The 72,089-nt window shown below is 36.2% G+C and overlaps 1 protein-coding gene, 1 long non-coding RNA gene and 1 pseudogene across 2 annotated transcripts; 1 reads left to right on the top strand and 2 right to left on the bottom strand.

Annotated features, from left to right (window-relative positions):
- Positions 1 to 8,032: 8,032 nt before the first annotated feature.
- LOC105646566 (protein NRT1/ PTR FAMILY 3.1) lies at positions 8,033 to 10,519 on the bottom strand (the record flags this gene model as incomplete). The annotated part of the gene is made up of 4 exons (XM_020684306.3): positions 8,033 to 8,994; positions 9,157 to 9,716; positions 9,805 to 10,022; positions 10,423 to 10,519. Coding segments are annotated over 4 exons (1,791 nt in total), but the record flags the coding sequence as incomplete, so codon positions are not given.
- Positions 10,520 to 29,231: 18,712 nt separating this feature from the next.
- Positions 29,232 to 34,657, bottom strand: LOC149498274 (uncharacterized; annotated as a pseudogene).
- Positions 34,658 to 57,408: 22,751 nt separating this feature from the next.
- Positions 57,409 to 59,889, top strand: LOC149498273 (uncharacterized). Its single transcript, XR_016319701.1, has 3 exons — positions 57,409 to 57,982; positions 58,113 to 58,182; positions 59,691 to 59,889. It is a non-coding gene; the product is annotated as an uncharacterized LOC149498273 (long non-coding RNA).
- Positions 59,890 to 72,089: the final 12,200 nt, after the last annotated feature.

Here is a 72,089-nt window from a genome sequence, read left to right as displayed (position 1 = left end):
AAATTAGATCACTTATTAGATTTGAGAAATTTTGATGGATAAAATGAGTTTATTTTTTTATACATTCAACAATTTTTTTAGTAAATAAATGTTGAAATAAGAAAAACTACTAAATGTTAATTTCACATTTTTCATTAAAAGTCCTAACAAAAAATATATATAATAAATCAACCACAATATATTTAGAACCTTTAAAATATTGTTTTTCTCTCCTAATAACAACTGTAAAAATCATTCTACTATATATTTACAATAGTTTTATATGTATTGATTACTAGATTTTATATTAATAAAATAGAACTTTAAAGCAAAAAGAAAATGCAATTTTTAATGAATAAAATGTTTTTTTAGAAAAGATAAATAAAAATAGAGATTGAATAAGGAAAAAAATTTGGCGTTCTCACTAATCACATTCAATTTTGTTGCTAAATTTCATTATCACCCATCGGTAAAATTGCAGAAATTAATGTAATTTGAAAATTAAAATTTTTATCGCTCGATATCACTCGAATGTATCTCCAAATGTCGTTCTTCCTAAATATTAATGGCGCGTTCTATTTTATTCAATTCAATTTAGTCAAATTTTGTATGATAAAATGATATTTATCTATTTGCTTGGATATTAAGGGTTATTAATTTTATATATAGCAACAATTTTTAAATTTTTTTTCGTTTTTTAAATAAAATATGTAACAATATATAATTACGGCTTTTTGTTGACTGAAACTCTCAATTTTTAATTTATTTAAGTTGCATATATATATGTTAAATTAAAATAAAAAAATAACAACAACAACATTAACAATAATACTAATAATAATAATAACAAGTACATTCACAATAATAATAATAATAACAACAACAACAGTAACAATAATACCAATAATAATAATAACAACAACAATAACAATAACAATAATACTAATAATAATAATAATAATAACAATCACAATAATAATAATAATAACATTAAGAATAATAATATTAATAACAACAACAATAATACTAATAATAATAATACTAATCATAATAATAACAACAACAATAACAATAACAATAATACTACTAATAATAATAATAATAACAATCACAATAATAATAATAATAACATTAATAATAATATTAATAACAACAACAACAATAATAATAATAATAATAATACTAATAATAATAATAATAAGAACAGTAGTAATAATAATAATAATAACAATAATAATAATAATAATAACAATCACAATAATAATAATAATATTAATAATATTAGTAATAATAACAACAACAATAATACAAATAATTATAATAATAATAAGAACAGTAGTAATAATAATAATAATAATAATAATAATAATAATAATACCATAAAAAAATTCTAATCGCAACTCTATATACAAAATCAACCATAAATAAATACAATAAAAACAAATAAAATCAAAAAAAAAAAATTGGAAAAATTAATCGCAAAATAAAACTAACCTCAGATTTTCGCAACAGGCTGACTGGAGTGCAAAGCGAGCGGGGCTGCCGGCGTCAGGCGGGCTGGAACGGTGTCAGGAGGGGCCGGAGTGGCGCTGCGAACGGAGGAGAGGAGAGGAGAAAGGAGAAGAGAGAAAGAAGAAGAAAGAAAAAAGAGAGGGCCCGACGCTTAAAGCCCTAAATTTTGCGACCGACATATCGGTCGCAAATGTTATAACTATCGGTCGCAATTTTTAATGAGCCGACGTCGTTTGACTAGGCTCAAAATTTGCGACCGATTTGCGACTAACTATATCGGTCGCAAAAAATCGGTCGCAATGTAGTCTCCAATCGGTCTCAGAACTTTGGCCCATTTTTTACGCGCGAAGTTTTGCGACAGAAGAACATTTAGTTGCAAATCGGTCGCAAAATCGGTCGCAAATCCGTAGTACAGAGGTCGCAAATCATTAACCATTCTCGCGGGAACTTTCAGCGCCAAATTTTGCGACCGGTGGCTTATAAGTCGCAAATCGGTCTCAAAATTGCGACCGAATTAAGTCGGTTGCAAAAATCGGTCGCAATTTTGCGTTTTTTTTGTAGTGTGATACTGCAGTTGATACAAAACTGGACTCTGAATTTGCAGAATGGTTCAAATATTATATAAGTTACTTTCAATGTACACAACATGGAATGTACATTTATTAAATCTCACTCCTGTCATTACTATTTCCCATAGGCTCGAAGCTCGGGAATCGATATTGGTAACAGATTCATTACGGATCTAGCAAAGGGACCTCTACCGGTTGCTAATGCCTACTCTGGCTACTTTGTAAATGGTTACAAGTTTCACATTGAGGATTATGGGAGAAGCAGAAAGACAATGAACAGCGGTGTTTGCATAAAGGGATCAAACTACAGTAACGTGTCAAACGATTTCCATGGGAAATTGGTTGAGGTTTTGGAGTTAGAATATCCAGGCCTACCAATGAAGTGCACAATCTTATTCAAATGTGAATGGTTTGATCCTACGCCAAACGTTGGCATGAAGGTTCATCCTAAGTATAATCTGGTAGATATTAATCAAAGAAGAAGATATACAAAGAATGAACCTTTTGTGTTGGCAATGCAAGCTGCACAGGTGTTCTATGTCCCATATCCATCGTTTAAACGAGATCGTTGGGATTGGATGGCAGTGTGTAAAATCAAGGCTAGATCAGTTGTTCATGCTCTTGAAACCAAACAATCTGCTTCACTCGCAGTATCAGAGCCATTTCAAGAAGTTAGGGTTGATACGCAACCGATGCAAGTTGTTGAAGATTTAACGGATAGATTGGATGATGAAAGCCGATCTTATGTTGAAATCGGAGCATCGGATGATGAAGAGGAAGAAGATCAAATCATCATGGGTACCTCAGAAGACGAATATGAAGAAGAGGAAGACGATGAAGAGGAGGAGGAAGCAGATGATATTGAAGACACTTAATACTTAAAGCAGTTTTACTGTTACAAATTGATAAATGTATATCTAATATTATTAATGAAGAATTTCAATGTTATTAACTTTCTTGACTCATATTTACAACATGTTCTACAATTCATATAATTGTATAAATTCATTTATCTATGTTCTGATATCTGCAGTATAGATGGCTAGAGGCAGAGCGTTTGATTCAGACGCGTCCGACAGTGGTTCGCGTGGAGGTCGTGGCCCAGGACGCAGTGCCCGTGGACGAGGAGGGACTATCCCTCCTTCTTCTTCAGGTACGTTTGGGGCTTCATCCTCTGCTCAGCAACCAGTACTACCGCCATCACTTCCTTCTACTCCTTCCTCTTTTACCCCTGTTTCTGGACCAGTACAGTCTCCACCAGCTGCATAGTCACCTACTGTGCAAGGTAATCATAAATGTCATTACTGTCATTTCAATTATATATTAATTATCTGCATTTATAGCATTTGTCACTTCTTTTGCAGCTTCATCAGATCCACGTATCAGCCTCAGTTTGGTAGCGGGACAGTAAGTACTTATTCACTTTTTCCAAAGGCATATTTTGTTCAGATTGTGATGCTTTCGTCTAATTATAATGTTTTTTTTCTCAGCATATATCCATCTTCTCGAGCATCGAGACAAATTATGAGGATAATCAAGCTACAACTACATAAAGAAGGATACACATGGGATGTCGTACCACAAGAGGCGAGAGACTTTTATTGGGAGGAGTTTCAGGTACGCTTTGGTTTAAGTTATATCATCATTCAATGTTTACAATTCATCAAGATACCTCCTTAGTATTGAAACGCTATTTTTCATTTTTATTGAAACGCTATTTTTCATTTTTTGCAGAAACATTTCATATGGGACGAGGCCATTACGGCTATGTTGAAAGTGGCCTGGGAGAAGTTATGCGTTGATCGATATACTGACTTCACCTATAGGATGAGAAGAAGTGGTAAGAATCAGTAGTGCGTGTCTCAGGAGATATGGGAGAGCTGGTAAAAAGCTTGGGAGGATCCTGCATTCAATAGAAAGCGGGAGATATTTGCACAAAACAGGCGCAGTGAGACTGGCGGTGATGGAGCAGGACCTTCTCGACACACAGGCGGATCAATATCTGCTATAGAGACAGCTCGATTATTAGTAAGTGAACTAGTCATAGTATATGAAACTGATGTTTAATGAAAGGACACTATATATATTAATATATCATGCATAAAAATTCATTACAGGCTAAAGAATTAGGTCGTGAGCCAACACCGATTGAGGTGTTTACATACACTCACACGAAGGACCACAATCTTAATACGTTTGTCGACAGGCCTGTAGTGAGCGTCAATGTAAGTAACAATGAATAATATTTACATTTACCCTCTACTCGTTGCGAAGATGTACAAAGTTCAATATAATAAAGCTTGCAATTGCATTGATTAATTAATTTTTTATTTTCAAGAGAACTATACTACAGCTCGGGAGCGTCTTGTTTCTTCTCAGACTGATGAATCTGAAGTTGAGTCAAGAATTGACGAGGTAGCACTTTATCTCGAGGCTGTAGGGGGCGAGAAGAAGAGGAAGGTATACGGCATCGGGGCTCAGCATCTCACGCTTCTGCACCCAACGCACGACCACAGCCCGAGCACACTGCCGAGGAGTTTACTGAATTACGGGCTCGTGTTGATGATCAGCAGAGACAAATTGTAGAACTTAAAGCGCATGTGATGCGGCTGTTCGGTGAGCCCGGTACTGGTACTTCTTCCTCTTATCCTGCGCCTGCTACAGATCGAAATGTTTCGACATCTCAGCAGCAGCCACTTCCGTCTCCTGATCCCGATGCTGCAGACGATACTTTGGTCACCCCTCCCAGCACTACAGCACATCCAGCAGGTACTCCTCCTGGCGATTCGACATCGGATCGTGCAGATGAGCAACCGCGTAGATTTGATTTTGGACCTTTTTAGTTTTTCATTTGTTTTTTGACATTTTGTTCAGTACAATAACAATAACATTTTTATATTGTTCTTGAATTGCGTTTGTGATATATATATATATATATATATATATATATATATATATATATATATATATATATATATGTGTGTGTGTCAATTTTCACAGGTGCAAAAAAATAATGGTTTTATAATAATATTTTTTTTATTTTTTCAATTTTGCGACCGATTTGCTACCAAAAATTAAAATTTTAAATTTACAGTTTGCGACCGATTTGCGACTGAATTTCATAATTACGACAGACTTTTTCTGCGACCAATTTGCGACAGCATTTCCAAATGAAAACACAACCAAAATTTGCGACCGATTTTTCAATTTTGCGAACGATTTTATCAATCGCTAATTTGCGACCGACGCAAAAATCGGTCGCAAAGGACTTTGCGACGAGCATTTTGGTGACCGATGTCTTTCGGTCGCTAATTGAATTTAGCGACCGATTTTTGGCATTTTACGACCAATTGGTCGATCGCAAAATGCCGTTTTTTTTTGTAGTGCATGCTGAACCATCCTTAGAACTTAGGCTCTAGCACGCCCAGACCGTGCAGAACATCACGCCCGTGCTACGAATTAAGTGTCGTCTTAAGTCGAGAATGCCAACCAGTCTCTATAACTTGCATGGGCCCACCTCAGATACTTTCCTGACGTACAAATCAAGATCTAATCCTATTTAGGTAGATGGAAAAGTCCTAATTGAAAAGAAATCCAAAGCCTAAACAGTTTCCTATCTCCAAAAAATTTCTTACTTAATAAGGATTCTATTTCCTAAACGAAGTCGGATTTTCTCCCAGAAAGTCTATATAAAGAGAGGAGTCATTCATTATGGAGGGGATCTCCAGTTTTGATAGTTTTTGTTCTATTGTTCTTCTCTCTTTTCAAGACTTCAAGCGTTTAAGATTTGTGCAAGGATTCAAGGAAGCCGCCCAGAATCAATCATTAACTAGTTTTTATTTCTAAACTCTTTTCTTGTTTTATTTTCAATATTCATGTTGATTATGAGAATATAGACAAGTTTAATTGAGTTTTATTAATTCCTATATTGAACTAAAACTCTCATACTAGGGATCTGATGTAGCTTAATTTTGATTCCAATTTATAATATTAGATTTCCTTTTCCTTGTTCATGATATAATTTATTATTGAACTTAATGCTTACAGGCAAAGTTACTTCCCTGGATTGATTTATTTCATTAATCTCTATCGGGAGAAGGGTTTTTGATATATGAGTAGGGTAATAAATTACACGAGAATAATAACTTGATGAGGAAGCTATATGGTTTGACTCATGGGGGGTTTTCATAAGTTAATGACTTTAGGTTATGAATTCATAAACAAACCATAAAACTTAATGATTTAATTCATGTTTGATTGCGCTATTGGAAGATAGGTAATTAGACTGAGTTAAAATAGCTAACAATACATCGGAAAAGCTTGTTAGTAATTTTTTAGAATTGTTTCCCCTACTTAAACAATTAAAATTGATTATTAAACTAATAAAATAAATTAGATAGAATTAAGTAAAATCGAAATCCCTAGTAGCTTTAAATTCTTGATTTCTTTTCGTCAAATATAGTTGCTTGATTTCTTTTTGTTCTTTTTTTTATTTGTTTAATTTAATTTCTTAAAATAATTCCCCTTATTGTCGTTTAAATAATAATAAGTTAACATAATTTTAGTACTTGGTATACAATCCATGCGGAAACGATACTCTACTCATTCTATATTACGTGTTGCAATTTTCGTACACTTGCGAAAAATCACTGTCAGCTGCGTATTTACTAGTAAAGGGGGCTCTTTCGACGTAGGAGAGCGGCTTACTGACCCTCCTCCTCTTGTTGCTCCTGTCTTGACTTCAGATTAATATATTTTTCCAACTATTCATCAAAAAAAAAAAAAAAATCCTCCAAATAAAAACTTAAGTGACAACTCCTTTTTTTTATTATTATTTTTCCATGTGCCCAGTCAAATAAGCATTTTTGATTCCTTAGCGAACCAAACCTGTGTTCTCAGAATGTGGCTTCACAAATACCCACCAAATAGCTCACCTTTTTTTTTTTTTTTTGTTACTTTCCACTATAATATCTAATAAATATAAAATTAGTAAGCTAAAAAACCTAGTTTATCCAAATTAATTTTCCTAATGCTGTGCCAAAATCAAAATCAACACTTATTTTAGAAAGGTGGGAGAATTCTTATGACACCACAAAAGTTGCTGTGGATAAAAATTTTTGTGATGTTTATTTTGACATTGATTTTAACAAGGGACACTAGTACACTGCAATTGACAATGGAGAGTTTTTCTTAGTCTTAGTTGTATAATAATCTTTTGTTAAAAGTAAAACAATGACAAGATATGGATTAACCTTTTTCATTTTTTATTGAATATAAAAATTTTACTTAACATACAATGTAGAATAATGGAGAAATACCAAAAAACAAAAAGTAGAATGAAGGAGAAAATATCTATTCTGAAAACTTTATTTAATTAATTGATCCATTTTATATTTAGAAAAACACATGTAATTTTCTTCCATATTATTATATGTTATTTTAGCAAGTGATTGATGTAATAAAAAAAATTGAAATACAAAATGAAAGTACTTTATCTATATAATTTGAGACTCATAAAATAAAAAGACATACCTAGAATTTAGGTAGAGGGATGGAACGACGATACTCATTTTTTAAATAACATGGAATAAACTTAAGTCGGTATAAATTGCTTTTATCAAAGAATTAGTGTCGTACCGAAATTATTTTTTAAATAAGATTCAGAATATATTAAGATATTTCTGAAATGTCTTTTCGGAAACAAATCAGGATTTCTATAGTCTTGTGCACATCTTCCTCTTATGATGATATTATACTTGTCTTATTATCTGAATAATTCTGAATTAGATTACCTTACTGTCAAAATTAAACCAAAAAGTATAACTTCAATAGCCCAAAAGTAATTTTGTGCGGGTATTATTAGTAAGGGTAGATAATACTTGGAAAAAAAACTAAACCCTAAAACCCTAATATATATTTAGAAAAGTTAGAGAAGTCAAAAGAAAAACAAATGCATATGTGAACTATTAATTTAATTGGTGGGATTACGAGTTGTTATTATATACATGATGTAACAGTCTAAGCAACCCTGAATATCTCATTTCTAGTGAGCTCCATCTCTTTATCCCCATTTTCATCATTCAACCTTTTCTCTTCTTCCTTGGCCTCTTCTAAGGGTTTATAAGTATACAACCAAGCACAAATTACATAATAAACAAGATTTACGACTTGGATACCTGTTACAAGCCAATAATAGTAATCTAATCTTCCCCTGTTAAGATTCCTATCCGGCAACCAATTATTTTCTTGGCCAGTGTACCTGTGAACTAATGAAACTATAAGCGTACCTATATAATTTCCCATTGCAATAGCTATCCAATAGAGAGCTGCAGCGGTGCTTCTCATGCTTTCAGGTGCTTGACCATAAAGAAACTCCAAGTGCCCAACAGACATGAAAACTTCTGCTACTCCATGAAGGCAAAATTGAGGAACTAACCAAAACACACTTATTGGAATAATGGCTTTAGCATTATCCAGTAAGTTGTGATGGGCAGCTACTGCTTTTCTTTTGCTCTCAACTAATGCTGAAACAATAGTTGCAATTATGTTAACAAAAAAGCCTATGCCCATTCTCTGTAGGCAACTGATGCCTGAGGGGTTTCCAGTAAAACGACGAGCAAAGGAGACGAAAACGCGTTCATAGAAGACGAGTCCTGTGAGCATTGTTAGAATACTAAAGATGGATAAGCTTGCTGGTGGGATTTCGAAGGAACGTGACAAATGACGATCCATAGTGCGAGCTTGTTGGATAACAAAGCTTTGCAGATGTGAAGAAGATGTTACAAGTAAGATCCCAGATGCCCAAATGGGTAGCATTCTTATGATGGATTTTAGCTCCTCAACTCTGTGGACTGTAGCTAGCCTCCAAAGATTGAGCGTCTTCGAAGCTGTTTGCTCATCATCTTTTGTCACAATTGCAGCTTTATCAAACCACCTGCAAGTACAAATTTGGTACTAAGATGAAATTAGACTGGCTCCAAATAAATAAGTTTTTTCTTGAAAGTAAACATTGGTTAGTTGAACTCTGTGCAGAAAATATGTAAGTATAACTACTTCATTAGGTTTTTAAGTTATCTTAAGAGTTAATAAAACATACTTGAACTGATTGGTGTGCAAAAGTCTTCCATCGGTAGAAATAGCAGCATCAAGCTCCCCATTCTGGTACAAGAGCCTAGGGTCATCTGGCACTGGTATTTTCCTCTTCTTCGCAGCAGCAACGATCACTTGAGCCAATCTGACCAAAGGGCTACCGCCTGGTTTTAACTTGATATAAAGCGGATAACCAACTACAAAAGCTACAATAGATAACGCCATGGCTACGGTTGGGATTCCAAGACCCCAAACCCAACCCACATTATCTTGTATATAAACTACAATCGTCAAGGCAATTAATGTTGCCATTCCCATGCTAAAATAGTACCAGTTGAAGAAGTTCCATCGGCGAGAATTAACACTTGATTTGGTCATATCGATTTGGTCCGCTGCAAACGTAACCACACAAGGCCTAATGCCACCAGTGCCAAGAGAGGTGAGTATGAGGGATGTGTAGAGGACCCATAATTGTGAACTTGGGGCTTCTTTGCAATTTTGTTGGGTTGGACATGGAGGTGGTCGGAGAGATGGCAGCGCTGCTGATATAGTAATGCTGATCATTCCCTGTGACAGGAGACATATATAGTTTTATCCAGTAAAAGATTGCTATACATACGAGTAATAAACATTAAATAGTGTTATTGAGAGAGACCAGTTCATAGATAATGGAACCGATTATGATGGTCAAAAAGCGGCCTGCAAAAGAGTCAGCAATCAAAGCACCAATAAGGGGAGTGAAGCTAGCCGTTCCACTGAAGTTTGTGAGGGTATTAGAGGCCTTAACCAGTGGCAAGTTCAGCTGCTGTGTCAAATACGTTATCATATTGGCATGAAATCCAGTGGCTGCAAATCTGTCACATATTTCATTTGCTGCGTAAAATAAAATTCACATTATTTGGTCATAAATTATAGTTACAAATGAACTTTATAGCGGATATTTGACAGCTTTTTATTAAGTAATATAAATTAAAAACAAACATTGAAATCCACTAGGTACAACCAGTTTATGTGAAAGAAGAGAGCAAATAGTTTTATATGTTAAATGTGGATGGAAAAACAGTAACTTTACAGATCTAAAGAAGTTCACTTCATGCTGATTTAGAGTTTCATTTTAATCTGTTACTTGTCTGTATGGAATTTTGGTGATCTTTTCTTTTTGTTTTATTTATTTATTTATTTATTTAAATCATCTGAAATAAAATTTGCACTAATAATGATAAAGAAAAAAAGAATCAATTGACATATTTACACTGCCCTAATAGTTACTCACCAAGGATGAATGGCAGTGTCTTGATGCCTCCAAGCTGATCATGTTTTCTACTGGCTTTCTTCTCCTCCTCTTTCCCATTGTTGACAATTCCGTTGTTTTTTTACATGCCTTCCTATTTGTTTCATGTCCTAATTCAGAGCAAGGTGTAAGTTCCAATATATATACTGACATGGGAGTTAGGACAAACACTGGTCCTACAAATGTTTACTTAATTGCAACCTGACGTAGTATCTTATGTCATATTTTATCAATCTTATCATTGTATTATTATTTTAATTAGTTCTCTTTATTGCAATAAATAGTTTGCCAAAATAATTTGTTTAATTTCCCAAATTTATTTATAATTATAATTTGATCCTTTTTATTTTATAAATACACTGATTAGTTTTTTAGGTTTAATTTCTTTGAGTTATTATTCAGTCTATCATCCTAAAGATACCCTTTTTTTTTATAAATGAGAGACTAAATAATAATTTAATAATAAATGTGTGTGGCTAAATCATTAAAAATATTCTCTTAAGAAAAAGTACTTTGTTTTCCAACTTTTAATAATTATAATTACAGTTGTATAGTAGTATTTATATTATATTAAATTTAAATGACAACACTTTTCAAAATTTCAAGAATTAATCAGTTTATTTATTAAATAAGAGAAATAAATTTATGAGGTAATATTGGTTTAAGTCTCTATTAAATCGTAAAAGATTTTAAAATTTTAGTGATATTCAATTTAGATTTTTCTGGAGTCTATTGAAATTTATGGTATTCAATTCAGAATCTTATAAAGTCTATAAAAATCTTATAGTATTTAATTTAACTTTTTAAAAGTCCATAAAAATTTGATGGTATTCAAAAAATTGCTAATTTGAAAGCATTTTATAAAATTATTGATTTAATTGGATTTTAGAGTGATGGATATAAATAAAATAGTCATTCACAAGTTCATCCTCTAACCCAAAGATTTTAAATTTTTTTAAAATTTAATAAAGTATTAATCCAATGGGATGACAATTTTACCCAATCCGATCCTATCCAATTTTAGCATTTTTGGATAGTGAATAAACAGGTTTGGGATATGTTCGGATAGTATTTTTACTACCCACAGCAAATCCGGATTGAATTCGGATTTAAAGACCCGGGTACCCACTATCCGTTACTCATTTAATATATTCAAAAAAATATTTAAAATAATTATTTTTTCAAAGAAAGTTGTTTCTTTCTTCCAATAAAATCTCTAATCTGATGTCTGATTCTTCTCCTCTAAATGTAATCTCTACATCTTTCTGAAATTATTGAATTCAATTTTCCAGATAAACTTTTAATTTTTCTTTTTCTGTTTCTTATATGCTATTAAATTTATTGGATTTTAATAATAAGCTTATTGAATTGCTTTGTATATTAATTATTTGCTTCAAGCCTTTGTAATTTTTGAATTTGGATAGTGTTTGACGAAACGAGTTGTTTATCTATTGCATTTTGAGTCCAACACACTATTGATATCAAAAGAATCGTTTCTAAATGAAATTATAAATAACTAAAATGGGTAGTGCGGTTGAACTGGTCATGTCCTCCCCTCTATCCAGCTCAAGGAATATGTAAAAATGAATTTAAATTTGAGACAAGAATGTGTTGTAGAGTAGTTGGTTAGTGTGATTAATACTATGCCATTTGAATAGGGTTCAAATTGAGACCATGCAGATTTGCTTATATTTTTTGCCATTTGCTTTTTTTTTTTTTTACCATTTTGCATGATACTCATGTGTCGACCATGCAAATCTGCTTTATTGAACGATTGACACGTTCTTAACTGAATCATAAATGCAATAAACCAGCCTCTCTATTTCTCTTTTTTTTCCGATAATCTTTATCTCCTTTCTCTTTTTTTTTCCGACCAGCAATGGCTAGATAATGGCAATGAAAAACACAATTTTTCCTTTTCATTTTTCCTCCAATTGTAATTTCCTTTATGTTATGTGGCATGGAGTCGATGAAGGGAGGAAGTGCCACTACAAAAAAAACGTATTTAAGCGATCGATATTAGCTATCGACTCTATTTGGTTGCTAAACAGTGAAGACGAATGACGATTGCAATTTATTATGAATCATTCAATACGTTAGTGACGACTTTAGTGACCCCTAGCGACCGATTGAGTGACAGAGCTATCATCCGTCGCTAAAATTGGCACCAAGAATTGGCACCATACTTTAATACCGATTAGCAACGAATTAGTGACCGACTTTGCGAATACGCTATGACCGACTCCATATCCGTTGCTAAATGTTGTTGCTAATTGTAGTGTCTAAATTTAGGCGAGAATTATTATCGACAGAAAAGTGATAGATTTACAACAGCAACAATGATAGGAATTCTAGACAGATTAGCGACCGACACATTAGTATTATGTATATTTTAATGATATTTTTTTTTTTCCTTTGAGTCCATTAGTTTGTGTGAATGACTTGAACTAGTATTATATATTGGATTTTTTTAACAGGTTAAAATTTTTTATTTTTTAAAATTTAAATTTATGTTTTTTACTAAAAAAACATTTAGCTACGATCAATAATACATTAAAAATAATTGGAGAAAGACATAGTGACCAATTTACGACTGCAATTAGCGACATATCTGCGATAACAAGTTTTAGCTACCAAATAGTGACGACAATTTCATGGCTTTTTGAAAGTGATTTAACGACTGCTTTATCAAATTCAGTGACCGATCTAGTGATCATTAATGAGTGACAGATTTCAACTTTGGTTACTAACCTCTTAGCGACAGAAAAAAAGGATTAGCTTCTGATTAATCAGTGACTAAAATGCCTTTTTTTAAGTGATATAACCCTTGAAATATTTCCCAATCTTTTAGCTAAGTATAGCTTTAAACATTGTAATTCAAAAAGTTATGGTATAGAAAGCAATCAATATATTTGAGTACATCCAAGTAAATGCATTAGGTTATTGCTTAATTAGGTATATTATATTTGCAAACTCTTGAATTTTTTCTTGGCATTGAGTCCATATAAAGGCTCTTCCTTTTATTTTCTTGCTGTAGCAGCTTAAACTCTTGGCTCAGTTTTTCTAGCTCTTCCTTCAGAGCTTGGTATTTAGCTGCAACCACACAAATTAATTAATTACACGGTATGTAAAAAGTATAATATACGTATATATTCTGAAAGAAATCATTAGTATATACTACAGTACAGTATAGTACAAATATACCTTCTTTATGAGCTCTTTCATTCTTTAAGGCCTTTACCATTAGCTTCATTTCATGGTTCTGCTTTTCCACCATGGCACATTGAAGTTCATAGTAACAGATTTGTGGACATAACAAAGATAATTTTTCCTGTCATTATTATTACTCAGAAAGAAATGTTAGAAATTATATATAAATATTATGCAATATTGATTCTGAAAAAGTACTATTACTCCTAAAATTTAAGGATTGGAGCAATTGATTTGAAATTAATGCTAGTTGTATAATTGATATATTGAGGTTAATTAATTGTTAGAGATCAATTACTAAAAAGTTCAATAGTCTATATATATATATATTATCCAAAAGTTAAAAAAACCTTTAAGCTCTATGTCCCTAAAGAGATTATACCTTCTGATTATACCAAAAAGAATTATTTTCTGCAAACTGTTTAATACTAATGTCTTAGCTATAGATTCGTACTAAAAGAATCTTTCATTCAGCTGTTATGGATAGGTAAATTGATACTACCATCTATATTGTATGGAAACCAAAACGAAAAAAACGTGGAAACACGAAAACGACACCGGGAAACAATATTTAAAATATAATTTTACACAAAAAAAACAGTATTTTATATGGAGAAACGGACATGTGGAACCATTTCTAAAACATAAAAATGCCCATAAGTTTCCGTGCATCATATACTACATTTAGGCATGGCCATCGGTTCAGTTCTAACCGGAACTGAACCGTACTGTAGACGAACCGAAATCGGCGGTTCAAAATTTTGAACCTGAACCGGCGGTTCAAGGGCCGGTTAAGGTTCATGTGAATGTTAAAAAATGAACCTGAACCGGTCCGGAACCGGTGGTTTCGATCCGGTTTGAACCGGATTCACAAACAAAATTACTTGTTGCAATAATACTTAATTTATAAAAAGTAGTGAAAAAAAGCATCATCATTTCACTTAATTGGTAGAAAAAAAAGGTTCAGTAGTGAAAAAAAGCATCATCATTTCACTTAATTAGCCGTTTGAACCTTTTTTTTTTTTACAAATACCTATTTTTTTTCTTTTTACAAATGAACTATACAATTTAAACAAGGTTCAAACAACTAGTTTGAGCCTTTGAGGTGACATTTAATTTTTTTATTTTTGGTAAATAAATTTTATTCATTTTTAATCATTTATTTATTTATTTATTATAATTTACTAAATTATCCAAAAATATAATTGTTTTTTTCTGTTATAAGGGACAATTTGGAAAACTACATAAATGAAAAATATGTATAAATATGATGAGTTGATTTTTTTTTTTTTCACAACCAATTATATTCTATCTCTCCTCTTCTTAATATTGCTTTATTTTCATACATTCAATTCTAAATTCCATTAATTTCATATTCCATTTATTCATTTTTTTCCATAATTCCATTTAAAATTATGGCACACAATTCACAAAGCTCCAAGGGAAAGCGAGTTGCTCAAAACGTGGAAGAAATTGATTCAAACGATCCATTGATTGATTTTTCACCACAAGAAGCAATATCTCCTAATATTTCAATAGGTAAACCACCAAAATCAGATATTTTCAAGAAGCACTTTGCAAAAATTGTTCAAGATAATGGAGAAATCAATGCGGTTCGATGTAATTATTGCAAAAAAGAATATGCATTCAAGCTTGGAGGAGGATATGGCACTCTCAATAGGCATTTAAAATCACATCATCCAAGTGAGGTAGGAATGGATGTAACTCAAACTCAATTATCGTCATCAAGGTATGGTGATCCTAACACTGCTCTATTTAAATATAGTGATGAAACTAATAAAATTGAAATGGCTAAAATGGTTTGTATGGAACGATTATCTTTTTCATTTGGTGAAAAAATTGGATTTAATAACTATTGTAAAAAAACATTAAATCCTTTAGCAAAAAAGATACCTAGGAATACACTTAAAAGGACTATTTTATCTATTTATTTAAAAGAAAAAGAAATTTTAAAAAATTTATTTGCAAATTTTAATGGTAAAATTGCCATTTGTTGTGATATTTGGTGTGATGCTTGGCAAACTCATTCTTATATGGGTGTTACATCCCATTGGATTGATAATGAATGGAAACTTGAAAAAAGAATTATTGCACTTAGAGTTTTTGATGACTCTCACACCGCGCATAATATTTTTACCATGTTAAATATTATTTTAGAAGAATATGGTTTGACTAAAAAAATTTTTACAATTGGTTTTGATAATGCCAGTGCAAATACGGCATCAATAAATGAATTAAAAACTCTTTGTCAACCTAAATTTGGTGGACAATTTTTTCATACTAGATGTGCATGTCATATTTTAAATTTATGTGTTCAAGATGCATTAACAACATTAAATGTATTTTTACGTCCAATAAAAAATGCTTTAAATCATTTATGGACACATGGATATGTTAGAAAAGAATTTAAAAATTTTTGTCATTCTATGGGAAAAAAATATAAAAAATTTTCAAGAGATATTCCTACAAGGTGGAATTCAACTTATAAAATGTTAAATGAGTCTTATGAATATAAAGATATTCTTTCTTCATTTATGCAATTGCATGCATCACATTTTCAACTTTATCCAATAATTGGACTATTTGTAAAAAAATATTAGATATTTTGCAAGTTTTTGAAAATTGTACGAGAATTTTTAGTGGTGTTTATTATCCTACCTCCCATTTATTTTCATTTCATTGTTTGGCAATAAGTAGTGCCATAATTGAAAATGAAAATGATGATGATTTACAAGAATGTATATTCATGATGAAAACTAAATGGTTAAAATATTATACTGAAATTCCAGATTTAAATTTAAGTTAGTTGCATTACAAGAATTTTTTCGTCTTTATTATGGATCTTTTAATATTGAGGCATATTATTTTTCTCTTACTAATAATATTTTAAGGTATGTTCGTCAATTGTATGATGAGTATTCTAAATTAGTATCTCCCCTTCCTCAAGTATCAGATCCACAAACTACATAATCCGCTAAATTTTATTCTACACAATTTACCTTCATGCAAAATGTTTCAAAAAAACCAAAGGAGGGTCCACATTCATACACAGAAATTGAGACATATATTAGCACAGATTTTGAGTTTTTAGGTGATGATGCGGATGAAGACCCAACAAAATTTGATATTTTGGATTGGTGGAAAAAACATGCAAATCACTTTCCAGTCTTAGCTTCAATTGCAAAAGATATTCTTGCTTGTTCAATTTCTATTGTTACAGTGGAACAAGCTTTTAGTGCGGGTGGACAAATTTTAGATCCAGCACGGTCAAGATTATCGCCAAATAATGTGGAAATGCAAGAGTGTGTTGACGATTGGACTAGAGCGGCGTTGATAAGTCAAGACAGCAAAATTCAAGCGATGATGATGATTCTGACTCATTAACGGGGACTAGTGGCACCGATGACTAAAATTAATTGTAATAATTGGGAGGTTATTTTCCAATGTAATAAAAAAAAAGAACTACGTGAGCTTTGATTTTCTCTAATTTTCAAGAGGATACGTAGGCAATTAAATTAAAAATTCTCAATTTTAATTTAATTCAAGCCCAAAATAAAAAATTATAATTTTCTATATCAGTGAGTTAGCAAATTTTGTAAATTTAATGTAATAATAGTTCTAAGTTAATAGAAGTTTTTGTTTTAACATTTTATAATAATTTATTTAGTTAATAAAATTTAAACATTTTAAAATTATTATTCAATTATGAATTCGGAATCAAAATTAAATTATTTTTTTAAAAATTTGTGTAATACCGGAACCGAATCGGAACCGTAATTTCGAACCGTCGGTTCATCGGAACCGTACTGAACAGTGCCGGAACCGGAACCAAAGATTCAAGGATCGGTTCCGGTTCAAAATTTTAAACATCTCGAACCGACGGTTCAATGAACCAAAACCGGCGGTTCATTGAACCGGCCATGCCTAACTACACTCAATAATCATCAACTCGATTAAACTTTGTTTGGTAAAGTTAATTAAACGACAGAATGGGTAAACTTTGTTTGGTAAAGTTACCTATTTTTTTTTTTTTTTTCTAGCTTTTCTTCCTCGCGAATAGAATTTGTGAGAGTATTACCGAAAGGTAAACTTTGAGCTCACTCCTTAGTTTAGTCATCGTTAAAATAGACTAGCTTTTCTTCCGTGGCAGTTTCCATGATTACTGATGACTATTTGAGCTAAAGGTAAACTTTGAGTTTTGATTAAAACGTTAAATTATTTTCATGTTCAAAGTGTTTTTTTTTTTTCCATTTTTATGGGATGATTTTTAAATTATTTTTCACTTGAGTTGATGATTGAAAAAAAAAGTAAATAATAAAATTTGATACTCCATGTCCATGTCCGTTCAACAGTTCACAAATTATGGTATATATATTTTTTTGAATAGTGATCTTATTGAAATGAATTGGAAACTTCTATGAGATTTTTTTATATACTTTTTACGATAATTTAACGAAACATACCGTTTTAGAAAATTGCATTAAATAGGAAAAAATCTTATAAAAAATAAGTGTATTTCAATTTTATAATAAATTAGTTGTATGCCTGCATATTATGTGGAATAACACTTATAAATAATTGATGTGAATTAAATTTGATTGAAAAATATAAATAAATTAATATGATCAAAAGAAAATATCTGTTAATTACCTTTTTTTTATTAAATTCTTTGAATGATAATAAAAACTATTGATCCTATATTTAAAAGTGATGAAAGAATTCCTCATTAATAAATTAAAAATAATAAATTCACTTTCTTAGCTAAACTTAAAACAATAAATATAAACATTGCTTTTATAAATTAAAACAATTACTCAAACCATAAAATTAACTGAATAAAAAAAGAAATAAATTTCATGAATCGTTAATCATAAGTGTCTTTTGCTCAAGATATTAATTTTTATCGCTATCTAAAAAAAATAGGTTGAACATAAAAAAAAAAATAAGAATTTGTGTAATAAATTTATTAGACGTATTACTCATATAAACAGTACTCAAAGGGGAGTTAGGATTTAGAGAAAAAAAAAGGATAATTAAATTATAAAATAACAAAATGTTATATCAATTTATAGTGTGGTTATTAATTTTTTTTGGGGTAGGTGGTTATTAATTATTGAAAAAACTAATTATTGTTCTATTATTATAACAAAAATTTATTATTTAGATCATTAATTATTGCAAAAGAAAGAAAACAAAAAGTTTTTAATTAATAAAATAAATTTATTATATGGTTATTAATTATTGAATAAAAAAACGAAAATTTTTATAATTTGATTAGGTTGTCTCCCGCGCTTTGAGCGAATGTATATTATATATTTTTTTATTTAGGATATTAGACAATTTATTAATTAAATTATCAAAATTTTTTGTAAAATTTATATGCACTTAGCAAATTAAATGGATGGATCATATTATAACCGCATTCTTATTAATTTAAAATGTAAACTTTTATCTCTATCATGATTTAAGTAAAATAGTTAGAATATGTAGATATTATTAGGTTCTTAAATGTGAAGAATCTTTTTGTTTGTATACATAATTAAAAGAATTTTTATTATATATAAGAATAAAAAAATTTACATAGGACATTAAAATAGAAGCAAGCCTAAGTATAAGTTAGAAAATTGGATTACAAAATCAATTAGTTTTATTCATTTCACTTCAATTCAAGTTGTTGATTTATTTTAGTATGATTTTAAGTAATCCAACTATTGTTCTTAACTTTTAGAACTTATAAAAATATACTCAAAATAATTAAATTTCTTCAAAGGCCATAATTTAATTTAAAACTCATAAGATTGAAAAGCAAATCATAATTAAATAATAAATGAGAAAGAGAAAAAAGTAATTATAAAAAAAAGAGAAATATTGAAAAATTTCTCAAGCAAAATAAATGGAAATGCTAAATTGTTCGAGAGTTTCTCTTTTCTAAAAAAGTGCCACATTAAAAGGTTGCAAAATCTCCATGTTTCTCCTTTATATATATATATATATATATATATAAAATGATAAGTCAGCATGGGATATGCATCATCTTCACGGGGAAGTTCCTCAAGAAAAAAATTAAAATCAGATTAATATCTACTTGTGTCCCGATTTGGTATATGAAAATCATAGGTATGCTGAGTAGAGCTGGACATCTAGAGAGAGCTGAAATAATGTCATTGTAGATGATGATATCATTTAAATAGATAAATGTCTTTCCTTTCAAAAAAAAAAAAAAAAAAGTAAATGTCTTAAAGCAAAGTACTTGAATTTTTACAATTTATTATTACATATGAAGTAATAACACTTACTTAGAAATAAATCATTAAAAGCTATATATTCAGGTATATTTACATTTACATGCACATGCCTATTTATCAATATTTTCATATGAAGGCGATTTCTTGCATAGATAAATAAATTCACAGTTATAGTCATCAGTTAAACAAATTACTTGTGTATGTCTGTATATATATATATATATAAACACAGTATTTCTTTTATCACCTCAAATAAATTATATGATTATATTAGGAACCCCTTTTATAAACCTAATAACACCATATTCAGTTAAAGAGGATTGTATTAAATTTAAAATAAGAAATAGTACAGTTAAGTTAGAATTCACTGAAAAACCCAAGAAGAAGCAATTAAATCTCTTAAAAGCTCATTCAATTAAAATATTAGAGATCAATTCTTTAATTAAATCTAGAGAAGAAGATTTAAAAGATGCAAGAAATAATATGTGTTTAAACAAAATTAAACAACAATTAGAAACTAAAGAAATACAAGATAAAATCACAACATTAAAAGAATCTATGGAAAAGGAACTATGTGCTGATCATCCACATGCTTTTTGGGATCGCAAACAACACATAGTAGATTTACCATATGAAAAAGATTTTGATGAAAAAACTATTAAAACTAAAGCTAGACCAATTCAGATGAGTCCTGAATTGATAGAGCATTGTAAAAATGAAATTCAGGATTTGCTCAATAAAAAATTAATATCTAAATCTAGAAGCCCATGGTCTTGTGCAGCTTTTTACGTAAATAAAAATGCTGAAATAGAACGTGGTGGTCCCAGATTAGTAATAAATTATAAACCATTAAATACGGCTTTAAAATGGATAAGATATCCAATTCCCAATAAAAAAGATCTTTTAAAGAAATTATATAATGCAAATATTTTTAGTAAATTTGATATTAAATCTGGTTACTGGCAGATTTAAATTGATCCTAAGGATAGATATAAAACTGCATTTACAGTTCCATTTGGTCAATATGAATGGAATGTAATGCCTTTTGGACTAAAAAATGCTCTTTCTGAATTTCAGAGGATTATGAATGATATTTTTAATCCTTATTCTAAATTTTGTATTGTATATATTGATGATGTACTTATTTTTAGTACAACTCTTCATGAACATTTCACACACTTAAAAACATTTTGTATGGTAATTCGGCAAAATGGTTTGGCCTTAAGTCAAACTAAAATGGACTTGTTTAAAACTAAAATCAGATTTTTGGGTCATTATATTGAGCAAGGTAAAATTCAACCCATAGAAAGAACTTTGGTATTTGGAGAAAAATTTCCAGATGAAATTACTAATAAACTCCAATTACAAAGGTTTCTTGGTTGTTTAAATTATGTCATTGATTTTTACCCTAATTTAAATTGTATGTTAAAATTATTGCATGATAAATTACGAAAAAATGCTAGTCCTTGGACGGATAAACATACTCAAATAGTTCAAAAGATAAAATCTTTAGTAAAAGAAATACCTTATTTATATATTCCTAATCCTACAGCATTTAAAATTGTTGAAACTGATGCTTCAGATATAGGATATGGTGGTATTTTAAAGCAACAACTTGATGGTAAAGAGCGTATAATCCAATACACTTCAGGCCATTGGACCCCCGCTCAACTTAACTACTCCACTATTAAAAAAGAAATTTTGAGTATAGTAATATGTATAAATAAATTTCAGTCTGATTTATTAAACCAAAAATTTTTATTACGTATTGATTGTCAATCTGCTAAAGATGTCTTACAAAAAGATGTTAAAAATCTTGCCTCTAAACAAATTTTTGCAAGATGGCAAGCATTATTAAGTATTTTTGATTTTGATATTGAATTTATTCCTGGTAATAAAAATAATATTCCAGACTTTCTTACTCGCGAATTCTTACAGCACAATGGGAAAGAAAAAGGACAAGGGTAAAGCCATTAAAGAGGACTCTGACTCACCCACTAAAGCTCTTTACGAGCATTCAGAAGACCTCACTAAAACCCCAACTTTAAACACTAAAACCTCTAAAGATCTTCAAAAATGGATTGAACAACTCAGTCAATCCCCTGAAGTTTTAAAGGCGTTGCAAGGTATAGCATCTTCTTCCACAGAGGATGCAGGTATGTCCTCTAAACTTAAAACGATCGTACCCGTTCATGGTATGGCTAGTCTGTCTCAAACGGTAGACAGTAAAGACTTATCAAATCCGTTAATGGCTGTGGATTTGCCAAAAATCCAGTATACCACTCAAGGTATACATAAATGGTTTGTTAAAAATATTTTTGATTATGAAATTGAGATCGAAGATGGGTATAATAATATTAATCCTTGGTCAATTTTAAAACACTATTACCCTGAGGATTGGTATTTTACTCCAAATGATCTTTCAAAACCTCAGGAATATTATCATAATATCTTACTTGATACTGACTCTGTAAAAATTAAACATAAAATAAATCTATTATTTTGTATTCTTCCATAAAAATCCAAAAAGTTATTCATCCTAAAGATTGGCCTGCTCCATCCCTTTATACTCCAGTAAAATTCAAAGTTTTATATAAACATGTGTATAGTACTACTTATAATTATTTTGACTATAAAGAAGCATGGGAAAAAGTTTTCTATATTCAAAATCCTACTGCTACTCATTCGTGGTTAATTTATTTTGATCAGTCTTTTCGTACTGATTTAAAGATTCCAAACTGGTTTAAAAAATGGTGGCAAACAAGGGGTTTATCCAATGATATTCTCCCTCCTCCTATCATCTCTTTATTATCAGTACTTTAAAGCCCATTATAAACCTAGACCTGAAGAAGCCCATATTCCATCCTTAATGTACTATTGTATGGCCTTCTTTACGCCTTGGGTATATCAATGGTATTTGGACACTCAGTATGCCATAGGAACTCAAATTCCTATGTTGGTAAAACAACACAAGATTAAATGGTGGGGCTCTTTCAAGAACTCTACTACTAAACTTAAAATTAATCAATGGATTCAAAATAAACTCTCTCAAACACCTGCATTAACCTATGCCAATACACTTGCTTTAACGGATCAACCCACATTTGGAATTCAAAAGGCACAGTGTCAAGCCAGGTTAGCAGCAGCTAAAACCCCTGATGAGTATAAAAGAATTTGCCAGGAAATGTTCCAGCAACTTTCCACAGATTCTCCAGTAAAAACCTCCTCAAGTAAACCGCCAGCAGGTTCTTCAGATAAATCGTCATCCAAACCCAGTCTTAAAGGCAAAGCCAAATGGGCAGACATGGCGTCCTCCTCTTCGTCAACATCATCATCTTCCCTTGTTTCAAGTAAAGATAGCAATGATGATATTCTTCAATCAATAATAGTAAAAAGTAAAGCTGACAAAAAAGAAAAAGGAACAGCAAAGTTAAAACAAAAAAGCAAAGTAAAAAGAAAAGAAAAGAAAAAGAAGGACACTTCGTCCTCATCTGATTAAAAGGCAGAAGGAACCTTATTCCTTCACGTGTCTCTACAGTAAAAGGCAAGCTCCAATGGCTGACCAAGCACTATTTCTCTACAGTAAAATTCAGTGGCAAACAGAGTAATGTGCACCAACAGTAAAAAGTAAACAGAAAGAAGATTCTTTGTTTTTTCTATATAAAGGGAGCCTCTCCCCTTGTGAAGGCATAAGTTTAGATAAGTTTAGTTTTTAGTTAAATTAACCATAATCCCTCTCTCCTTCTTCGCTCCTAGTACAAGCTGTAAGCGTTCAAGTTGGAGAAAGTCTAAATCTAAAACTCTTGTAAGTTTTAAATCTTGTATTTATATTTTGTAAGTAAATAAAGTTTGTATTTTATCTTAAACTGCTACGAATATAAGTCCGTGTTTACGGCACCTTTCTCTTCTCCCTCCACACTCTAACTTAATTCTGGGGATCCCAGGTTAAGGTTGCAGGAACCCTAAACCTTTGTGCTAAATTGTTGATTAAATTTGTTATAAGTATGCTCTGTGGATGCAGCTTAGTCTGATCTTCCACATCAGAAATACTGTGTAAACTGTATGTTGATTCTGAAGTAAAATTATACTTAATGAATTATATAAGTATTCATATAAACCCAATTAATCATAGTATTTTAGTTCACAGTTATAATTTATCTTTAAATGTTTGTATCTGTATTTATTTAAATCCCAGTAATAATCTTAGCTCTCTACATATATATGACTTGTAACTCTTAAGTCTTTAGTCTTTGTTAAAGTCTTAGTCATTTTTTAAAATTAGGTCTTAAAGTCCTTATTCTTAAAGTCTATACACGATAAAAAAAATAAAAGGCATGAGTCTTTGTTTTCAAAGTCTTAAGTCTTTAGTCTTTAGTTTTTAGTCTTTAGTTTTTGTTAGTCTTTATTTTTTGTTAGTCTTTAGTCTTTATATATATATATATATATATATATATATATATATATATATATATATATATAACACAAAATCACTTAATTAAACCAATAATTTCTTTAAATTATTAGTTATTTTTACCATATTTTTAGCTCAAATAAACTTAGTAGTATCGAAAGATGTATAAGGAAAATATAGCTATAGGGCACGAAGTGCCGAAAACTGTGAGCCCAAAAGCCACAACTGTAACTATAATTGTAGGCTCGTCAACCAAAAACTGTAGTGCACCAAGTCCTAGTATATCTCGATATATCCCAATAAATCTGTATGATCACAGTACAACTAAACTATATATAACAATGTCATACCCTTATTCTATCCCAGAGTCCCACTACGCTTATTAAGGCAATAATTTTTATTTGAGAATTCATATGGTTGTTGCATTTAGCATATACATTTAATCATAAGATATGAAAATCTTTTATACATGTCCTTTTATCACTATGAATTCATTTAACCATTATAGCATAACCACCAACTAGCATGATTAATTTGATTTCATTAAAGGAAACCAACTACCCTTCAAGATCACGGTAATTCACATTAAGTCATAATCCATTAAATGTTTCATACGTAACATAGAAAGATTAAATAAACACTTTAAATTACTAAGATTCATTTTTCTCATAGAAATCAATTATAAACATAGAGAATCATATTGAATCACATAATTCACACACGTATCCTAAAGAGCACACAAAGATTGAATCAATTCATTAATTCATCAAAAAGAATCACTTACCCTTTTATAGCCATAGCAAACCATCAAGACAAAATCCATGCAAATCTCATAACATAAGCTTAAATTGGCAACTCAGATTAATAAAAATCCATTTTATTTATTTCCAAATGAGTTATTTTACTTATGCATAGCATTAGTAAGTTCACCTCCTATGGACTTACATACATACATTCATACTTTCATATTTTCACATATAGGCATAAAAGTAATAAATCTAATTTCCAATATTTAATCACCTTACAAACTTATTATTAATTTACACAGTTAACACAGGTGACGATGCTATATTTTCGCGCAAAAGAAAATTGAATAGGCTTGATTGATTTTATTTAAGAAAAAGTGGTTTTCGCTATTAGATCCATTCATTGATCCTCGAAAAAGTGCCTCTTACCTTGGTAAGAGTTTTTATTTTAAAGTCGCCATCCTCTTTAGAGAAAATTCTTGAATTAATCGATTCTTTGGAATCGACTAACTCGATTTTAAAGTAGAGACTGGGTAAGGGAATTAGGTACGATATCGAGAAGGTGTTAGACACCCGAACCGCTGGTTAAACTAGCCTTTTTATGCATTATTTGGAAATCATAGCAATCATGCATATCATCTCATCAATAAAACATTAAATCATCCAAAGAGATGGGGGAGAGGAGAAAAGAGTACAACCTGGAGACGCTCAAATTTTGCCCCTAAAGGCTTAGTGATGATAAACCGTTTTTCATATAAGTTTGGATCAGCATTTCCGATCATCCAAGTTCTCGGATCAATGGTCTGTGGTTGAGAAAATACATGTGTTTAACCATTTTTACTTTTTTGGGTTACCGAGCGTTTTGTGATGAAACCGGGCCCGAGAAGCGCATTGGGCCCATTGAGGGAATTTTTTGGTGCACCGCGCATTTTGCGTGCCACCCGCTCCGATTTGGTAAAGTGGGCACGACCCTATTTTGGGGCCCACCAGTGGCATTTTGCCACATCAGCCCTAAAATAGGGCCACACATCCCCTATTTGCCTATAAATAGGGCACTGGGAGAGTGTGCTAAGGGAGAATTTTTTTGGAAACTAAGGAAAACTCTTGCCATTTGAACTCATGAATCAAAGAAAACTTGTGTTTCTCTTTAATCCAAGTTGTGATTTTTGATTTTCATTCTCCATGACCCTTAAGGATCCATTAGAAATCCTAGAAATACATTTGTTAAACCTCAATCTCAGGTTGTTAGATCTAGAACTCAACCTTTTGGGTCTCTTTATCCATTCTTCCATAGAACTTTGAGGAAATATTCAAAAAGGTAATACCTGAGGGCCTGTACTTCGTTTCTTCATCTTTTTTCCTTTTCTTTTTGGTGTTTAAGCACCATTTTTGAGTTTGGTTGTGAGGAAAATCTGGGATTAAGCAAAAGGGATTTTCTGTGCCTCTATGGTACATCGCCAGTTGTAGTGGCGCAAGCCACTACATGTGGCATGCACCACAAGCCAGTGGCTTGCGCCACTTCATCTCAAACAACCCTTTCTTTACTCTGTTCTTGCTCTGTATCCTTCTTGATCAGGGAAGGGCTTGACGCCACTATGTGTGGCGCACACCATTTTCCCTGTAGTGCTAGGCCCTTCAGTTCAGAGGTTTAAAAACCCAATAATCAATAAAATGGTCCCGATTCAGATATCCAGTGGCAAAGCCCTAACCTTAACTAGTTTGGGATGTCTTCTTGGTCACAGATGGATAAATAAACATCAATAAACAAGGTTAAGAAGAGGCCGGTTTTTCCAGGTGTCGGCTTTCAAAGGGCCGGCGTACCCAATTCCCTTACCCAAAACCGCATTGGTGCGCCTGACTAGTCTTTTAAATAATTTGGCCTTAAATAGAATTGGGTTTAAACTGGAGTCATTGTTATAAAATAAAATTAGAAACGGTCCCATTGCCGAAAAAATGGGTGGCAACTCAAAATATTTTATAAGACCGATTTATCGGCATCGTATCCAATAAAATGTGTTGTCATCATTTTTTCATAATAAGATCACTTTTCCATTTTCAAAATAAAAAGTGGCGTTTCCTCCCATGCCTTTTGCCAGCTCTCCCATATCTCCTGAGACACACTGTTGCTTCTTACCGCTTCTTCTCATCCTATAGGTGAAGTCAGCATATCGATAAGCGTATAACTTCTCCCAGGCCACTTTCAGCATAGCCGTAATGGCCTCGTCCCATATGAAATGTTTCTGCAAAAAATGAAAAATAGCGTTTCAATACTAAGGAGGTATCTTGATGAATTGTAAACATTGAATGATGATATAACTTAAATTAAAGCTTACCTGAAACTCCTCCCAATGAAAGTCTCTCGCCTCTCGTGGTACGGCATCCCATGTGTATCCTTCTTTATGCAGCTGTAGCTTGATTATCCTCGTAATTTGCCTCGCTGCTCGAGAAGATGGATATATGCTGAGAAAAAAAACAGAAGTGAAATATAATTAGACGAAAGCATCACAATCTAAACAAAATATGCCTTTGCAAAAAGTGAATAAGTACTTACTATCCCGCTACCAAACCAAGGCTGACACGTGGATCTGATGAAGCTGCAAAAGAAGTGACAAATGCTATTAATGCAGATAATAAATATATAATTGAAATGACAGTAATGACATTTATGATTACCTTGCACAGTAGGTGACTGTGCAGCTGGTGGAGACTATACTGGTCCAGAAATGGGGGTAGAAGAGGAAGGAGCAGAAGGAAGTGATGGCGGTAGTACTGGTCGCCGAGCAGAGGATGAAGCACCAGACGTACCTGAAGAAGGATGTGATGGCGGTAGTACTGGTCGCTGAGCAGAGGATGAAGCCCTAGACGTACCTGAAGAAGAAGGAGGGATAGACCCTCCTCGTCCATGGGCACTGCGTCCTGGGCCACGACCTCCACGCGAACCACTGCCGGACGTGTCTGAACAAACGCTCTGCCTCTAGCCATCTGTACTGCAGATATCAGAACCTAGATAAAATGAATTTATACAATTATATGAATTGTAGAACATGTGGTAAATATGAGTAAAGAAAGTTAATAACATTGAAATTCTTTATTAATAATATTAATTAGATATACATTTATCAATTTGTAACAGTAAAACTGCTCTAAGTATTAAGTGTCTTCAATATCATCTGCTTCCTCCCCCTCTTCATCATCTTCCTCTTCTTCATATTCGTCTTCTGAGGTGCCCATGATGATTTGATCTTCTTCCTCTTCATCATCCGATGCTCCTATTTCAACATAAGATCGGCTTTCATCATCCAATCTATCCGTTAAATCTTCAACAACTTGCATCGGTTGCGTATCAACCCTAACTTCTTGAAATGGCTTCGATGCTGCGAGTGAAGCAGATTGTTTGGTTTCAAGTGCATGAACAACTGATCTAGCCTTGATTTTACACACTACCATCCAATCGCAACGATCTCGTTTAAATGATGGATATGGGATATAGTACACCTGTGCAGCTTGCATTGCCAACACAAAAGGTTCATACTTTGTATTATCTTCTTCTTTGATAATATCTACCAGATTATACTTAGGATGAACCTTCGTGCCAATGTTTGGCGTAGGATCAAACCATTCGCATTTGAATAAGACTGTGCGCTTCATTGGTAGGCCTGGATATTCTAACTCCAAAACCTCAACCAATTTCAAATAAAAATCGTTTGACACGTCACTATAGTTGGATCCCTTTATGCAAACACCGCTGTTCATTGTCTTTCTGCTTCTCCCATAACCCTCAGTGTGAAACTTGTAACCATTTACAAAGTAGCCAGAGTAGGCATTAGCAACCGGTAGAGGTCCCTTTGCTAGATCCGTAATGAATCTATTACCAATATTGATTCTCGAGCTTCGAGCCTATGGGAAATAGTAATGACAGGAGTGAGATTTAATAAATGTACATTCCATGTTGTGTACATTGAAAGTAACTTACATAATATTTGAACCATTCTGCAAATTCGGAGTCCAGTTTTGCATCAACTGCAGTATCAGTCAAATTGGGATTTTGAAGCCGCAAAAGATTAATATATTTCCTGTTTATGAACAAACAGAATTAGCATAAATATGATTTAACTACGCCCCAGACCGGGTTTAGACTGTCTACAATATGTATACTTACTATACAAATGGTGTAATCTCTTCGCAATTCAATAAAATATAGGTTTGAGCCGCTCGTATCTCTGCATCAGTCAATCGTCTTTTTTTTTTTATTTACCAAACGCCCAGGATAGGTGAAAATTGTTAGATTTCCTTCAAACTCAGATTGTATTCGATCTCCTCCGTCATCGTTATGTGGCACTCTCCGATGCTTGGTGAAAACATGTTGTTCAAAGTAGTGTGAACAGAAGGTGAAAGCTTCTTCCACCAAATATGCATTGCAAATTGATCCCTCGACCTTTGCCTTATTGCGCACATTCTTTTTAATTTTCTGCAGGTGTCTGTCATTGTACAATGCCAATATGTAAGTATGAGTTCAAATAAATGATGTAATGATTAGAATGGGATGTTAGTGATTCACCTCTCAAATGGATACATCCATCGATATTGTATCGGTCCTGGTACACGACATTCATAGGGCAAATGAACCGGCAGATGTTCCATAGAATCAAAGAAGCCGGGTGGAAAAATTTGCTCCAATTTGCACATCACTACTGGGATTTCTCGCGCTAACTGGTCCATATCATCGCATCGGATAACAGTCATCGTCAATTCCTTGAAAAAGAGACTCAATTCTGTCATTGCTTCCCAAATTTTTCCTGGTAATAATTCCCGGAATGCCACAGGGATCAATCTTTGCATGAAAACATGACAGTCATGGCTTTTCATGCCAAATAATCTATAATTCCTCATGTCCACACATCTACCCATATTTGAACAGTATCCATCTGGAAACCTTAATGATCGTACCCATTCGCACATTAATTGCCTTTGGGGTTTATCTAAACAATAACATGCCTTTGGAAACTTACCAGTAAGTACAGATTGCTCTAGTTCTGGTCGACGGCAAATTTCCTTCATGTTTGCTCTCGCTTTTGCATTATCCTTTGTTTTCCCTTCAATGTTCATGACAGTGTTGAACAGATTTTCAAAAACATTTTTTTCTATGTGCATCACATCAAGGTTATGACGGATAAGAAGTGAACTCCAGTATGGCAAATCCCAGAAGATGCTTCGCTTTTTCCACCCGCTATTCCTGCCAATTCTTGCATTTGCCTCATCTGCACCTAACTCTGTAACTTTCATAAGCCCCAGATCTTCAATTTCTTGTAATATTTCAGCTCCAGACTTCACAGGCGGAGGGGGTTCAACAATAGTTGTGTTCTTTCTAAAGCATTGTCGATTTCTCCTCCAAGGGTGAGATTCTAGTAAGAATTTGCGATGACAATCAAACCAACATTGTTTACCTCCATTCTTTAGTGTAAATGCATTAGTGTTTTCCATGCAATGAGGACAAGCCAATTTGCCTATCGTACTCCACCTAGATAACATTCCAAATGCTGGAAAATCACTGATGGTCCAAAGCAAAGCAGCTCACATTATGAAATTCTGATTGGTCGAAATATCGAATGTTTCAACCCCATATTCCCATAAATAATTAAGTTCGGCAATCAAAGGCTGCAGAAACACATCAATTTTATGTTTCGGATTAGTAAGGCCAGGAACAATAACACACAAAAACATATATTCATCTTTCATACACATTGACGATGGTAGATTATATGGTGTGACAATGACTGGCCATGATGAATATTGTTGTCCTGATTGGCCAAACGGCTGAAACTCATTAGTACAAAGCCCCAATCTAACGTTTCTCATATCAACAGCAAACACAGGATGAATGTTATCAAAATGTTTCCACGCTTCAGAGTCTGACGGATGAGTCATTATACCATCCTTATATTCATGCAAAGCATGCCATGTCATGTGTTCAGCTGTCGCCTTAGATGCATATAACCTTTGAAGGCGAGGAACAAGAGGGAAATAATACATCTTCTTGAAAGCCTTCTCTCTTTGTACTCTACCAGTCCCTTGACCCCGCCGTTGATATCTTGGAAGATTACAAAACTTGCAGTCTCTGAATTCCGAGTCAACACCCCAGAATATCATAAAATTATTATGACAGCAGTCAATCTTTTCTACGGATAGTCCCAATCCTTGAACCAATTTTTTTGTCCGATAAAAATTATCAACCATTGAATGGCCTTCAGGCAACATTTCCTTTGCTAACTGCACAAAGTCATCGTAACACCTTTTTGAAAAATGGTGCTCTGATTTCATGTGTAGTAATCGTGCCACAACGGATAGAACTGAATGATTCTTGCATCTAGGCCACAGTTCACTGTTAGCTGCACTTAACATGTCAAACAATTGTTGTGCTGCTACATTTGGCGATTCCTCAATATCATCCCAATGACATTCTACTCTACTCGCATCGATTACCATATCATTGCATTGATTACCATACAGAAATTGATAAGGCTGACCTTCTAAACTTACTGGAATGGAGATGCCTGACCCACTGGCAACTCAAGGTTCACCATGATGTATCCATTCGTAATAATTTTCCACGAACCCATTTTTGCACAAATGAAGTTTCACTGTATCGATGTCTAAGAAGGCTCTATTTTGACACTTCTTGTAATTACATGGACACCTTTCTTGTGATTACATGGACACCTCAACTTATTACCATCCATACAACTGGGATTACCAACTGCAAACTGTATAAACGCCTCCAATCCTTGCAGGAACTCTTGTCTTAATATCCTATTGACCTCGAACCTCCAGTACATCCAATCTCGATTAGGTCGCTTTTTTTTTTACCTAATTAACACTATGTTTATAAAGGGCAAGTTATATGTAATTACATTAGTCTAAACCATCCTTAAAACATGCCACAAATGTAATGTTCAATTTACACTTCTAACTTACTAAGGTTATTTCTATAATAAGGGTAACTATATATAAATGTAAAATCACTAAGTTCATTAATTCACTAAGTTCATTTATTCACTAAGTTCATTTATTACCTTTACCCTAGCTAATAAAGGTAACTGTACTATTCCACATATTGATTTTTTTGATATTGATTTTTTTGGAAAAAAATTCGGCAGCACTTCGGCACAACACAATCAAATCTCAAATATAAAGACACTTCAATAAACACTTCTATATCATACCAACATTCTCCAAAGGCAGAATGGCCACTATTAGGCCTCCAACCCAAACGCATCATTCATTAAAAAAAAAAAATTTAAGAATAAGAACAACAATAATAACAAAAATAAAATGCATTATTTCATAATTATAAAAAAAGAGTAATTTTAATTACATGTATCATAACAATTGGCTTCAATCTATTATTGCTATTCTGTATCATGTATCATGTGGCAAAGTTATAACTTATATTTGGACTAGTTTTTTTTTTTTACTAAAATATCCTTATCGTGATTTTGAGTTTTTGTGTTTTTAGAAGGTAATAGCTCAAAGCCTAAAAGAAAGGAGCCTATTACGACCTAATTGTGTAATTTGGAGCACTGATTTAAGATTAATGCAATCTACATTCTTTTTTCCCAAATTTGGTACTTTATAGTTTTTGTGTAATATTGAATTAAATGGGCCTTAAGACTTAAGATTAAGTCAAAGTTACCTTAAACCTTTGACTTAATTTGACTCTTTTGAGTTAATTAGTATTAATTATGTGATTATGTTGTGAATTGAATTGATTTTATGACCTTTCAGTTGAAATTCTCATGTACCTAATATTACATGAGAAATATATGAAAAATGTGGATTATATATATTATGTCATGATTAGAGTTTTATTTACCGTTTTCGAGTACGCCTACAAAGAAATAAAATATTTTTTACTAAAATAACAATAACAATAATAATCATAATAATAATAACAATAACAATAATAATAATAATAATAATGATAATAATAATAATAATAATAACAACAACAGTAACAATAATAATAATAATAATAATAATAATAATAATAATAATAATAATAATAATAATAATAATAATAACAACAGCAGCAGTAACAACAACAACAACAACAATAATAATAATAATAATAATAATAATAATAATAATAATAATAATAATAATAATAATAATAATAATTAATAATAATAATAACAGTACCTAAATATTCCTAATCGCAACTATACAAAACCAACCATAATTTATTATAATAAAAACAAATAAAATCGCAAAAAAAAAAAAATCGAAAAAATAATCGCAAACCAAAACTTACATGAAATTGTTTCCAAACAGCAATGGAGTGACCAGAGTTCCAACGGAGCGAAGCTGGCGGCGTCAGGCGGGCTGGAGCGGCGTCAGGAAGAGCTGGAGCGACGCTGCGAACGGAGGAGAGGAGAGGAGGAGGAGAAGAAAGAAAGAAGAAGAAAGAAGAAGGAGGGCCTCTGGCGTTTAAAGCCCTAAATTTTGCGACCGACAAATCGGTCGCAAATTTTAACTCTGCGACGTCATTTTACTTCGCAATAAAATTGCGACCGTTTTGCGACTAAAAGTTTCGGTTGCATATAATCGGTCGCAATTCTGTCGCCAATCGGTCTCAGAACTTATTCCTCTTTTTGAAGCGCGCAACGTTGCGACGGATTGAAAGGTAGTCGCAAATCGATCGCAAAATCGGTCGCAAATCCATAGTCCAGTGGTCGCAAACTAAAAAACAAACTCGCGGGAATTCTTAGCGCTACAGTTAGCGACTGTTTGTCCATAGGTCGCAAATCGGTCGCAATTTCGGTCGCAAAAATCGATCGCAATTACGCGCTTTTTTTATAATGGGTTGAAATCCGTAGGTATGCCTTCGTACCTCGTTTGTATGAGGATCAGGGCACATGAAGTTCTACCATCGATTAGGATGTTAGGGTTTTGAGGGTGCCACTATACCTACGGATTTCAGCCTTGGTAGCCGGCCGCCGACCAAACTGACGGGTCGGGGTTTAGGAAAATGTGTTGCACGACCTATAATCCTCGATAAACGAGGCTAGCATTGTGCTCCCCTCCGAATTACTCACCTTTTCAATAATTATGCTTTTAATGCTTTGTCCATAATTGCCATGCATTATTAGTATGCTCATGCATTGATAAACTAACATTCAAACCAAAACAATATTTTGATTTTTCAATTATGATCCAAACCGTTGATTCAGTTCGAGAAAAGTTGAAAACTTAGTCCTTGAATCCAATTATTCGAGGCTAGTGCTTTTATCCTAAAAGGTAAACTGAAAATGGAGTCCAACATAGGATTTTTTCCTTAATCTTTCCCTAAAAACAAAAATAAATTAAGGTGACGACTCTTTCACATCACACACTTGTCAAAGCGCTCCAAAGAGCCAACCCGACATCACATAAGCGCTAAACTGAGCATAATCGATCTAAATCAAACCAAGGGAACCATAAGGATTTCCTCCTAGTTTCCATGATGAACCGACCAATGGGCCCGTCTGGATCGACTCTGTTGTTTGGATCTTTCTCATGGCGCTAGGGAGGGGCTCACAATCGACCATGGCACTTCTATCACTAATGAAAATTTTCAGTTTTCTTGTTACCCTCTCTCTAACCTAAATGAGATTGCTGGAAAAATAGTATTCAGATTGTTTCACAGGGACAGCCAGTGACATGACCAGTATAAACCCTGACATTGTTTTTCACAAGATCCCTATATATGATCACATCAAGCCAGTAAAGCAGAAGCTCCGAATGCAGAAACCGGAGATTTCCCTAAGGATTAAAGAAGAAACAGCTAAGCTATTGGAGAACAACTTTATTGAAGCTATAGACAACCCGACATGGCTAGCAAATATAGTGCCGGTTCTTAAGAAAGATGGCAAGATCAGAATTTGCATCGATTACCAGGATTTGAAAAAGGCATGTCCTAAAGATGACTTTCCAATGCCCCAAATTGACCTGCTCATTGACAGAATGGTAGGGTCTAGTGTGATTTCAGTCACAGATATGCAGGGTATAATCAGATACCAGTCAATCCACCAGATACGTCGAAGACTTCGTTCATCACCGAATGGGGTAACTTTTATTATAGAATGATGCCATTTGGGCTGAAGAATGCCGGTGCCACTTATCAGAGGATGGCCACCGCGATGTTGCATTACTTAAAGTACAAGAACATAGAAGTATATGTCGACGACATGATTGTTCACACCAGGGATGGGCCAATCCATTTAATTGCCCTTAGAATAGTTCTTCTCCAGACTCCGCCAGTACAACTTGAAAGTTAACCTTGCTAAATGTCTCTTCGGAGCTCCGTCTAGTATATTCCTAGGCTACATGGTCTTTAGGAGAGGGATTGAGATCGATCCATCCAAGTTTAAAGCCATCCTAGAGATGTAGCCCCTTAAGACAGAAAAGGAGATTCGAAGGTTCTTAGGCCGCCTTCAATACATCAGCTGGTTCGTCTCACAGTTAGCAAACACCTATGGACTGATCTTTAAGAAGTTAAAAAAAAGATGCCCAAAGACTTGGGATGACTAGTGTCAGAAAGCCATTAAACAGATCAAAGCATATTTACTCAATCCTCGGTTCTTCAACCTCCAAGGCTCGAAAAGCCACTCCTTGTCTATCTATCAGTCACTGACAAAGTCATAGGGGCGATGTTAGTGCAAGAACTCTCATAAGGAAAATGTCATTTACTACTTGAGTAAGCGCATGCTGACAACAAAATTATAGTAAGATCAAACAACTATGCTTAGCTCTGGCATGGGTGTGCACCAAGCTCCAGCATTATCTTTGCTCCTACACCACTCATGTCATTACTGACCAGAGCCCCTTGAAATATCTTATGGAGAGGCCGATTTTGGACATCAAGATGGCAAAGTGGGCCACTCTCTTTGCAGTATTTGATTTGAGATTTGTTGCAAAGAAGGCTATCAAAGGCAGCGTGATAGCAGATAACTTAGTCACGTCCCCCGGGGATGCCAAAATAGAAAACATAAGATTTTCGAATGAAGATATCTTCCCGATCCAAGCAAACCAATGGAAGATGTACTTCGATCGAGCTGCTAACTATTAGGGTTGCAGCACTAATATGGTTATAGTAACTCCAGACGGGGAGCGATTGTCCTTCGACATTAAGTTGGCATTTCAGGTCACTAATAATGAAGCAGAGTATGAAGCATGTATCGCCGGACTTGAAGCAGCCTTGAGTATTCAGATCAAGTGCCTAATAGTTTATGGGGACTCCATCTTGATAGTCTCTCAAACATTGAAGAAATGGAAGATTAAAGAGCAATGCTTAGTTCCCTACCTTCAATGCCTCGATCAGTTGGCTCAGCAGTTCGAAGAATTGTCATTTCATTTCATGCCTTGGCCCAAGAATCAATTTGCCGATGGACTGGCTACTCTTACCTCCATGGTTGATGCCAGCCCTAACATGGTTATCAAGCCTTTGAATATTCAGATTCATCACCAGCCAACCTATTGCTACGATCTCCAGCTTACCGATGGCAAACCTTGGTTCTGGGATATTCAGACTTGGTTAGAAAAGGAAGAATACCCTGCAGGTGCCTCTAAATCTAACAAAGGACTCTCCGAGAGTTATCAGAAGGCTATCTCTTTAAGGATGGTATTTTTTATAAGCGAACATGGAACTAGCCACACCTCAAGTGCGTAATTGAAGAAGAAGCTCAACGAATAATGGAATGGGTGCACAGCAAAGACGAAGGCCCCCACATAAACAGAATGGCTCTTGCCCACAAGATCACCAATCAGGGTTATTATTGGCTCACCATGGATCAGACTGGGCAAAGTTTGTTCAGAAATGTCACAAATGCCAGATTTATGCTAAAATCTAGAAGATGCTCCCAATAACTTCACCCAATTACTACACCATGGCCCTTCGCAACCTAGGGAATTAACATGATTGGCTAAATCACCTCCAAATCATCTGACCAGCATAAGTATATCTTGGTGGCCATTGACTACTTCACCAAGTGGGTTGAAGCTACCTCCTATTATGTTTTGAATTCTAGAAAAGTGGCTTAGTTCATCTAAACAAACATCATATGCAGATACGAAATTCCTTTTAAGGTCATAACAAATAATAGGTCTCAGTTTTAGAAAGAGGTCTCCGTTCTAATGACGAAGTACAAGATTCAGCACCACCAGTCTTCACCATACCGACCGTAGACAAATGGAGTAGTCGAAGCAGCCGACAAGTCCATCAGGAACATCCTCTAGAAAATTAGTCGCAACCATAGAAATTGGCATAAGCATTTTCCTTTCGCCTTATGGGGATATAGAACCCCCATCAGAATGCCAACTGGGGCGACACCTTACTCATTAGTATATGGGATGGAAGGAGTCCTCCCCATTGAAGTCCAAATCCGATTAGCCAGGATCATGAGAGAAAGCCAATTGCCAAAGCAGAATGGGCTTGGAGTTATCACAACCAGTTAAATGCTATTGATGAGAAAAGGCCAAAGGCTCTTAATCAAATTTAGAGCTACCAACACAGAATAGCTTGGCACTTCAACAAAAGAATTTAGGATCAGAAACTTGAAGAAGATTGTCTTGTGCTCAAGGAAAATCAAAGCCCCTATGCAAGATCTTCAAGGTAAATTCAGGCCAAACTAGGTAGGCCCTTAGATACTAGGGGTGAGCAACAGGTGGTTCGGGTCAAAATCCGAGCTGACCCGAAATACCCAAAACCTAAAATGAGAGGGAATGGCTACACCAATCAGATCCCTTTAAAAGTTCGGGCCCCACCCAAATAATCCCTATAAAAATCGGGCCGAGTTATTCGAGGCCTGTTTAACCTGATTTTCATTTAAACTTTTTTTTATGGGTTGAAAACTTTTTTAAAAATGGGTCTTGCACAATCAAAATTTTTATTTCGATCCTACACAATTAAAAAAGTTATCTAAAAAAATAATTGTTACTCAAATAATCAAACCATAATTAACATCAAACATTCATAATGAAAAAATCATAACACAATCAAAGCATAATAATCACATTCACACAAACTATAATTTTCCATCTTCAAATCATAACCAGACCATAGCAAATTAAAATGTTCTAATTAAGTATTTAACAAATATAATAGAAATAAAAAATACGAAAATTTAAAAATTATATTTTTTGTTGTTAAAAAAAAATACATGTCATCTTCAAGAAAAAGTTAATTTTGATTTGGAATTTTTAATTTTACAAGCAAAAGAAGAAAGAAAGGAGAGTGAGTCATGTGAAGAAATTAAAAAAATTAATATTTTCATTTTTTCGGGTCAGGGTCAGGTTAAACAAGGTATTTAACCGACCCACCCGACCCAAATAAGGGATATACATCCCTCAAATTGTCTAACCCGACCTAAAAAATCAATTATAACCCTATATTTTCAGTTGTGTTGGTTTGGATTATTTGGGTTTTTGGGTCGATTCAGTTTTTGCATAGCCCTACTACATACTAAGAAAATTCTTTCCAAAAGCGGTGTCATCCTATCAAATATCAATGGCAATAAGTTCACCAATCCATGTAACTTGGATCAACTCAAACTATACTTTTTGTGCATGCATTCAGGCATTAGCACCGGAACATTGCCCTTTTTATGTCACTGTAAAACCAAACTACGGCGACCTGACCCCCGAAAATATGTTCAAAAGTATGAGATACGTAGGTAGGCCAGTCTGTGGGTGTGGTCATAATAATAATAATAATACATTTTGCCCCTTTTCTCATGAGAATTCCATATTTTCTATGCCAGCTAAAAAAAGAAGAAGAAGAAGAAAAAAAAATCAATCAGAAGCTGAACTAAAAACCCGCAAAGGGCGGTTCAGGCAAAAACAAAAAGAGGCTAAGTTGAAAACCTGCAAGGGTAGGCGACTTAAGCAAAATTAGTGTCAGCCCGCTAAGTCAAGAACCAAAAAGGGTGGGTTAGGTAAAAATTAGCACAGCCTGCTATGTTGAAAACTCCTAAGGGCAACTTAGGCAAAAGTTAAGGCTCAAAAGTAGCAATCTCATGAAGGATAAGACTATATTTTCCTTTCCAAAAGTGTCAACATGATTTCTTTATTCATATATGCGAAATCAGTACAAGTTATGTAAAAAGAAAATCACAAAAGCCCTATCATCTAGGCATATATCTCTGTCATCTATCTGTGTCAGCTACCTGCATGTGTCCACTATCCAAAGTGTCAAAAATCCAAAAATGTAAACTGAATCCTCTATGCATCATGAGTCAGTGTCCTATCTCAGAGCCCTTAAAAAAATACATGCTGAGCCAAAGTCAAAAGAACAAAAATTCTACCCCATCATGATAAGGTCGGCATGCACTGAAGAACTACGCAAGCCATCTACGTCGCCTTGGATGTATATCCCTAGAGACATCATAATCCTCTGGGATAGCCTTTCTGTTAGAGTCTAGGATTATCTCAGTAGTCGCCTGGAGTCTGTGTCAATCTCCCAAGTCAGAGTCACTCTATTCTCTCTCTCCAAGTCATCATGCTCAGCCGCCCACCAAGCTTCATAAGCAGTGCTTTTGCGCCCAAAGCTCCAGCCTCTACCACATGAGCCCCTCTCGACCAAATGCCCAGTATGGCTACAGTAACCCTAGGAGAAATCAGTATGTCTCAAAAAAGAGCTCTAGCTGCTGCCAACCCCTGAACATGCACCATCTGTCTCATCAGCTTAGAACCAGGATAAAATGTGATGCTATCCATGCCAAGAAGATAAGCCATCTGAAACCCAATCGATCGAACTAGAAACCTCTTGATCTCATACCAGTCAAACCTCCACAAGATCTAATCTGGCCTCAACACTAACAACCACTGTAGCCACTCATCCTTTGACCCAAGTCTCACCACGACTCATCTGGACCGGTACTGTGACGGCTCATAAGGACGACGTCGTGGTGGCTCTACCACCCTCTGATGATCTCTTAACCAGACCTGCAAGACCAAACATTACACCAAAAACACAAAGATGAAATAGGCATTCATATGTACAACTTCTCTTGCCACACCAATTTGATCATATCCTAACTTAAACACTAAAGGCTTTCCTTAAAAGCAAGCATAACCAGATTTTGACACCCCACCATCAAAATCAAACAGGCATTTACATGCAATTTCCTAGATAATATGGTTATACAGAACCTAAGCCCTAAGCCTTTCTACAGAAAGCACCTTAATTAAAGCCCAAAATAAATTGGTTAAAAAATGCTTATCTAAAGTAGGATCGGGCTAGCTGACAAGAACCCATCCACTCTGTAAGCTCGGCCGAGGCTCAGAAGAGTCTCCGCCAAAGCCATGCTAGCTATCCCGGCTCCTCGCTCCATCTGGAGGACCAAGTCAGGCACCCTTAGGTCACCCGAACAAATTGAACCAGTCAGTAATAGGTGCTCACTAAGCAAAAGACTAGAGCTCGGGTCTTGAATCGTTGACGCTCTAAGTCCACAAAATCGAGTGGATCTAGATACAGCTCAATAAGCCCAAATAGACCAACTCGGTCTTCTACCACCAATCCCCTAGCCTCCTCCTCATATAGGCCCAATATCCTCATGAAGCTCTTAAAGAACCTAACCCTGGTTGGTGTAGCCACTAGAGCCCTCTCAAAATCACTGCCCAATAATGCTGCAAAGTCCTCATATGTCGGACACATCTCCTCGTAATGTGTGTCAAACCGAAACAAATGAGCTTGTAGATCCCATAGGTGCAAGCATGCATCTAGAAAAGCCTAGTCAATGGGCAAGCCTCTTAGAGTTATCAAAAAAGCTATGTCGTACTGGCTTAAATTAATTTTCTCTACTTTTTCCAACCTCTTGGTCCATTTTTGCATGCCATAATTGATGAATGGCTCCATTTTTAGGCAGAGTGCTTGAAAAATCAGAAAAAGTCAGGCTCTGAGACGCAAAATGACACTGTTTTGAGGCCATAAATGAGGTATTTATGGGCTCCAACTACCTGCCTCTAGGAACATGCTGGTACCGATCTGCCCAGGATCAACATCGATGAGCTCTCCTTCGATAGCGATTTTGTCAAACGGTTGGAACAAAAACAATACCATTTTTGGGGAAACTGGTGCATCCCCTAGGCACCTCGATACTGATTGCCTATTTTTTGAAATTTTTTTTCCAAAACTGTTTCCAAGCGGTGGAAGCACATTTTTTCTCAAAAAAATTGATTATCTTACCCAGAAGCCAACATTTTCAGACTGTAGAATTAATTTCTTTTTACACAAAAGCTGGTATAACTTTCAAAAGTTATCAATTTTGGCAGACTAGGCCTGGATTCTCTGAAAGCACTCTCTCAAAAGTTAAGCCAAACAATCAGGTGTCACATTCATACATCATGTACGAATATTCTATTCAACTAACCATGACTTTCAGGATGGAAATAACAAGAGAAATAGGGCAATTAGTGCCAAATCACTGGAACCGACACAATTTAGTACAAAACTCATAAACAGGCATCCAATTCAACTACAAAAGAGAAACAGGCAATTCAGTGCAAATTCGAGGCAAACAGGCAAACGGGTAAAACATGGCAATCATTGCCAAGATCAGTAAAATCAGTGCAATTAGTGTAAACAGGCAGTTAGTGCAACGTCCAAGTAATCAAAAACAGGAGGTCAATCCAATGTTCATGCAATCAAAAACAGGCAGTTAGTGCAACTTCCAACACAATCAGTGCAAGTCCAACACAAATCGACATAAAACAGGCATTCAGTTCAATTTTCAAATCAACCACTCAAATCAAGCAGTGAATGCAATTTTCGAATCAGGCAATCAGTGCAATTGTTCAAGTCAGGCAGTTAGTATGAATAGGAAATCATTGCAATCTCTAATGCAATTCAGTGTAGATTCAATTCAAGTTAAGAATTAGACAGTCAGTGCAATCACGATTCAAAAAAGGGCTATCAGTGCCCAAATTGTGCAATCATGGTTCAAGCACCCAATGCAGATAAATAAATTAAGAAAAACAAATTTGCAAGAATAAAGATCCAATATTGTCATAAATGTAAGAGCCAAGATTTTACAAAAGACGGTGCCGCCACTAGGCCAACATTAGCCCAAAAACTGCTTTTAAGTTAGTCCCTAGACTACTAAAGCCCAAATCGTTGGCCTATGCTAAAAGAAATAAAAACATACGAAAGCAGGGACCTAGGACCTCAACGGCATCTAAGATCATCCTGTAGTGTCCTGACCTGGTCCTCTAGGAAGTTCTCACATGTGAGGGCCTCAGACAGCTCCCCATGAAGCTAACCCACTAGGAATGTCGTCCCCTCGCACCAACCTGGAGGAGGTTGTGCAGTAAACAAAACTCCAAAGTAAGTATATATATATATATATATATATATATATATATATATATATATATATATATATATATATATATATATATATATACAGGCACGCCCTGAGGATAAACCGACCAGTGGTCAAGGACGTCGTCTATCAGGATATAGGAGGCTATGCCATGCCAAGTGACATATCTCACCCATAGCATGTCCTCGAACAACAGGTTCGACACCTCTGGGACAGCTGCCCGATGACTAGTCTCCAGCCTCAGTGGAGATGATAGGCATTCCTGCTTAACTTGCCTGGTTGACGCTAAGAGGTAGGATGCATTCACGCTCTGCTTAAAATCGCTAGACGAAGAGTATGAGGATGAACGCACTTGAGAACCCATGTTAAAAGAATTTGGGGAGAGGAAAAGGGAAATGAAGACAAAGAGAGAAGGAGGGTGTATCGAGCAAATTAGCCACTACCACCACCCTTCCCATATTTATAAGAAAAGGGGAGGACGAAGCTCACCCTTGCCCAAAAAGTTTGACCATTTGGGGCTCATCTAGACTTGGAATAATGAACAGATATAGTCAAAATGTCCGTAACAAATTCCCAAACCTTCTAATCTGACAGATGATTATAGAAAGGGCTCAAAAAATTAATCAAACTAGACCGGCTCAGGATAAATATTCTTAAAATTAGGCAAAATTATCACAGGATGTTCTAGACATCGCCATGACCCACCAGGTATGGTTCTCAGACCAAAATTCCATTCGAAAGTGCTGAAATTAGAGTTTGAAAGATCAGGGTTGATCGACTTTGATCTTTTGTAGGGGGCAAGCTATTGACCATGATTTTAGCATCGGGCTCTAGGAAATTCTGTTACAATTCCAATGGCATGAGAATCATCTCGATAGGACGTCATTTGGGCTTGGAATGAACCTTCAAAAGCCCGAAAACCTTAATACAAAGGGCAGGGGCAGGGTAGGGCAGTAATTTGCCCCGATCGGTGCTGATCACCCCCATCTCATTGCCGACGTGAGGTGCACCAAAAGCCCTAATCGGTACCAAAAAGATGCACTTCGGTACCGAAAAAGGGGACTTCGGTATGGCCGTGCCCCTGGCTCAGCACCCCTTTGGCCTATAAAAGGCATAGTCCCCTCTCATTTTCAAGCACCTCTTGTCACTTGATTGAACACTTCTCAAGCTTCAACGACTCTCATTCCCCCTTTAACGACTCTAAGGCAATATAATCCGACCTTACTCTTCTTCCTTAGTTGAGTTTAAGGCCCGACTTGGTACTCAAAAATCGATTCTTTCGACTTTCAGTCACACTTTGGTCTTCCTTAGAACAAAGCTATTAGTTAGTTAATTTATTATTAATGAATTCAAGAATTAATTAATAGTCCATTAATTAACAGTATTATGATATAAGACTATAATTTGGGTCCTCGTGCCCTACCCTCGTTTTATTTCTAGGAAGACTCGACCTCTTTGGTCGTTATAATCGTGGAGCTCCGATTCAGTCGCGTCACAAGCATAAGGGTATAATCACTCAAACTCAAAACTTTATTAATTAAGCCTAGTCCGTCTGGCACCTTATAAATAATTAAGCCCGATCCATCCGGCACTTTGTATGCTTTAAGCCCGGTCCATTCGGCACACAAAGCCCGGTCCATCTGGTAACACTGATAAAACCAGTCTTCAAACTAAGCTCGTTCCACTCGGCAAACCCTTTAAGCCCACTCTCTGAGTGGCACCTTCAAAACCCTACCATCCTAATCGATGGTAGAACTTCGTGCACCCTGATCCTCATACAAATGAGGTATGAAGGCATACCTACGGATTTCTGCATAAGTAGCGGGCCCTCGACCAAACTAACCAGTGAGGATTTAGGGAAATGTGCCGCACGACCTAGAATCCTCGATAAACGAGGCTAGAGTCAGGCTCCCCTCTGAATTCCATACTTTATTCTTTATTACTTTTAATGCACTATGTTCCTGATATTGTCATGCATTATTAGTATCTTAAACTGATATTCATGCAAAACATTGGTATTTGATTTCTCAATTATAACCCAAACCGTTAATTCAAATTAAAAGAAGCTAAAAACCTAGTCCCCAAACCTAATGGTTCGAGGCTAGTGCTTTTATCCTAAAAAGGCAAACTGAAAATGGAGTCCAACATGGGGTTTTTTCCCTTAATCTTTTCCTTGAAAAGAAAAAAAAATTAAGGTCGCAACTCTAACACAACACACACCTATCAAAGAGCTCCAAAGATCCAACCCAACATCACATGAGTGCTAAACAGAGCCATAATCTGACTAAAAGGAATCGTAAGGAGTTCCTCCCATTTTTCGTGATGAACCAACCAATGGGCCCATCTAATTAGACTCCATCCTTCTAATCTTTCCCATGGCGCTCGGGAGGGGCTCACACCAACAGGGTATTACAGAATTACTAGAAATTCACACCTACAGGAACCGCCCAAGCTTGGGTTACAAGTATGGAAGCAAATTGAAGAAAACATTCAGCTTGTTAGACATGGATGGACGTTTCATCCGTTTGAGTGAGCATTCCTCTCCATCTCTACCGATAGAGCCCTTTGAGCATAATGGGAAGGCATACCCAGGCCTAGAGATTTTCAATTAGGTTATCGAGGACCTAGCGGTTGAGCCTAGGGGATGAGAGCTTGAGAAGAAGGAAGAGAAGGAAGAAGAGGACCCTGTGGATCAAGTGCTCAAGGTGATTCGGGCCTATATTGAAGAAAGCTTTGAAGAAGCTGAAACCCCTTCTAATGTTGTGACTTCTATTAGTGATGAATCTGAGTGTAATGAACTATCATTGCTTTTCCATGAAATGAACTTTAATTTTGTTTACTTTTTTGATGTCTTTCCTGATGATTCCATTCATCGAATAGATAAGCTCATGAACATATTTGACGATAACTCATCATGCATGCTTGAATATAATATTGGCACAAAAGATAATCCATAGATTTCATTAATTGGGCCAAACCTAACACTGCAATTAAACATAAAATTTTAAAGTCTACTCATGGATAAGAAAGATGCCTTCACATGGAGCTATGAAGACATTCCGAGAATAGACAGGACTTTAGCCGAGCACACAATCCTTATATATCCCGGTACTAAGCCAGTGAAATAGAAGAGAAGAAGATTAAGACCAGAATGGGTCGAGAAAATTAAGGAGAAAGTGACCAAGCAAATAGATGCAGGATTTTTAGAAGTGGTTCACTATCCATAATGGTTAGCAAATATAGTACCAATTCTCAAGAAGGACGGACGGGTCAGAATGTTTGTGGATTATAGAGACTTAAATAAAGCATCATCGAAAGATGATTTTCCTCTCCCTCATATTGACATCCTGATAGACAGCGCAGCAATGATGGGATGCTACTCCATCATGGATGGGTTTGCAAGATATAACTAGATTCTCATGGCATTGTTGGATAAGGCCAAAACAATGTTCGTGACAGAATTTGGAACTTTCTGCTACCAGGTAATGCCGTTTGGCTTAAAGAAAGCTGGGGCTACATACCAAAGGATGGCTACCACACTATTTTATGACATGATCTATAAGGAATTAAAGGTTTATATTGATGATATAATTGTCATTACTATGGCGCTGGAGGAGCATCCAGTGACCCTAGAGCGGTCCATGGACAGAGTAATCAAATACAAGCTACAGCTGAACCCAAAGAAGTGTATATTCGGGGTTACCTCAGAAAAAGTGCTAGGATTCATAGTAGGACCAAAAGGAATAGAGATCGATCCAGACAAGATCAAGGCAATCCAAGAGATGGAGCCGCCCGGACTCCTTGATCTCTTCAATGATCATCGGCTGCGTCCAGCTCCGTGACCAGCACACTCGCCATGCTATGTCCCTCGACCTTGCCAGCAGAAGGCACTGTGCTAGCTCTCTACATATATTCATAAGCATTAGTAATGGCATTTCATGCATACATGGCATAAGCATTACATATATTCTTTATGTTATTTATACCTACAGATACATGCTCATCTGAAAGCCTCGTAACTGCTAATTTGAGGCGCGCCGCTTCATAAAGCTGACACACCTTATTATAGTCGAAAATGGACACCTGTAGAGTAAGATAGGGGCAGACAATAAGAAAGCGGAATATTAAATGAGCAGTTATCGCGGGGCTCGATCTAGTAAAAATAGGCCCATGTTAGCCCTAAAATGGAGCCACCCACCCTCATTTGCCTATAAATAAACATTGGAGGGTGTGCATTAGGTAGGAATTTTTGACATCTTTGGGTAAACTCTTGATTTTTTAAAACTCAAACCAAGAATCAAAGTCAAGTAGTGTTAACCTTTGATAATAGTTGAGATTCATTATCTTTTAATGATAAAAAAACCTCAAAGATTAATCAAAAGTCCTAAAAACACATTTATTAATCTTGAATCTCAGATTATTGGATCAAGGACCAACTATTTGGATTTCTTTATCTATTTTTAAACCAATCTTCAAACAAATCACCAAAAGTTAATATCTGAGAACCTCTAACTCCTTCCCTCATCTTTTTCTTTTCCTTTTTGGTGTTTTAAGCACCAATTTTGGGTCTGGTTGTGAGGAAAACCTAGGATCAACCAAGAGGGAGTTTTTGTGCCTCTGTGGCGTACAGCTTGGGCTAGTGGTGCAAGCCACTATGTGTGGCGTGCGCCACAGGCCTATGGCTCACGCCACACCAGCCTAGAAAACCCCTATCTTAACTCATTTCTTGCTTGAAGCCTTCCTGATCTGGTAAGGGCCTTGCACAACTACGTGGGACGCACGGCACACCTAGGTGGCGCATGCCACACCTCCCTGTGGCGCCACGCCCTTCGATTCGGAGGCTCAATTTGTTTAATAATCAAATAAATTGCCTCGATTCAGAGATCCAGTGATTAAGCTCCAACCTTAAGTGGTTTGGGATGCTTATTTGGTCACAAATGGATCAAATAAACAATAAGAACAAGATTGAGAGCAATGATTGGTGTATTTGTTCATCATCTATGATGAACATCAAGGAATCTTGCTTAACCCTTTAAATTCTTGCATTTTAATTATTGTTCCTTACTTTACAATCACTTTACTACTCTGTCCTTTAATTTCATGCTTTTTAAATGTAATGCCTTATGTTTATTATTGCATTAACCCCTTTATTCATTAATCTTGTATTATGAACATGCATATATTTTCATTATGCGAATGAATGTTTGATGATGGTTGAGATGCATGATCTCTAAATTCTATGAATAATGAGCATTTTGTGTTTATATTGATTTTATGGATGTTTACTTTTGTTTTGCTTTAGTATTGTATTGTTGCAAAATGTAAAGAGATCTTAATGGATCTCAATTTAAGCTTATATGTAATATTATTTGGATTGGGAAATTTGGACGGGTAAGGGTAGATTGTAAGATAGGGTATGGATTGTATTAACAACTTCTCTTTTATGTAACCAAGTCCATAATCGTCCATCAACACTTAATTAATCTCATTTAGACCTTAGTTACACATCTTAGATGATTTAACACAAAACCATTAATTACTTAATCAAAATACTAATTGAGGTGCTTCACATGCTAGCTTCTCATCGCTATAACTTGAGCATATTTAACCTTCTTCTAATTAATCTCCATAATCATTTTCTACTTTAGTTAACTTATGATTTTGTGATTAACAATCTCTTACTAATGTACTGAAAGGCTTTAAAGAATATATATATATATATATCTCTGAGACTACGACGGAGTATCAAGCTTTTCGAGTTCAGAGCTTATTCAAACTCATGCATTTGCATATTCACATTCTTATCAGATGCTTATGTGCATAGTCATATTTAGGCATATCATTGCCCAATACTTATCACAAGCAATTGCAAATGCACGTATGTATGTATATGTATATGTATATATATATATATATATATATATATATATATATATATATACATGTGCCATGTTCATAAATACAAATGTATGATCATAATATGGTGTTTTAAGTCTAGGATGTTAGACGAGGCGTAGAAGGAAATCGATGGTGTTAAGCAAACTAACATGACTCACGATCTAAATAAACTAAAGACTGAAATTGTGGAAATAACTTCTTTAAAATGGATAAGGAAGGATGTCCTAATCGAAAATGCACTTTAAAGGAGGATAAGCACCAGCACAAGCTAGATATAGTGATACTCATTCATCAAGTAGATGGAGACCATCAGACTCACGTCCTCCACCAAAAATCTGCTTCAGCATAAGATCCTAGAATACACAATAGTTAGGATAAAATTTGACGCAATAATTTAATAATTGAGTGATTTTGCTAACAGATAGTAAATTAAAGGAAAACTTAGGTAGACACAAAAAAGAGGATAAGGGAAGGGTTGGAGTAGGATTAGCAGTTCCAATCTCCATAATAGAAGACTGAGATCCATCGGCTAAAGTTATAGTAGAGGATGTGGAATTAGACTTAAAAGAAGATAAGAGACAAGGATTACCTGTCATATATTCTGCACAACCAAAATCACTGACCCATTTTGAAGAGGAATCAACAAGAAATGAAGTGGGTTTGCCTGAATCAGTAAGAGCATCAATGGAGGAATTGACAGACTTCTATAGAAACCATAATAGGTTGCTTAGATGGAGAATCTTGAGTGGTTGCATTTGCTTTTAGTTATGGTTGAGGCTTATTTTGGAGCATCCAGCAAGTATGCTCTATATGACTAGGTTCATGCCAAAAATAGAAAACAACTCCATTTGGATCTTGATTAGTGGCCATAACATTACGAGTAGTAGATCCTCCTTTGTTTGCAGAATTATAGTTGCTCCCCCTATTGCCTTACCTTCTATGACTGACAAGAGCACTATTAAATGAAGAAGGTGTACAATGAGAGGTTTTTGTGTGAAATATCCTTGTGAATGTTTCTTGCAAAGAATAAATATCAGTAACAGAAAGAATTTGTGACTTAGCTGTGTTAAAGTTAAACTCTGGAGGTAAATCAGCCAGAAAACTCATGGTAACCATTTTTTCATGTTGAGCTTATTGCACTTTTATATCAGGACTAAAGGGCAATGGGACATTAAGTTCCTCATATATCTGTTTGACATCCATAAAATAGGCAGTAAGGTTCTATCTTTTTTTTTTTTTTTTTCTAAGCGATATAATGCTTTGATATTGCCTTTTCCAGAATATAAAAAATCCAGATAGTCCATAAGTTCTTTAACAAATTTAAAATGATTAATTAGACCGATTACCATATTGTCAATAGAATTTCAAATTTGCAAGAACAATTAAGCATCTTCCCATAACCAATTTTGTCTTATATTATCAGTTGGTGGATCAGTCGTAAGGTGATCATCTTAGCAATGCTTCACAAATAAATCTGAATAGTCTTGCTCCAATCCAAATAATTAGATCTAAGTTTGTTTTCAGTAATCTTAGTCATTACTGGAACCATATAAATGATAATAGATTTTTGGTCGGGGGTCCCCATGATGGTTAAATAAAAATATTCCTAAATTGAAATACTGTAATAGAGAAAATTAGCAGATAAATAATCACTGCAAAATCACCAAAGAATTACCAAAAAGCTTATCGCAGCAAAGAAAAACTTGATTCTCAGCATATTGAAAACGACAACAGTAGCAAAATTATGTCCGACGAGATTGCAGCAAGATCACAGCAAGGAAACCCACCAAAGAAACCCAAAAAATTTATGCATCTCACTCGGTTGCACTGCCCGTTTCAGTCAATGCCAGAGAGAGGAAATGGTGGTCAGGGAACTACTGCATGCGCCGGTGCGTGAATTAGAGCTGAAAACTTAAAGTGGCGCATGAAGCCCATTCGCGAGGTTTCCGGCGATCGATTTTGGAGCAGAGGCCGATCAACAGTAGTAGAGGTGCTTGGGCTGGGCCGCGAAACAAGAAAGTAACTCTAGATAGTCACCTAACAATGATAGTAGCGTTTCACAGTAAGGTCAGAAAAAAAAAGTACAGGAAAAAAAATTTTATTGAAGCTCAATTGGCGCTGATACCATGTTATGAATTGAGGGAAAAGTGTTGTTGTATTACATGTCTTTGATCAAGGAATTACGTGCACACTAAGACATAAGCCTAGTGGTAAGTGCATTATGACTTGACAATAAATTTAGGTTCAAATCCTCTTCCCAATAGTCAAAAAAAAAAAAAAAAAAAATCAATGAATTACATATGTTTATATATACAAGAAATTCTTAGGCTATTTAGAAATACAAATCATGAACAAATTAGAAATACTTGTTTCATAATGATTTTCCTTTAACATGATAAAAAAAATAATATGCCCAAAGTCAGAATAGAACATGGTATACTTGTGCTTCCCCTTGTCAAGTCACACCTCTACTCTACTTAAGCATGATAGTCGTGCTTCGTGCTAAGAAGGCAAGGCATAGTCGTGCCTCACCTTGCTTCCAACCACACCTTAATTCTGTTTTTAAGTCTACATATATGGAAACCTACTTCATTGACAATATAAAGAAGACCCCATTTATCAACCAATTCATCTATTTCATCTCTTCCCAAACTAAAACACATATTAATATAACATTATAGAGTGCATTACCCTTAAACCAAACAACACAACTCTTTAATATAAATATGCAAACCTTTTAACCCATACTCTCGATACATACAAGTCACATTTTTCCCTATTTTAACTTATAATACCTCACAAAATGCATTATACCACAATATATATCAATAACCATTGTATATCATACTAGTCCCATTTAGTTTATGGACCCTAAGAATATATTCATATAGCTATATGCATATGCTATGCTTTACTACTTACATGATCCATTGTGAATAAAAATTTTCAAATAGTATAAAGACTTCGGTACAAACTCACTCAATGTTTTAAACCACAAGATACCTAAAAACGCAACAAATGAAATGACTCAACATAGTGAGAATAATCAAACAAAAAGACTTCTTACTTGTTGATTTCATTAATTTCCAATTTCTAAATCTTATCTCCAATTACTGTATCTTCCTCTCCACTATTATAAAACCCAACTTCTCATAGATTCATCAACTACACACACACATTTACGACTATATGCTATATCATAGTCCTGTATTAATTTTTCCATTTAAGGTTTAGTATTCACAATCTCAATTATAACTTCCCGTTTATTATGATCAGTTCCTACATAAACCATTTATTTTCTCCTTCAATATATCCAAGTAATTTTATCATTCTTTTTTGTTTATACTACAGATGCCCCTAATCCGTTGAGCTTAAGCTTAAACCTACTCGCGTTGCATCAAGCTCATAAGGGGAAAGTGCTTTCAATGGGTATTTTTTTTATTCACAAGGATCAAAACTCGAACATCTTGCTTAAGAGACCTACGTCCTTGCCACTCAGATCAATTCCTATTGACTAAATAATTTTACCATTTCTTTTTACTATTTTAAGTGATAATACACACATATACATTATTGAATTGTGACATTTAAAGCTAAATATAAGAAGATGTAAAATTCGTAGTCAAGAGGTTTTTCTCTAGTTCAATCATGATAAGCCATGCATATCAGTTGTTGCAAGCTATGTATAAAGAGATGAGCTCATTATAGTTTAAAAATCTATTTTCCATCTATAGCAGTCTATGGTAAGCTAAGTATAAAGCAGTTATAATATGCATATCAATATAAAGTCTCAATCTAATCTACATTTAATAAGGCAATATTATTTTTAATCAACTTAGAGTTTCCACCCATCAGTCTAACCCTTATCATTTTTACATAGTATAACCAATGTGCAACCCATTCCCTTTCTATGTTAATTTCCCAAAACAACAGTGCTATTTAAATCAATACTAATTTTATAGTATTCAATTATATCTATATTTACATTTATACTTAACTAACACATACTATTACTATTCCCACAATATTTCCCACAAGTACTATTAAGTATTAATTAAAGTAATTTAGGTATAGAAATATATTCACAAATACCTACTTTCATTTCATAAGTACATAACTCATATCTGTAAACGCTCAAATTTTTTCCCTAAAGACTCAATGATGATAAACTATTTTTTTACATAAGTTTGGATCGAGATTCTCGATCGTCCCAATTTTTGGATCAACGGTTCGTGACTGAGGTAATACTCTTGTTTAACCACTTTTACTTTTTCGGGTCAATGGGCTTTTTGCAACAAAATTGGGCTCGAGAAGCCCGTTGGCCCACCTGGTGCATCGCCTCCTTTTGCGTGCCACCTGGTCTAATTTGATAAAAATTGGTCCGACTCTATTTTAGGGCCCACCAGTGGCATTTTTGCCATGTCAGCCCTAAAATAGGGCCACACACCCCCATTTGCCTATAAATAGGGCATTGGGGAATGTGTAAAAGGAGGATTTTTAGAAACCTTAAGGTAATTATTGCTTTTTTAAAACTCAACTTAAAAAATCATATCTAACTTAATTTTTTTGACCAAGCAAATAGACGCGAGAATTTTAAAAGTGGTTCACTATCCAGAGTGGTTGGCAAATATAGTCCCAGTTCCTAAAAGGGCAGATGAGTCAGAATGTGTGTGGATTATAGAGATTTGAACAAAGTATCACCGAAAGATGATTTTCTTCTCCCTCATATTGATATCTTGATAGACAACGCAACAAGGATGGGATGCTACTCCATTATGGATGGATTTGCAGGGTATAATTAGATTCTCAAGGCACTGTTGGATAAAGCCAAAACAGATTTTGGAATAGAGTTCAGGACTTTCTGCTACCGAGTGATGCCTTTTGGCTTAAAGAACACCGGGCTACGTATCAAAGGATGACTAATACATTATTTCATGAATGATCCATAAGGAGTTAAGAAGTTTATTGATGATATGATTGTCATGACTAAGACGCCAGAGGAGCATCCAGTAGCTCTAGAGCGATTCATGGACAAAGTAATCAAATATAAGTTACGGCTGAATCCAAAGAAGTGTCTATTCGAGGTAACTTCAGGAAAAGTGCTAGGATTCATAGTGGATCAAAAAGGAATAGAGATCGATCCAGACAAGATTAAGGCGATTCAAGAGATGGAGCTGCTCAAAACAGAAAAGTAAGTGAGAAGCTTTTTGGGAAAGATTTAGCACATCAACAGGTTTATATCAAAGTTGTCTATAGTATGTGATCCAATCTTCAAGCTGTTAAGGAAAGATCAATCCGTAAAGTGGAATGATCACTACCAGATAGCTTTCAACAAAATCAAGGAATATTTGTCGAGTCCCCCAGTTTTATGCCCACCAAAACCAAGGAAATGCTTAATTTTGTACTTGACAGTGGAAGATGCTGGAATTGGAGCCATGGTAGCACAAGCTGATGAAGCAGGTGTTGAGAAGGCAGTATACTACTTGAGCAAGAAGCTTCTTCCAAACGAACAAAAATATAATTTGATCGAAAAGACTTGTCTAGCAATGGTGTGGGCAACCAGAAAACTTTGATACTACTTCAGTCTTATAAGGTAATAGAAGTCTTAGGATGAATCCGGTCAAATATTTGTATGGAACACTAGCACTGGTGGGGAAGCTAGCAAGATGGTTAATCCTATTATCAAAATTTGATATTGAGTATATGCCACGAAGAAGACCATCAAAGTACAAGCAGTTGCAGATTTAATACCAGCACATCCACTTGAAGACAATGAGCAATGGGAAATTGATTTTTTCGATGAACATCTGAACTTTATAGAGAAGAAAGGATGGAAGCTCTATTTTGATGGCTCAGCTTATAGCAAAGGAGCCGGAGTAGGCATCTTTTTAGACTCTCCACAAGGAGAAGTTATCTCGATTGGGAAGTTAAGGAAGACTGCCCTATATTGACTACCTGCACATTATTATTCAAAACTTCAAGAGAGAGTGAATAACCGAACACTGGACGCTTTGGCAAATCTAGCATCAGCTTAGGAAGAGATTTCAGTTATGCCTAAGAAGTCGTTTGTGATGTCTTCAGGTAGTATCCCATGTTATGAAGGAGAGAAGATACTGGATATAGAGGAAGAAAATCAGCCATGGTTTTATGATGTCCTGCAGTAGATGACTAAAAGGGTTTATCCCAACTCAGCTACTAGAGATGACAGAAGAGCTTTACAATGTTAGGCATTATAGTTTGCAGTCTTGCATGGCTAGTTGTACAAGAGAATGTCAGACGGGGTTGTGTTAAGATGTGTATCAAAGAAAGAAGTTGAAGAGATTATGGAATAGATCCATGCAGGGGTTTGCAGGGACCCACATGAACTAAAAAGACTAGCTAAAAAGATTCTCAGATAAGGATTCTTTTAGTCAACCATTGAAAAGGATTGCATTTCTTTTGTGAACAGGTTCTTCGAATGCCAAATTCATGGAGACCTGAGTCACATTCCACCTTCAGAATTACATCCTTCTATTTCGCCATGGCCATTTGCAGCTTAGGGAATAGATATCACTGGCAAAATTTGACCACCTGCTTTCAATGGACATGAATTCATAGTTGTGGCAGTGGACTATTTCTCGACATGGGTCGAAGCATAATCTTTTAAGAACATTGGCGACAAGCAAATGGCCAAATTCATCGAAAAAACGTGATCTTCAGATATGAGATCCCCCATCATATAGTGAAAGATAATGGAGTTCAGTTCCAAGCGGAAGTGAAAACACAATTAGAAAAGTATGGAATTGAGCATCATAAGTCTTCACCGTATCGACCACAAGCTAATGGGTAGTGGAAGCTGCAAACAAGAACATCAAGAAAATACTAAGGAAGATGGCAGAAAATTATTGTGATTGGGAAAGCAAGCTATAGTATGCTTTATGGGGCTATAGGACCATCGCCAAATCTATGAATGGTGCAACTACTTATTCTCTAGTCTATAGAATGAAAGTCGTGCTACCAACATAAATAGAAGTGCAGTCTGTGCACATAATGATGGAATCGAAAATTCCAAAATGTCAATGGCTAGAGAATCTTTATCAAGAATTAGCACTCCTGGATGGAAAAAGGATTAATGTCTGATTCATAGATCAGCTGTATAAAAGGAGAATAGCTAAGCACTTCAATAAAAGAGTTCATCCGAAGCTACTCAGAGTAGGAGATTTGGTCCTGAAACAGATGCGACCAAACATTCATGACCTTGAGGGGGAAGTTTAAGCCAAACTGGAAAAGTCCATTTCTGATTAAGAAAATATTTTCAAAGGGTGCAGTGAAGCTATCAGACATGGGAGGCAATGAATTATCCGAACCAGTAAATTTGGATAGACTAAATAAATTTTATGTATAACTTAAAACGTTTATGGCAAAGCACAATTAATAAATTCACCTTTTATGTTCTCATAAACTTCAAAGCTTGTTATGTTAAGTTTGTGTTGATATGCAAATGATGTGAATTTACATTGATGACATAGAATAACATGAAATATATCAAGCATTTTCAAGCAAGAGACATTTCATTTATAATAAGTGCATACATTCATATAATCATACATTCATATAATTGCAGAGTCAATAATTGTTTAGTGCATATCATTAAAAAGTAAGATAGGAGCATCTTCATGCCAGATCCTAATAGAAATCTAGCAGTCAAAAAGCCACAAAGGGCGGCTTAAGCAAAAGTTAGAGCATAAAAAAAAAGCAAACAAAAAGAAAATAAAAATGCATTTACCTACAGTAGAAGTGGGCTCCCCATCAAATCAAGTACCGAGCTAGAGTCCCGAGCATGTTCTCCCAACCAAGTAAATAGCTCAGCCAAAATAAGTGGAAACGGTGTGCGTCGCTTAGCCATCTACTCGACTATGGGTACCAGCCTAAGGCTGTCATAACCATCAATACCACTAAGAAGTAAGTACTGGCTCAGAATGTAGAAACAAATAAGTGGAGGCTAGTACGGGCTAGTGCAGTCCATACTCAAGGCACGGTCTACAAGTGGTCGTAGGGGCACGACATCAACTCCAAAGTCATAAGACAGAATCCCATAGGCGGAGAAGCCGAATTTAGGCAAAATCATTGAAGTAGGATCAATATCCAACTGGGGTACCACATGAACCTCTTGGTCATGGGTATCCTCCCGAAAATGATGTTAAACTCCTCAAACAACAGACAAATCTCGATGTTGTTATGATGGAACAAGTTGTCCAAAGGGTCAAAATGGTTAATCAACCATTGCAACAGTCCGGGTTGAACCCAAATGTTCTGGTAGTAGTTCAGCCCATTAAGTTCGAAAGGCGAGAGTAGATCCCAGTCCTCATGGCTAAAATTGCAGAACAATGCTTCAAAAGCAGGTTCCAAGGATTGATCCATGAAGAATGGAGAAGAAATGAAGAGTCTGGGAAAGTTTTTGAGTGAAAGCTTCGTCTAGAAAGAGAGAAATAAGCTTTTGTAGCGTGTATGGGTGTTATGGGCTTTTATAGCAAGAAATAAAAGGACAAAGTTGACAACTGGCTGCCACTACAGCACTAGTGGTGCACGCCACTATATATGACGTAAGCCACAGCATAGTGGCGCATTCCACTAGTTAGCAGACAGCTAGAAATTCCACTATGTTGTTGCATTTCAGCTTCCAGACTCAACAAATTGTGCAAATGTCAGTTATAAAGCAAAAATACACCATCACCACTCAAAAAACATATAAAGAAATTAGCATTTGCCTTTATATAAATAAAAAATATATTTGTTTCTTTACAAAAGAATTATTCTCCAGACTGGGTCCCGAATATAGAAAAAAGAAGAAAATAGAAAAGTGGACTGGGGCAGCTGTCTCAAGATATATAAGATACCGTCTCCTCCGAGTGATTGTTGCCTGACTCCTCGGTTTCTTCAACGATAAGTGGCAAGCGTCCAGCTACGCGACCAGCATGCCCGCCACCCTGAATTCCCCAACTTCGGCCAGTTAGAGGCGCCATGTAACGCCCTATTTTTTTCTGTGTTGAAATAGTAGTTTATCTGTCTGTGAATAGTACTATCGGTCCGGGAGTCGGTATTATTTTGGTCTAGAAAAATTATTATATATAGGTAATAGGTTCTATCACATTTTTGGAGCATGCATGCATGGTTTTTATGGGTAGAAAGTAAGTAATGAATATTTTTGGAGAATTTTAGAGAATTAGTGCGTAGTGACTTAAGGTGTGATATTAATGAAGGAAATTAGAGGCAATAGTTGTGTGGATGAAATTTGAAATGGTGTTAGATTAATTAAGGAACTTCAAAGAATTATTTTTATGGAGTAAATTTGAGAATTTTGTTGTGTTACATAATATTTTGAAGGAATTTAATTTGGAGAATATTTGTAGCCATTAGATTAGATTTACATTCAATCCTAGCCATCCAATTTTTATGGAGTAAATCATTATCTCCTCCATTAATTGGGCAACACTATCCTTCTTCTTCTTTTCCTACGTCTTCTTCTTCTTCTTCTTCTTCTTCTTCTTCAATTTTTCCTTAGTAAACACATCAAAATCACCCATACAACTTGAGTTAATTAAGACATATTAGAGATTGAAGCTAGAGAAGTAATATTTGGTGACTAATTTCAAGGAATTTGGTGATTTTTCCTACTTGGTAAGTGATTTTAGGATAAGGTATTTATGTTGGGGTTTAGAGTTTTCTTTAGCATATACATGCTAAATCATGCTCCACTTCTTCTTTTGTTTGTGTTTTCTTTGTTTGATTTTGAGTGTCTTACATGTAGAGGGTGGAGAGCCTTCCACCAAGGATAAGGGCAAGACCAAAGCTTGAGCTTGTTAAAGCTTGGTTTGAAGGTTAGTGCAATTATACTTTCACTTGTTTAAGTTGTTTTTACATGGTTAGGCTTTTGAATGAATTTTGGGAATTTTGTATGTATTGGTTAACTTGCTGAATTCATGTTAGATATGTTCTGCCGTGAGATTAGAACTCATTTTCGACCCCTTTATACTCCCCATCTGTTTCTGACTTCTTCATGAAAGTTGCAGCTCTATTTCTTAGCTTTCCAAAACATATTTTTATGTCTAATTCCAGTACTTGTAGCTCAACTTATGATTTAAATACCAAAACTGGTTCTGTTATGGTGTCTTACCAGTATATCCGAAATTATTGTCCATTTTGACCACATAAATGGCCAAATAACGTCTTATGTTCTTCATAAAAGTTTTAGCTTTACTTCTTGTCTTTCCAACCCATCTTCTTGTGTCCAATTTGACGATACATAGCTCAACTTATGGCTAAAACACCCAAACTGACTCTGTTGTGACAGGCTCCAGGTATTACTCAATTGAGTGCCCATTTTGACCACTATAATGACATTAGTAGGTTCTGAGTTATTCATAAAAGTTGTTTCCCTGTGTCTTGAGAATTCTCTCGTTCTGGATTGGTTTCATTTGAGTGTTTGGTGAAGTAGGAATTCAAGAAACATTGGACTTGGTTCTGCTGACTCAGGTCTGATCTGTTGGTCTATGTTCTGAGCTTTTGTTTGCTATCTTACTCTTTGATCTGGGCTGTGGTCCCTTCTGAACATTTGTAGCATTTTGGCTTAGCTTTCTAATGAATCTAATTTCATTCAATTTGGAGACCCATAACTCAAATTATGTGTTAAAAACCCAGCAAAGGTCAAGTTTATAACAATGCTGAAAAGTTCTTGATTTATGTACTTTTATATTATATTAAGTATATATACATTTATAGTGTTTTGAGTAAAATATTTGAACTGATGAGTACTAAATGAAGAGGTTTTGATTAAGAATTATTGCTTTTGTGAAAGAATGCTTTTGATTTAGGCTCTACTATGCATGATTGAGACGTAGTATGATGAGATGGATTTTCTTATTGTGAAGCTATGATCATATGCTAGGGTTATCAACCCTTATAAATAGGCGGACGCGCTTATTTGTGTGATGGGGTGGTGCTTTCATAGGCCACGGTGGTGCTTTCATAGGCCACGATTGTGTGATGGGGGTGGTGCTTTCATAGGCCACGGTGGTGCTTTCATAGGCCACGAGTATGTGATGGGGGTGGCGCTAACATAGGCCACGATCAAATCTGCTTATGTTCATTCTGTATGAGTATGAGCCTTAACGAAAAATGAAATTTTATTGTTGCTATAAAAGAATGAAGACATATTTGTATTTATAATCTTCTCATTGCTTTCAAAGTATTTGAATTAAATGAATGCGATTTCGGTATTTATATAGTTGAGTAATTTAAGTTTTGCCTTGGCTATTGTTAATTAAATTGTTGGTTATTTAGCACCACTGAGTCTTCCACTCAGCGCGTTGATTTTTATCACGCGCAGGTTAGGAGCGGAGGGTGTTCTTCAAGACCAGAGGACGAGCATCAGAGTAGATATCACATCTTGGGTAGGATATTTTGTAAATGGTGATTTTTGGCATGTATATAAATATTGTGTTGTGAACGTTGGATATAATAAGTTTGTCATGTATTAAGAGTTATGATTATTTAAAGAAATAACACCTTATTATATTTTTGGTGTATGATGATTAGAGATTCCTTGAAAAGAATGTGTTTCGAATATTATGCGTATATTGATGGATATTTAGAAGTGCTTGTAGTATGTTGTTGAATTGGAGGTTTGGGGGTTTAAAAAAAAATTGGAAGTGTGTATATTTTCTTTGTGTGGCAAGTAAATTTTTAGGGGAAACTCTTGTGAAATTTTCGTAGGAATTTTCTTAAACATTATTTTTGTAAAAAAAAATAAAAATTAATAATACAAAAAAAACTGGTAATTACTTGCCTCCTTATGAAAATTTAACCACTTCTAATTTGTGATCTAGCTTTTATAGTGACATAAGATGGTGCTCCGGCACCGATTGTGGCATCCACCGTCTGGTTCTCTGAGATTGGTCTGTGGGTGTTACACGCCATGCTTACTCTCTGCATACATTCATAGATATTAGTAACTACATTTCATGCATACATGCATATGCATTACATACTTTTCTTTGTGCTATTGTTTTTATACTTACAGATACATGCTCGTCGGAGAGCCTTGCCATCGCTACCTTGAGGCACACTGCTTCGTATAGCTGAGACACCTCATTGTAATCAGCGATGGACACCTGCAGTATGAGACAAGGGCAACTAATAAGGGGGTGAAATAATTCAAAAATAGTTGCTAGAAGAGGAGAAGAGAATGCTTACATGGGTGCAGACCGGTGGAGACATCCGATATGGGCTCACAATATGGGTCTCCAGCATCCCTTGTGTTGTCTACCCTGTGAACCCCTCCCCCAAAAATAGGCATATAAATGCATATGACTAAGGGCAGAAATGCACGTGAATGTATGAGTCGCCACCTTGTTTAATTATTTTAGGATAAACTAGGAAAAAACCCTAAGTTGACTCCAATTTTAATTAACCTAATTACTAGATTAATTATCCCAATGTTTAAGGCACAATCTACGAACCCGAGGTGGATCCCGAGACTATGTCATGCTGATGAACTAACCAAAGCATAAATGAATGAATGCTTTGCAAGGTAAATGATGTAATTGGACTAATGAAATGTTTAAGTGATTTCGACTTGCCGCTCGGGGTTAAATCCCAAACGTGCCTACGTACTTCCGTTTGAATGGAAGATCAAAGTCGACGTAGTTCGATAGGCCTTTTTTAAAGGGCTTTGAATGGGTATGCTTAATGCATGAGTGTGTGTATGCTTCGTGCATTTTGTTCAGGCATTTTGCCAAAGTTTAATTGATTTGTTGTTTTAGGCATTTGTTGCCAAAAGTGTTGATTTAAGGCTTTTAGCCAAAAAGATTGATTTAGGAAATTTGTTGCCGAAAATTGATGTGATTTAGGCGATTGTCGCAAAAATTGATTATTTGAAGGCTTTTAGCCAAAATGAGTTGATTTAGGCAGTTTGTTTGCCAAAAGGTGTTGATTGGGCGATTGTCGCCAAAATGAGTGATTTAAGGCTTTTAGCCAAAAGATTGATTAATTCAAGGCATTTTGCCAAAGCTTCGATTTAAGCGATTTGTCGCTAAAAATGATTAATCTACTTATAGGCAATTTGTTTGCCAAAAGTGATCAATTGAATTACAATATAGGCAATTTATTGCCAAAAAACGTGTTTAATTAAAGCTATTTAGCCACAATTATTGATTAATTGGACTTAAGCCGGACTGTTCGAAATAAAGGCGATTATACCATAGTCATTAATTGACTAGATACTTTAGCCAATATTGTCGGATTTAGGCTTTAACACCACGATTATTAATTAACCGGGCATTTAAGCTTAATCATATTTAATTGAGGCAGTTTATTTGCCAAATTGATGACGTGAATGCATTTATGCAACAGTTTAATTAAGAATTGGAGTAGAAGAAGAATATGCATGAAATGCTGAAATTAAATGGGCAGAGTTTCGTTATTACCTGAGTTAATCGACGGTCGCTTCTTAGCTTCAGCTTGAAAACTCCAGATTAAGCTTCTCGTTAGGGGAATATTGATTAGAATTAATTTAATTTAAGTGGCCAAATATCACAACAGCAGAGTAATAAAAGCCTACACTAAATGCAGAAAAGCAGTAAAAGAACCGCAAGGAGCGTAGGGGAGAAGAGAGCGTCCGTCAACACAGACTGAGTGAGTAAAAAAGTCGCACCGGGGCTATTTATATAGGGAAAACCGTGCTGGAGGGCGGCCGCTGCCGCCGCTTAGGGCGGCAGCTGCCGCCATGGACGGCGGCCGCCGCCGTGAAGGGCGGGCGCCCCCGCCTTGGCAGGCGGCCGCCACCGCGGTCGTCGGCAGACGCCGCCGTCGTGGCTTGTCCACTTTCTAGTTTTTTCGTTCCGAAGGCTTTTTCGGGAGTTCCGTACCTCCAAAAAATATTCCGGGACCAGTTCTGCGATCCTCGTAATTTTTCGGACGTTTTAAGTACCATATTGGCATACTTTCGGTGAACTTTTCCGAACGGCCTCCGGTCCAACCGGACTATTTGCAGTCCTGGAAAATAGGCTCTTTGAGCCTCAAAATTTGAGTATTCACAGTTGCCCCCCACCGGCAACCATAAGAATGATTTATGGGAGTCCGTGGTTGTCTGAAAAACAAATTTTGAAGGCGAGAAACAGACGCGTCTAGAAGACCCGCCTTTTGGCCTTCGTGGCCAAATTGGGCATTTTTGGGCCTTTGGGGCCAAATTGGGGCCAAAATGAGAATTTTTGGGCCTTTGTGGCCAAATTGGGCATTTTTGGGCCTTTGTGGCCAAATTGAGAATTTTTGGCCTTAGGGGCCAAAATGTGAACTTCTGGGCCTTTGTGGCCAAATTGCTAGGCTTTTCTGTTGTTGTCTGTACTTTTCTTTGCCTGTATTTTCTGTACTGTACTTTGACTGTACCTGCACTTGGTTAGTACTGAAAATTTTATATGTATGCATGATTATCCTCTTTGACTTGTAAAAAACGGGATTTTTTTTTTAATTTTCGATTTTCAATTTTTTTTTTCAAAAATGAATCCCTTTTATAACCACAGCATGCACAATTAGACTAAGAGTCTCTCCAAGGTAGAAAAATATCAATTTGGGGAGGTAGGGTCTATTTCCTGGTATGACATCACCTGCTTTATCCAGGTTAGCTTCCGCCATACCCGAGTTTACCTGCTAGGCCTTACACATTGCACGTGGTACTGCGCTTCACGCGTTTTGAGGCAGATGGGGATAGACCAGACTGTCCCAATTGTAGATGGCACTTCAGCTGATTCAGTCATCACTCCGGGTGTTACCCGAGCCGTCCTTAGGGCTTGGGTTAGAGACCATCACACGGTTAGGCCTTCACCTAATCCTGCCGGTGTTCAGACTTCTCCTGAGTATCGGACCTGGTTCATTGCCATTGTCTGGCCGGTTGAAAGGCCAAGGAGGAACGCACTGCTGAGTGTACTTGAAGGTTGGGCTCAGGCTGACGCTGATAATGAGATTGGGACTGATGAGGAGATTGTGTTGGCTCCTCGAACAGGCGAGGTTGGAGAGAGTTCAGCGGCTAGGGATGACTCAGAGGATGTTGCCCCACGGAGGCGACGGGACACCTAGACTCTTATAGGCTTTTGGACTTTTGTTGTTTTTTCCCTTATTTTGACCTTTTTTGACTTTTTATTCGGGACTTTGACTTTGGATTTTGGATTTTGTTCTTTGGCTTTGGATGTACGTTTCGTTTTTTTTTTTGGACTTGGACTTAGACTTCATTATTTATTTATTTTTCTTGGATTCTTTTGCTTTCTGCTTGACTTCGGACTGCTTGACTTTATTGCTTTAATTGGGAATGTCATTTGACTTTTAAGCTTTCCAAGCATTTTCCAACTTTATTTATTCAAGCTCTAATTTTTGCCTAAGCCGCCCTTTCGGGTTTTCAACTTAGCGGGCCCCGACTTTTGCCTAAGCCGCCCTTTCGGGTTTTCAACTTAGCAGGTTTTTCTCTTTTTTTTTTCACTTCTTTTTTTTTCACTTTTTTTTCCTCTTTTTCTTTTTTTTTTTTTTTTTTGGCAAAGAAGAATGAAATGTGAAATGATTTTTTTTTATTAATGCTTAGACCGCGCCCAAAGAGGGCTGCCTACATATCTCCGATACATAATTTCTTTTTTCCGAGGAGAATCAGGTCTAATGTAGCTGCCTATTATACAAAATATCTTTTTAACTGATCTAAATTACATGGATTTGTGAATTCCAAACCATCCAAATCAGTCAAAATGACTGCTCCGCCAGACAATATTTTCTTCAACACATAGGGTCCAGCCCAATGAGGACGAAACTTCCCACGTGGGTCTTGATTGGCTGTCTAATTTCTTTCAGGACCAAACAACCTTCTTCCAGTTTTCGGTCTTTGACCTTCTTATTAAAATGCCGTGCCATTCTTCTCTGGTAAACTTGAGTTTGGTGGATCGCTTGCAATCGTTTTTCGTCCATACCCAAGAGTTGCAAATGATAATTCTTAGCCCAATTCGCTTCGCTGATCTGGCTTTCTCGGATAATCCTCACCGACTGAATTTCCAGCTCAATAGGCAACACTGCTTCTATACCATACACTAAGGAATACGGAGTTGCTCCGGTGGGCGTTCTGATTGAAGTCCTATATCCCCATAGGGCATTCAGTAACTATTCATGCCAAGCTTTGTGCTTTTTAACTGTCTTCTGCAAAATGACTTTTATAGCCTTATTTGCAGCCTCTACAGCCCCATTTGTTTGTGGACGATAGGGTGAAGACTTGTGATGCTGAATCTTCTTTTGCTTCAATAGGTCAGAAAATTCACTTTGAAAGTGGGACCCGTTATCAGTAATGATCTCAAATGGCGTTCCGTACCGACAAAGGATGTTAGTACGAACGAACTGTGCTGCCTTCTTGGCATTCAAGACCGAATAGGAGGTTGCCTCAATCCACTTAGTGAAATAATCAACAGCGACCAGGATAAATTGGTGACCATTGGAAGCCTTTGGGTGGATTTTTCCGATCACGTCTATGCCCCAAGTTGCGAAAGGCCATGGTGAAGCAATGGGATTCAAATTGACCGGAGGCTGTCTTTGCAGCTTAGCAAAAATTTGACACTCATGGCACTTCTGCGCGTGCCTCACGCAATCTGCATTCATGGTTGACCAGTAATAACCCAGGTTCACGATTTTCTGAGCCAAGGCTATCCCATGCATGTGTGGACCAGACTCCCCATTATGTAAGGAATCCATGATGGTTTGAGCTTTTCCCTCATCAACGCACCTTAGGTGCAGGCCATTCCAACTTCTTTTGTACCGAACTCCCCCAGTAAGGAAATATCCAGATGCTAACTGTCTCAATGTCCGTTGATCAGTCTTGGCGGATCCCTCCGGGTAGGCTTCACTCTGAAGATAATTCTGTATATCCCAATACCAGGGCTTGTCATCCACCAAATTCATGATATGTGCTGGCTGTTTCTGTAGCCGAACTGTCAGAGGTCGAATGACTTGGTCTCCCCCTACATTAACCATGGAGGCCAAAGTAGCCAGAGCATCAGCAAACTGATTTTTGGCTCGCGGCAAGTAGTGGAAGGATAAATCCTCAAATTGCTGAGCCAACTCGTCCAAGCGTTGTAGGTAAGGAACCAAATGCTCTTCCTTAATTTTCCATTTTCTCAAAGCTTGGGAGACTATTAAATTGGAATCCCCGAAAACCTTGAGGACCTTTATTTCCTTTTCCAGGGCTGCTTCTAACCCCTTTATGCAAGCTTCATACTCGGCTTCATTGTTGGTGCAGTCGAAATCTAATTTGACTGCGATTGGGACGTATTCTCCACAAGGAGTTTTGAATATGACTCCAACCCCATTTCCATGGTAGTTTGAAGCTCCATCGAAGTACATTTCCCAGACTTCACTCTCCAAGCTCAACAAGTCTTCATCAGGAAATTCTACCCCCGTCATTTGGTCTTCGACCGGTAATTCTGCTAATTGATCAGCCAAGGCTCCGCCTTTCACTGCCTTCCGTTGTACAAATTTTAAATCATAGGCTGCGAGCACCGACACCCACTTAGCCATCTTACTGTCAAGAACCGGCCTCTCCATAAGGAATTTCAAAGGGTTCGATTCAGAAATAACGTATGTGGTGTAGGACGAGAGGTAGTGCTGCAGCTTTGTACAAGCCCAAACTAGAGCCAGACACAACTTCTCTATCTTGTTGTATTTTAGCTCGTAGTCTAGCATCCTTTTGCTGAGGTAGTACACGGCATTTTCTACCCTGGTGTCTTCTGCTTGTTGAGCTAGCATTGCACCCATCGCTTCTTCTGTTACTGATAGGTATAATAGCAAAGGCTTTCCTAGCCTTGGTGGCTGTAAAACTGGTGGGGATAACAGATATTGCTTGACTTGGTCAAAGGTTTTCTGACAATCCTCATTCCATTTGACGGATACCCCTTTCTTGAGTAATTTGAAGATCGGACCACAAGTATCGGCCAATTGATTAATGAACCGGCTGATGTACTGTAGCCTTCCCAAGAAACCCCGAACTTCTTTTTCCGTCTTCGGTGCTGGCATTTCCAGGATGGCTTTGGCTTTTGAAGGGTCAATCTCTATGCCCTTCCGACAGACCATATGCCCCAGAAATACTCCGGATGTAGCTCCAAACAGACATTTTACCGGGTTGAGCTTTAAATTGTACTTTCGAAGTCTAAGGAAGAACTTCTCAAGTGCTGTTGTATGTTCTTCAGCTGTTTTTGATTTAACAACCATATCGTCCACATACACTTCTACTTCTTTGTGAATCATGTCATGGAAGATGGTCGTTGCCATTCTTTGATAGGTTGCCCCGGCATTTTTGAGCCCAAAAGGCATAACCCTGTAGCAGTAGGTTCCCCACTCCGTGATGAATGCCGTTTTCTCTTTGTCTGGCAAATGCATCATTATTTGATTGTATCCGACAGCCAGATCGGTCAAGGAGACCATCTCGTGTCCAGCCATTCGGTCCACCAACAAGTCAATATGCGGCAGGGGGAAGTCGTCCTTCGGACATGCTTTATTCAAATCCCGGTAATCCACACACATTCTGACTTTGCCATCTTTCTTCGGCACCGGCACAATATTTGCTAACCACGTCGGGTAGGCAATGGGTTCTATGAACTTATTCTCCAGTTGCTTGGCTACTTCCTCCTTGATTTTCAAGGACCATTCTGTTTTCAACCTTCTTAGCTTCTGTTTTACCGGCTTAGCGTCAGGGTATACTGGAATCTTGTGCACTGCTATTGCCGGGTCAATTCCCGTGATGTCACTTGCCTTCCACATGAAGCAATCGACAAACTTTTTCAAGCATTCAATGACCTGTTCCCTGTTCACACAGTCAGATGCAATGTATGAATGTTCATTTTCTTCTTTGCCAATTATTATTTTTTCTTTTTCATTTTTTTTTCATTTATTTGATTTTCATTATTTTTGCTTGGAAATGCTTGGAAAGATAGACACGCGGGGTAGCCAATAATTTGCAAGCTCTTATTGATTAGGACGAAATTGTCCTGAAAAATTACATCAAATTTGAAGTCTGGATTTTCTAAATTCGACACAGACGACTCAGAACTGGAACTGGACTCTGACTCGGTTTCAGATTCGGGGTCAGACTCAGGCTCAGTACAGGACTTGATTACAGACTTTGACTCTAGGTTTGACTCGGGAGGGGGTTTATCAGCAGCGTGCTCCTCCTCGGCGTACCAGTTGGTGAGAGGCCTTTGTACGGCTTGATCAGGCTCAGTAGGTCTTGGTTCCCATCATTTCCTGTAATGACTGCAACCTTGTCAAAGAGACTGGGCTGCATGAAGTCTTCCACTTCCAGTTCAGTTATTGCCTCTGGCTTGTTGTCCCAGGCATCAGCAAATATTTCCAGGACACAGATGTCATTCATTTCTAGGAATAGTTCGAAAGGATCGATCAATTCCTGGTCAGGAACGATAGCATTTATCCCGTGATTTGGTGAAGGATTAGTGCTAATGTTTGGCTTATTCCTTGGAATAATTGAACCGTTGTCCACCAGGTCTTGGATGCGGTTCTTAAGCATCCAGCACGCTTCAGTCTTGTGCCCGTTACCCTGATGATACTCACAGTATTCGTCATCTCTGTAGTTCCTTGGTAATGGGTTGGGTGGCGGCCTTGCTTCCAAAGGCTTGATGTAGTTTGCCTTGACAGCCTCTCGGAATACCAAAAGGATTGGCATCCCGAGATCAGTGTAAGTCCTCCTCGATTGGCTGCCATTTCTCATATTCCCCACACGTAAAGGATTCGTGGAGGTGATACTTGCCACTTCGTGAACTTTGCTAGCTTGGCTAGGTTTCTTGTATTTTGAGGTTCCCGAGTCTTCTTTCAGTTGCCCCATTTGAATTAAATCCTCTACCTTCGTAGCAGTGGCAATGAGCGACTGAAACATTGGTAGGTACTGAGTTTGTAGTTGTTGTTGGTAGACAGGCAGCAGGTTCTTTATAATTATGTCCACCTGTTCTTGCTCAGAAGGCCGGTTGATCATTTGGGCGGCCTTGGCCCTCCACCTCGTAAGGAACGAGGAAAAGGGTTCGTTGTTCTTCTGTTTGGTGGTTTCTAGTTCCCTCCGAGTAACATCAACCTCCATATTATAGTGGTATTGCGTATTAAACGCATTGCAGATGTCTTCCCAGGTCTTCATTTTAGACCGATCCAGGCTGACAAACCACCTCAAAGCAGCACCGGTGAGTGATTGTTGAAACAACTGAGCAAGGAGCTCGCTGTTCAGTCCGAACGGGTTGAGGGCACCCACATACATTTTCAGGTGCATTTTGGGACAAGTGGTTCCATCAAACTTGTCCATGTTGGGCATTTTGAACTTTGTTGGCAGTCTTGCTTCGGGGAACAAGGACAAGGAGTCCATGTCCACCACTTCCTTGTGTGTCTTAAGGGCAGTGATCGACCTTTCCAGGAGTTCCAGTTTTTCTCTCATTTTCTGAGCTTCCAGCTCAGAAGCAGTTCTGGAGGGCATGTCATCCAGGCTAAGGGTAGGGTTTGTCGGTTCAGCAGCAGGTCCCTGATTGGAGGTAGCAGGTCCAATTCCCCCTATGGAAGCCCCATTTCCATTACCACTACCTAGTTCGGCTATTAGGGCAGTTCTCTGGGCAGCTAATGCCTCATTCATTCTAGCCTCCATTCTGGCTTCCAGTTGCTCTATGAGATTTTGGATGTCAGCAAGTGATGCCATTGGTGCAGTTGAAGTTGGTGAAGCTGGTGAAGCTGGTGAGGTTGGTGATAGCACTGTAGGTGTGACTGGAACTTGGATAGGCACTCAAACAGTGGGTACCTGATAGGATAAGGTAGCTGGATTAGGGTATAGTGGGTAGTATTCTGTATCAGGGTAGCTGAAGCAGATCGACTCTTTTGTCCAGTTGTGCATGACCAAAAAGAATATTTTGTGTTCTTTTTAATGTTCTTATGAAGTGATATGTCATGAATGCGCACAACATCACGTCATAATTCGTCTTAATGATATGGTTCGCATCATTGGGTGTATACAGCCCTAAAGGATAGGTTCTATAGGCTATGACACAAATAGAGAATTGGCTTATTAAGGGACCCTTGAATCTTGAGCATGGATATACCTAACCACATGTGAAACAAAGAGTTTCGCGTGGGTCCAACAGTACGCATACTCATGGGCCACCCCCAAAAGGATTAGGGATGGTTTGCGGTAACAGGGAGGATGCTTTGGCTGTCCGTCGACATAATCAAGGAGACCTGCCGATCAGCGCTACTTGCTATCCAGACTCAGAAGTTTGAATAGAGAGAGAAGAAATTCATTTGAAATTCATTTTTTATGCAATGGAGAAAAAGATTCTCAATTCGTGCAAATAAATAAACAAATTTAAATGACTTAAAGTAAATTTCAATTAGGTCCAAATTCTCCTTATTAAGCATTCTTAAAGAAAGAACACTTAATCTTTGCTAGGGTACCCTACAAAACAAAGCATAGTAAAATAATACCCTGAGAAGGGCAAGTGAGTTTACACAACAATTGTAGTCCACTTTATGTAAAACGATTACATGAATTCCCCAGCGGAGTCGCCAAACTGTGAACCCCTCCCCCAAAAATAGGCATATAAATGCATATGACTAAGGGCAGAAATGCACGTGAATGTATGAGTCACCACCTTGTTTAATTATTTTAGGGTAAACTAGGAAAAAACCCTAAGTTGACTCCAATTTTAATTAACCTAATTACTAGATTAATTATCCCAATGTTTAAGGCACAATCTACGAACCCGAGGTGGATCCCGAGACTATGTCATGCTGATGAACTAACCAAAGTGTAAATGAATGAATGCTTTGCAAGGTAAATGATGTAATTGGACCAATGAAATGTTTAAGTGATTTCAACTTGCCGCTCGGGGTTAAATCCCAAACATGCCTACGTACTTCCGTTTGAATGGAAGATCAAAGTCGACGTAGTTCGATAGGCCTTTTTTAAAGGGCTTTGAATGGGTATGCTTAATGCATGAGTGTGTGTATGCTTCGTGCATTTTGTTCAGGCATTTTGCCAAAGTTTGATTGATTTGTTGTTTTAGGCATTTGTTGCCAAAAGTGTTGATTTAAGGCTTTTAGCCAAAAAGATTGATTTAGGCAATTTGTTGCCAAAAATTGATGTGATTTAGGCGATTGTCGCCAAAATTGATTATTTGAAGGCTTTTAGCCAAAATGCGTTGATTTAGGCAATTGTTTGCCGAAAGGTGTTGATTGGGCGATTGTCGCCAAAATGAGTGATTTAAGGCTTTTAGCCAAAAGATTGATTAATTCAAGGCATTTTGCCAAAGCTTCGATTTAAGCGATTTGTCGCTAAAAATGATTAATCTACTTATAGGCAATTTGTTTGCCAAAAGTGATCAATTGAATTGCAATATAGGCAATTTATTGCCAAAAAACGTGTTTAATTAAGGCTATTTAGCCACAATTATTGATTAATTGGACTTAAGCCGGACTGTTCAAAATAAAGGGAATTATACCATAGTCATTAATTGACTAGATACTTTAGCCAATATTGTCGGATTTAGGCTTTAACACCACGATTATTAATTAACCGAGCATTTAAGCTTAATCATATTTAATTGAGGCAGTTTATTTGCCAAATTGATGACGTGAATGCATTTATGCAACAGTTTAATTCAGAATTGGAGTAGAAGAAGAATATGCATGAAATGCTGAAATTAAATAGGCAGAGTTTCGTTATTACCTGAGTTAATCGGCGGCCGCTTCTTAGCTTCAGCTTGAAAACTCCAGATTAAGCTCCTCGTTTGGGGAATATTGATTATAATTAATTTAATTTAAGTGGCCAAATATCACAATAGCAGAGTAATAAAAGCCTACACTAAATGCAGAAAAGCAGTAAAAGAACCGCAAGGAGCGTAGGGGAGAAGAGAGCGTCCGTCAACACAGACTGAGTGAGTAAAAAAGTCGCACCGGGGCTATTTATATAGGGAAAACCGTGCTGGAGGGCGCAGCTGCCGCCGCGGAGGGCAGCCGCTGCTGCCTCTGAGGGCGGCAGCTACCGCCGTGGAGGGCAGCCGCTGCCGCCGCTTAGGGCGATAGCTGCCGCCATGGACAGCGGCCTCAGCCGCCCTGGCCGGCCGCCGCCGCCGCCGTGAAGGGCGGGCGCCCTCGCCGTGGCAGGCGGCCGCCGCCGCCGTCACCGGCAGACGCCGCCGCCGTGGCTTGTCCACTTTCTAGTTTTTTCGTTCCGAAGGCTTTTTCGGGAGTTCCGTACCTCCAAAAAATATTCCGGGACCAGTTCTGCGATCCTCATAATTTTCTGGACGTTTCAAGTACCATATTGGCATACTTTCGGTGAACTTTTCTGAACGGCCTCCGGTCCGACCGGACTGTTTGCAGTCAGGGAAAACAGGCTCTTTGAGCCTCAAAATTTGAGTATTCACATACCCCATGCGCTGTAAAATAAAAGAGAAAGAGACACATGGGTCGTGCTTTGGCTTGCCAATGACGACAGCTATATTTGGAGCCTCGGAATCAGAGCCCTTCCTTACATGCTTGTCATGCTATGGCCACTGTAGAAATAAAGCATAGTCAGTGAATAAAAGGACAAGATACTGGGGCAAGCCAATAATAGAAAAAAAAATGGGGTAAAACTCACCTGAACTAGGGCATTGCTCTGACTTATTAGGCTCCTTCACCTTGGCAAAAGGGTTAAACTCAAACAAAGGAGGGATATGGACCAAGAGCT

Source organism: Jatropha curcas, chromosome 2 (genome assembly GCF_041381405.1).
Source record: "Jatropha curcas cultivar XTBG-Jc1 chromosome 2, XTBG_Jcur_1.0, whole genome shotgun sequence".
NCBI classification, from domain to species: Eukaryota; Viridiplantae; Streptophyta; class Magnoliopsida; order Malpighiales; family Euphorbiaceae; genus Jatropha; species Jatropha curcas.
This window is presented reverse-complemented; position numbering and strand designations above follow the sequence as displayed.